The following is a 66,599-nucleotide window of genomic DNA, read 5'->3' on the forward strand; positions in this document are numbered from 1 at the left end:
GATGAGTTCGAGGCCAGCCTGGTGTACAGATTAGTTTCAGGACAGCCAGGGCCACACAGAGGAAACGCTGACTCGAAATCAACAGAAACTGCGGGTGTGGTGGCGCACGTCTTTAAATCTTAGCACCTGATGAGGCAGGTGGATCTGTGAGTTCAAGGCCGGCCTGGTTGCGAGTTCCAAGTCAGTCAGGACTATATCATGAAACCGTCCCCCAAAAAGAGAAACTCAGACTGGAAGGGTCTCTAGAGTGTGAACTACCAACAGCCCTACGGGGCACCCACCACGAGTCAAAAGCCACAACAGTCTCCTATGGCTAACACTGAAACTCCGCCCCCTCCCCGCTGACCCGGAATTAAAAGCGGCCGTCTCTAAGACCCCCCCCCCGCATCACTTCCGGTATCGCAATGGCGGCACAGGGAGCAACAGCTGCAGTTGCTGCAACCACTTCGGGAATTGTGGGGGAGGCCGAGCCCGGGCCCGGGGAAAATGCAGCAGTCGAGGGGCCTGCCCGGTCTCCGGGCCGCGTCTCTCCGCCAACCCCGGCGCGTGGCGAGCCAGAAGTCACCGTGGAAATTGGAGAAACGTACCTGTGCCGGCGCCCCGACAGCACCTGGCGTGAGGGCGGGGTCCAGGGCCTACAGGCGGGGTTTAAGGATGGGGCTGGGCTTACGAATGGGTGCTCCATAGGGCGGAGTTTGGGGGCAGGGAGTCTTGGGCGTGAGGGAAGTGTCCCAGGTGAGGTAAGAATGCAGAAATTTCGGGAGCCGAGAAACCAGCTCTCTAGTGGGAGTCTGTAGTCGGTGATTATGCCTGTTTTCTCTTGTGAAGCCACCAGTAAGGTGATCACATTGTAAGCGTGTGGGCACTCATTCCTGTCCGATTTCAAGCTTTTTCATGCTATGTTCCTTCACTGGTGTTTTTTGGTTTTTTTGTCTTTACATTTATCTTGTCCTCTACATCGCCAGCAAAGAGGACACCCAGTTCATAAAAAACTCGTTCCCCATTTACTTATGTTCCTTTTCCTTCCCTCTTCAAAATAAACCCCACGCTAAGATGGCTCAGCAGATAAAGGTGTTTGTCACCAATCGTGAGGATCTGAGTTCTGTCCTCAGGACCCAATGGTGGAAAGAGAAATGATCTCACTGGTTGTCTTCTGACATCACCTACAACCCCCCCCCAATAAGATAAATAAATGTAATCTGGAAACTAGAATAAATGTCCAGCCTGATATGAACACCTTTAATCCCAGCACTGGGAAGGCATATCAGTAAGTTCGAGACCTGCCTAGCTTGCATAGCAAGTTCCAGGAGAGTCAGGACTACGTAGAAAGACCCTGTCTGAAAAACAAAACTCAAAGCAGCGGTCATGTCTAAGACCTACAGTTTCCAGGTTCTCCTACTAAAGGCCATTGCCCACCAAAGACTGTGCCTTTATGTCACCTGTGCTTCTCAGGATCGGTTAACTCTTGTCATGTTTGCCTAGCTAGCTCTTAACTTTATCTCCCGTGGTGAGCCCATTCTTGACCCTTTCAGGCAAAGTGAAATGCTTGTATGTTCTATAATATTATTTTCATACCTCACCCATAATGTATGTAACATGTTAAAATTATCTGCTCTCTGTTAAATGAGAAACTGTTAGAGTGCAAGATCTCTTCAGATGCATTACTGTATCTGCTTTCTGTGTCCATCAGTAACATAGCAGAAGGCCAGACAAGCATTAGTTTCTAGACAAATTTGCTAGGAATCTGACACTGCTAAAAAAAAATTAAGCCATTCTTTTACCCTTTTTAGGTAGGCACTATTCTTACTTTCCAGATGAAGGAACTAAGGTTCAGAAAGTCAAAATAATGTGGTCAGTTAGTTACATTCATTTAGGAAATGTAAAGGAAGAATTATATAAAGGCTTAAACTGTCTTAATCCCCAGCCAGCTCTCATGTCCCCCAAATAAATGAATGACTAAAATGAGCACTGACTTTAGAGTGAGACTTAAACACAGGTTTTCTCAGTTTTCAAATCTCTGGCTCTCTGTAAGCCTCATCCTCTCCCCTGAAACTAAAGTGCTAACCTAGCTCACCTTACAGGGTAAATAAGTACTATATTGGATGTAGACACATGGATCTGGAAATCATCCCTCAGTGCATCTGACCCCTTTTTTTTCTTTACAGATTCAGCAGAAGTGATCCAGTCTAGAGTGAATGACCAGGAGGGCCGAGAAGAATTCTATGTACACTATGTAGGCTGTGAGTGTTTGGGGCCATTGGGCCTGGGTGGAAGGAGGAGGTAGCAGGTCAGTCCCTCATGGTTCATCTTAACAGTCAACAGGCGACTGGACGAATGGGTGGACAAGAACCGACTAGCACTGACCAAGACAGTGAAGGATGCTGTGCAAAAGAACTCTGAGAAATACCTGAGTGAGCTGGCGGAGCAGCCTGAGCGCAAGATCACTCGAAACCAAAAACGAAAGCATGATGAGATCAACCACGTACAGAAGGTCCTGGCCCCTTCCCTTCTCTAGGGCTCAGGGGGCCCAGCTGCTTCTGCCAAGCCCAGTTGGCCTCTTGGGCCCCAGTAACAAAACCATAGCTCCTGGCATTTGAATTCTTGTTGTGTGCCAGGATTTTCTCTCTCATTTATTCATCATATGTAAAAAACCTCAGCTTATAGAGAGAAGAGACTTGCTGACTCACAACAAGGAAATGGTACAGTTAGGGCTGTAACTCTGGAACTTGAAGTTCAAAAGGAAGGAAAAGAAAACAAAATGACATCAGTTACTTGGTTATCCAGCACCATGCTGAGTGCTGTAAAAATTCATCAAATCTTCTTCAATAGTTCATCACCCTAGGGAAAATGTGTTCTTTTTGTACATGAGGAAGTAGGCTCAGGGAAGTTAGCATGTTAAACAGCTGGTTAAATGGTGGGCATGAGTTATGCCACACATTAATGGTTTGTACGCCTAAGTATTAGTTTAAATATATTTCATTCCCACCTTGCTCTGGTATTGCAGAGTGGCCTTTTGCTGAGCATCGTTCTCAGTTTACAGAGGGAGCACAGGTAGGTTTAGAAATCTTTAGGGGACAGGAGAGGTAGCTCAGCTGTTAAAGAGCACTGGCTGCTCTTCAGAGGATGTGGGTTCAACTCCCAGCACCCAGGGAATCTGGTGTCCTCACACAGACATACATGCAGATAGAACCCCAATACACATAAAAAAAATATTTTTTAAAACGTATGTGTGTATGTATATGTTTCAAAAAATGTATTTATTGTGTGTGTGGGAGGTATGTATGTGTGCCATGGTTCAAGAATGTGGAAGCTAGAGAGCAACTTTGTGAAGTCAGCCCTCTGCTACCGTTAAGTAGGTTCCAGGGTTCAAGCTTAGGTCTCTGGGCTTCCACTGCACATGACAGCACCCACTGAGCATGTCAGTGGCCCTTTCTCTTTGTTAAGACTGTCTCATGTAGCCAGGCTGGCCTCAGACTCCTACATAGTCAAGAATGATCTTGAACTCCTGGTTCTGTGCCTACTTCCCACGTGCTAGGCTTACAAGAGTGAGTCATAGTGCCTGGCTGTCTTGGTATGTTGTACTGTGTAGCCTGGGCTGGCCTAGACTGTTCCTGGGGTTATGTTCCTCCCACTCTGAACCTCCATTTTTTCTCTTTCCCTCCTTTCTTTCTGTTTGGAAGTTTGACAGTTTTATTAGAGTTTAAAAACAAAACAAAACAAAACAAAAAAAAACCAAGGCAGGCAGGGCGTACAGTTTAGGAAAAGAATCATGTCATTTTAAATGGCAGGGAGGTCAGATGTATGGTGGATAGTCAAACACATGGAAGGAATTTAGAGGAGTGGGGAAGGCCGAAATATTGGTGGAAACCAAAGTATTAAAGAAAATATGCTTAGAGAAAAGATAGAAGGAAGGAAGGAAAACCTTACATTTTTCTGTAATTCAGGAAAGGGAGCAGACCTACACTGATTTCCCTCTAAGGCACTTCAGCAGCCATGAGCCTTGGTGTCGTAGTTCTGCCCTTCCAAGCTCTTGGGGAATACACTGCAACCATGTTTTCCCACTGCAGATACAGTGTGGTAACAAACAGGCTGTGAACTGGTGTTTGTGTGTGGTATGTTGTAAAAGCCTTTCGGATTTATGTATGTGAATGTTGTCTGCATGTGTACCACATGTGTGTCTGGTGCCTACAGAGTTCAGAAGAGGGTATTGGATTCCCTGTAATTACAAATGGCTGTGAGCCACCATGTGGGTGCTGGGAACCAAGCCTGGGTCTTCTGCAAGAGCAGCAAATACTCCTAACCTCTAAGCCATTTCTCCATCCCCTTTAAAAGTTTTTAATGGAAGAAAGAAATAGGATAATATAGACAATATGGATGTTTTCCACTTTCTTAGGGGTAAGTACTGTTTTGAGATAGTTTTGTTTGACTAGTAATCTATGCATGTATATATACACAGACATTTCAACTGGGTAGGAAATGTTTTCAATACCCTAGGCTTGAAAGACTCCAGGTCTAGGGTAGCACTGTCTAGTTGAACTGTTGTGTTTTATGGACTAGCAAACACTGTAGCTCCTCTAGTCACCTGTGGCTCTCTCCAGTACTAGTTTGTGTGTGTCCAGTTTGAGTAGAACTTTTTTTTTTGGGGGGGGGAGATGTTTTTTCAGACAGGTTTTTTTCTGTGTAACAACTCTGTAGAATTTTTTTTTGTTTAGTTGTAATGAATTTGAGTTTAAATAGCACTTGTGATTAATGTCTGTTCTGTTGGACAGTACAGGTTTAAAAGGCTGTCCTCTGATTCGAATAGAGTGCCTCTCAGCAGGTAGACAGTGGGTGGGCTGAGTAGTGATGGATGAGTGACAAAACTGTCAGCAAGGTGCTTCAGAATCTACCTAATTATTGGGGATGTTTCCTTGTTGATTGGTTGGGGTTTTTTGAGACATGGCCTTAACCTTGCTATATAATCAAGGATGACCTTGAACTGACTTCCTTGCCTCCACCTCTGAAGTGCTGGGATACAGGTGTGTACCACCATACCCTGTTTAATTAGTGTTTAATTCTAAATAAATCACAACATTAAGAAAAATAGTGGTTCTGTAATTCTTTAATGTATTCGCAGAAAAGAATTGTGCTTTGTGAAAATTGAGAAATGCAGTTAAGAGAAGCGTTCGAAGAGAAAAATCTTTGTTCTTTTTGCTTTTCCTATCTTTGTCAAGTTGGGCAGACCAAAGCTACTCTGCCAAATACCAGTTCTATGACCTTGGGCAAGTGACTTTGATTCTTTGTGCCTTAGTTTCCTCTTTTGTATAGTGGGAATAACAAGCACTCTTGTTTCAAAGACTCATAAAAGCTAAATGAAATATCTGTAGAGTGCTTGGCAGTTGCAGGTACCCACGGGCAAGTGACTTCATCCTGTTGTGTCTGTTTACTACTCTGTACAATTGCAATAAGAATTCTCTGTCAAGGCCCGATATGGTGGTGCACACCTGTATTCACAGCATTGGGGACCTGAGGTAGGAAGGACTGAGGTCAGCTGAGGTAAGAATTTCCTGTAAGCTTGGAGTTCAAGGCCAGTCTAGGATACAAGGCAAATTCCAGACCAGTGTGCTATGCATATTGAGACCCTGTTCAAAAACAACATAATTAACAACAACCAACACAAAGATGTGAATCTATTTAATTTCCTGGAAGATGCTTGGCAAAGATGTTGAGCCTTGAACGACAGGGAAGAGCAAAAATAATTATACATGATAGTTCACAGAGCTGTCATAGACTCACCTGACCTGTGCTCTGTGCCAAGGTGAGATGAGCATATAGAGTATGAAGAGAGGAAGGGCATCCTCAAAGTGGAAGTCAGTACATGTGTGAAAGGGTTTGATACCTATGGATTTGAAGGAGCTGAGATGTAGCAGGGAGCTTAAAGAACCCTGGTCAGTTGTTCAGACCTAAAGCAGCAGTGATTATTTGGAGTGGGTCAGAGAAAAGTTCCACAGGAATGGATTCCAGAGATGCCATGAGATAGGAATTGGCATTGACTCAGTTGACCACTGAGAAGATTTAAGAGCAAGTTGGCCAGTGACAGGCAGTGATGTTTAAGAGTGGGCCCAGGAGGAAGAGGGACCTAGAAGTTCTTTCTGGATACCTGCTGTCTGGCATGAGAAGACAGGGAGAACCTCATGGAACATCCTCATCCCAAGCTAGCAGTGGATCTTATTGTTGGCCTCAAACTCAGAGATCTGCCTGCCTCTGTCTGTCAAGTGCTGGGATTTAAAAATGTGTGCCACCACATTCTGCCTCAGTCTGATTTTTGTTGGGGTTTTTTGTTGTTTGTTTTGACCCAGGGTCCCACAAAGTCTAGGCTGGCTTCATACTTGTTGACCTAGCTCCTCCTGCCTTAGGTTCCCAGGTTCTGGGATTAAAGTCGAGCACCACCACTGCCAAGTTGAAGCTTTTAACCTAACCCTGAACCAGGCCTAACCCCAGGTGCTGCTTATGTAGCTCAAGGTCCAGCCTGAGGCATCTGGATGTGTTGGTAGGTAGGCAGATAGGAGAGGAGCTCAGAAGAGCCAACCTCCCAACCAAGTAAAACAAATGAGCTATGGACATGATTATTGATACTTCGATTATTTAGTATTACTGTAAGGTCTTATTATTGTAGATGACAATAGGTAAACACGGAGACGGGGGTGGGGTGGGGTGGGGGAGTTGGCAATCTAACCATGTCTGTTCATCTCTGTGCACTTCTTGCCCAGACCTATGCAGAGATGGACCCCACCACAGCAGCCTTGGAAAAGGAACATGAGGCGGTAAGTATAAGCAGTGTCTGGGGACCAGCTGGGGTACTCCCTGCCCTCCTCTTCCCTGGTGAGCTGAGCTGTGCCCTGCCCCCTACTCTCCCTGTCTGCAGATCACCAAAGTGAAGTATGTAGACAAGATCCACATTGGGAACTATGAAATTGATGCCTGGTATTTCTCACCTTTCCCAGAAGACTATGGGAAGCAACCTAAGCTTTGGCTCTGCGAGTACTGCCTCAAGTACATGAAGTATGAGAAGAGCTACCGCTTCCACCTGGTGAGGCTGGGCCTGCAGCAGAGGCAGTCACCCATCCAGGAAAGAGTCCAGAGAAGTAGGGGAAGTGCCCAAGGGGCTAGAGCCCTGGATTCCTCTGGTGTGATGATATTTCCTAAATCCCAGTGCCTAGGGATGGGAAGAACAGAAGTTCAGGGTCACCTTCAGCTACATAGTGAGTTCTAGGCTGACTTGGACTACATAAAAGAAAGCAGAACTTTGGAGAGATGGCTTAGGGGTTAAGAACATTGGACTCTCTTGCACAGGACCCAAGTTCAGTTCACAGCACCCATGTCAGATACCTGTAACTCCAGCTCCAGGAGCTCTAAAGTCTTCCTCTTGTCTCTGCTGGAACTTGCACTCAAGTATACATACCCACAAACATACATTACAGGATATATATATATATATATATATATATATATATATATATATACATACATACATACATACACACACACACATACACACACACACACACACACATATATATATGTGTGTGTGTGTGTGTGTGTGTTTGTAGTTGTAGGCTGGCCTTAAACTCACAGAGATCCACCTGCCTCTGCCTCTACCTCTAGAGTGCTGGGACTAAAGGTGTGCACCACCATGCCCAGCTAAAAAATAATTAAAAAAAAAAAAAGTTTAAAGAAAGGAAGGAAAGAAGCAAAAATAGAGATAGGTTTCCCACTGCTGCAGGGTAACTGACCAACTCATTGCCACTTGTCAGACCTCAGTTTCCTCTTCTGCAGAATGGGGACCAACTTATTCAAGTTCCTTGCTCCTTACTAAAGCCCGGTCTTGGGCTCTTCAGGGCAAAAGAGGCAACAAATAGCTCCTAAGCAATGAAGTCAGCTGGTAAGAAATGCTGTACTACAGTTGGCAGGAAGGGGGTGCTGTTCACTAGTACAGCAGGACGTCTCCCAAAGTAGGCCCAGAGGCAAATATATGAGGTTTAGGAAAAGAGGTGTCATGGCCAGTTGATTGTGATGCTTGCAAATTATTTGCCTCTTTGTGTCTTAGTTAAGAAATAGATCCTATTCTGGTGAGGAAACAAAAATTACTGGATATAAAGCATTGAACATAGGGGCCTGCACCATGGCAAAACCGAGAGGCAGAGACTCAGCCACACAGTGCTGAGTGGAAGTCACTTAGCAGAGAATAAAGGTCTGAAGCTGAAGCTTGTTCCCTCACCCGGTTTCCCAGGGCCAGTGTCAGTGGCGGCAACCCCCTGGGAAGGAGATCTATCGCAAGAGCAACATCTCTGTGTATGAAGTGGATGGCAAAGACCATAAGGTGAGCTGGTAGCCCAGGACTTGTGGGAAACTGGCTTTCTCCTGGGCAGTCGTTATCACCTCCACCAGGCAGAGCCTTCAGTGCGTATCTGTATCTACTCTTGGTGTTGCTTGGTGCTTGTCTGTGTTGGTGCATAGTTAACATGGCCATGTGGTATACCACCTCAGGCCAGGTCTCCCCTCTGTTTCTGGGAACTCCTCTTCTGACAGGGTAGTTCTGGTTTGGATCATTCTGGAGCCTCAAGTGAAGACTGTCTGGCCTGAGGCTGCTCTCCGTTTCCTCCTTCTGTGTGATCCAAAGATGTTTGCCTGGAAGGGGAAGCCCTTTTGTAATAGATTTCCTACTCAGCTCTGGACAGCCTGAGTCCCTGCTTCTCAGAGGAAAGGCTCCACTGGGAGCAGGGATCACTTTGCCTCCTTTGCTTCTGCCTGCTGGGTCTGGGAGAGCTTTAGCAAGTGCTCAAGTCTCCCCTGAAGGGCCATGCGGTACAAGATGAAGAGGGTAGGCTTCTTAGATCACCATGTCACTTCCTGGCTGGCATCAGACAAGTTACTTAACTTTGTTTGTTCCTGTTTCCGCATCCATAAGATAAGAGTCATAATTATTTACCTCATCTGTTTGGAGAACAAATGAGACCACAGATGTCAGGTATGTAGCACATGATTGGCATCTAGTAGGCTGTTGGTAAACATGGCCTTTGTTGTTATTAGAGACTTGTTGGGGCTCAGGTGGCCTTGATCTAGGGGAATACTGAGCCTGGCCCCTGCTGGCTACTCTGATTTCCTTCAGCTTGAACTGGTAGAATGACAGAAGGAGCCTCCACTGGAAACAGGGTAGGTAGGGGTGGGGATGGCGTTTGCCAGCTCCACCTTCTGCCAGCTTTGAGGCCTTAAATCAACACCACACTTCTCCACTCAGGCTCCTGAGTCCTGTCAGACTAGCAGTGCTGGGCTCACACAGTATTAGATTGGGTAAGAGAGCAGAAGAGGTTAAAAAAAAAAAAAAAACCCAGACATCCAGTGTGTGGTGACTCACACTACAATCTTAGCACCAGGAGACCGAGGAAGGAGGATTGCCACACATTTGAGACCAACCTGGGCAGTAGGCTGTCTAAACCATGACTCAGAAATAAAAAGGGCCAGGTGGTGGTGGTGGTGCACATCTTTAATGCCAGCACTCAGGAGGCAGAGGCAGGTGGATCTCTGAGTTTGAGACCAGCCTGGTCTACAGAGTGAGTGCCAGGAGAAGCTCCAAAGCTACACAGAGAAACCCTGTCTCAAAAAAACAAAAACAACAAAAGGACTGGATGTGATAGCACACATCTTTAAATCCCAGCACTTGGGAAGGAAAGGTAGGCAGATTCTGAGAGTTCAAGGCCAGTTTGCTCTGAGTAAGTTCTAGGTTATAGTAAGACCCTTTCTCAAAAACAAAAATGAAGTGAAAAAAAGAAAACAAAAATTGGAAACCTTTAAATCTGCATTAAGAAGCCAGCTGTAAGGTGCTGTTGTCTCTCTGTATCCTCATCGGAGGCCTAGGAGCTGCCCCATTGGGCAGACAGCTCAGGTGTCTGGCTACAGACCTCTCAAGTTAGCAGTTACCAACTTCTGCTTAGCAGCTTCGAATTGACTGGTGCGGGCTCACCTGTGAGTGGGACTGAGGCTGGACCCAGCTGAGTTTCTACCCTGGAATTCACCAGCTGTGGAACCTAAGGCCTCAGTTTCCTGTTCTGAAGCACAAGTTAATGTCTGTAAAGATTGAAGCCAATTGTTTGTTTTGTTTTGTTTGAGACAGGGTTTCTCTGTGTCGCTTTGGAGCCTGTCCTGGAACTCAATCTGTAGAACAGGCTGGTCTCGAACTCAGAGATCCACCTGCCTCTGCTTCCCGGGTGCTGAGATAAAAGGTGTGTGCCACCGAAGCCTGGCTTTGAAGCCAATATGTGTGTAAAATCCTACCCTTTATTTAGCCCTCAAAAATGGTCAGATGGCTCAGCAGGTTAAAGTCCTGGCTATGCAAGCCCAACAACCAGACTTTATCCTGGAACCCATAATGGAAAGCAAGAACACAGCTGCAAGTTGCTCTCTGACCTTCATATGTGTGCGATGACGTGTGTACCTCCTCCCCACCAATAAATTTAATATTTTAAAGTGTCAGATAGTTAGGCATGCTGGCATACACCAGTAGTCCCAGAACTCAGGAGGTGAGGCAGAAACAGGCAGATCTCTTTGTGTTTGAGGCCAAGCCAGCCAGGACTACATAATGAGACCCTGTCTCAAAAAAAGAAAAACAAAACAAAACAAATAAAAAAATAAATAATAAAGAAAGCTATCTATGATCAGTCTAGCTCTGCTGTTACTGTTGGTGCAAATAGACTTCACTTTGGGCCTCCTTCCTGTCCACCTCACTGACTGGAAGACTCTTTCTGCTTTGGATTTATTCTGTTCTGGGGAAGCGCTTACTCCTTCTCCTTGACTGCACTTAGAGAGCTTCAGAGTGGCTCCTGGACCCCAGACAGCAGAGGCATTGTATTATTTGCGTAGCATGTTTCTATCTTTTATCCCTAGATATATTGTCAGAACCTGTGCCTGCTGGCTAAGCTTTTCCTGGACCACAAGACCTTGTATTTTGACGTGGAGCCCTTTGTCTTTTACATTTTGACGGAAGTAGACAGGCAAGGGGCCCACATTGTCGGCTACTTTTCTAAGGTACTAGACCGGGGGGGGAGCCTGGGAAGAGGGTGTTATAAACCAGAATGGAGGCTAGGACCCCAAAGGACCTGAATACCCTATACTCCACAGGAGAAGGAATCACCCGATGGAAACAATGTGGCCTGCATCCTGACACTGCCCCCCTACCAGCGGCGTGGCTATGGGAAGTTTCTCATTGCTTTTAGTGAGTAGCTGCTGCCATCTAGGAAGTGGGTGCTGTAGTTGGGGATGGGAGAAGCTGGGTCTTTAAGGTTCTTTCTGTCACTGCCAGGTTATGAGCTCTCCAAGCTGGAGAGTACTGTAGGCTCTCCAGAGAAGCCACTGAGTGACCTGGGCAAACTCAGCTACCGAAGCTACTGGTCATGGGTCTTGCTAGAGATCCTGCGAGACTTCCGGGGCACATTGTCTATCAAAGATCTTAGGTAAGAGCCTTGGTTTCCAGCCAGATCCAGGATATACTGTCCATCAGGACCCTTGTGAGAGATCATCTTAGAATCCTCTAGGAACAGGCTCTCCTAAGGTTTGTCATGGGTCTTGTGTCTTATCCCTTTTGCTGTCTCCATGAACTCTTATGCCTTCTCTACAGCCAAATGACCAGCATCACCCAGAATGACATCATCAGCACCCTGCAGTCCCTCAACATGGTCAAGTACTGGAAAGGCCAGCATGTGATCTGTGTCACACCTAAGCTGGTAGAGGAACACCTCAAAAGTGCCCAGTATAAGAAACCACCTATCACAGGTGTGTTGGGTGCTGCTGTGTGCATGCATGTGCGCAAGTATATTCTGTGTGTGTGTGTGTGTGTGTGTGTGTGTGTGTGTATGTGTGTATGTGTGTGTACATGCGCCCTCTGCGATTACATGTGTTTGGCAAGGTGGGATAAAGAGCCAAGCTCTTCTCCCCCCACCCCCCTTTTTTTTTCCCTGTTACAAGATCCGAAATCAGTTGGACCAGCTTTTAGGACTGCAACCTAGAGCAGGTTACTCATTCCTGGGATTCCCTCCCCCTCTTCAGGACTGAGGTTGCCCTTTTGTTCTCACCCTGAGAAGGTGAAACCTGACCTGGGCGCAGAAAGAGCAGCCAGGTATAAGCAGACTCGACTCACGGGCCTCTCACGCCTCTTTTCTCCCACAGTGGACTCTGTCTGCCTCAAGTGGGCACCCCCCAAGCACAAACAAGTCAAGCTTTCCAAGAAGTGAGTGGCCTCTGCCCTACTTCAGACCAGCGTTTCCCGGCCTCTAACCTGTAAATATGTGTACAGATCTATTTTGTGTCATTTTTTTAATAAAGTAAATTCTGCTGGTGTGCTGGACTTTGGAGGTACAAAGGAGATGCCAAAGGGTGATATTCTTCATTTCATCTCACATACAGCCAGTTGTGTTTAAAACATTTGCTCCTTGCTCCTTTTATCCCTCACCCTGATCCAAGCCCCAGCCAGCTCCGGTGGGGGCTCAGTCCTCCGGAGTCCAGGAGTTGGGCTCAAAGCAGGCTTGGCAGCCAGTGGAGTAAAGCTGAGGTCTTCCCTGTCTGAAAGGGAGACAGGAGGAGGACAAAGTAATGGGCTCATCAGGCGGGGTGGGTGGGGCCTGAAGCCAGCCTCCTGCAGCAGCCAGCTAAGCAGCTGCCCTGTGCACTAGACACAGGTCAAAGTCAGGACTCATTTTCCTAGTTGAGGCTTCTGGGAGCTCCATAGGAGCCTAACAAATAAGCTGCAGATAATAGAGAAAGGTGGCTAAAATTTCTGGCCCATTCCACAGGCTGTATGTAACTTCTTGGCCCTAGATTCTAATCCCAAAGAGCACATGCAGAAGAATGGGCTCAAAGATCAGGTTGGTGCACTGCCCTCCAGAGCAGGCACATGTCCTTGGGTGTGTTCTCGGTCTTGGAAGCAAGGTCAACTTTGAGGGTTAAGTAGCTTAATGTTCAAACCAAAGGCAGAAGAGGCCAAGGGTCAGGCCCAGTGGCAGGAAAGGAATGGGCCTTAACAGTCCCTGGGCTGGAGCTGAGTTGAGGACAGGATGGTGGTTGCAGAGGTGGCCATCTGGCTGGGACTCCTGAGTTTGGGGAACCACACGAGGCTGGAGTTCTGCCACATTGTAGTGGATCCAGGAGGCATAGGCAGAAGTCAGAGTATACACTCCAGGCCTGTTAGGGGCTCCACAGGCATCGCCCCAGCTCACAATGCCTGCCAAATACCAGAGGCCTTCTATGGGACAAGAGAGTGGGCCCCCAGAGTCACCCTAAGGAAAAAAAGAGCTCTGTCAGAAAGACCTCTGGCAAACAGTCATCCATGCAAACTCCACTGAGCCCTCCCAAAGCCTCTCAGGGTATACTTGTTCCTGTTTCCTGGGCCCTTGTGCTTACCTGGCAAGCATCCTTGCCTCCCTTCACATAGCCAGCACACAGCATGTCCTGCTGGATAGTATGGGGTTCCTCAGGCACAGCATTGATGTTGTATAGGCAGCTACAGGTTTCACGGCTGATCAGTGGTACCTCAAGCTGCTGCAGCGGTTTGGGGGTCTGGAGGTTCACTGTGGAAATAAAATGTACTTACTCAGGGTCCCCAACCTCAATCAGCTTCCCTTCCCTGTCTCTTGGCACCCAGTGCTCCACCTCACCTGAGGGGGCCACATGACCCCATCCTGTGACAGTACATTGGAGACCATTGGGAAAGGAGGCATTGGCTGCAGGGAGGCAGATGGGTCTGATGTAGCGGGAGAAGCTGACAGGGCTGCTGAGGCGGACCAGTGCAATGTCACCCTGAGAGCCCTCTTCACGGTAGCTTGAGTGGGAGATGATCTGAGCCACTGCGAGGACCACCGTGTCACTGTTGTAGGAGTCTAGCTGGTGGGCTCCCAGCTTTACCTCATACTGTTCCTTATAGTGTTCTCTGCAGGCAGGGAAGCAAAGGGTAGGACCTGAGAGACCTCTTCTGAACACTGACTTCTGCTGCCTTACGCCGTCCCATGCTATCCTGACTCAGACCCCGTATGACCTAGTTTTACCCACGACCTAACCCCTCACTTTTACCTCTGACTGGTCCCTTTTATTTATATTTATTTATTTGTGAGCTAGGATCTCATTTCTCCCTGGCTGGCCTGTATACTAAGTGGACCTTGAACAGAGATCCACCTGCCTTTGCCTCTTGAGTGCTGGCATTAAAAACATGACCATTATATGTGACCCAAGACTACAGATACTTTTTTTTCTTCAGAGACAGGGTTTCTCCGTAGCTTTGGAGCCTGTCCTGGAACTCTGGAGACCAGGCTGGCCTCTACCTCACAGAGATCTGCCTGTCTCTGCCTCCCGAGTGCTGGAATTAAAGGTGTGTGCCACCACCGCCCAGCTGACGACTGATACTCTTAAACGCATACCAGGAAATAGTCTGGCCTACAATGATCTGGCACGATTGTTTCTCTCCCTGTCTTTTTTCTTTTTTGAAGCAGGGTCTAATGTAAACAGGGTCAAGCTGGCCTTGAATTTACTAGGAAGTAGCTGTGGATGACCTTGAACTTCTGATCCTGCTTCCATCTCCCAAGTACTGGGATTTCAGGCCTGTCACCCAAACTCTGTTTCCAATACACTTTGACCCTCCCTCTGCCCCTCCACCAAGTTGGTACCTGGGGAAGCAGTGAGCAGCTGACACCACCCATTGATCCGACACGAGAGACCCGCCACACACATGGATGCCGTCGTAGGTGATACTGACCTGCCAAGGCCACTGGCCAGGCTTTGCACTGCTACCACCTGTGATGCGTGGCTGGATGACTGCACCACAGGAGGCTGTCCGTGGAAGAAGGGAAGGTGAGGCTGGCCCCCACAGCAGTCCTTAGCCCTGCCACCCTGGAGACTTGGTTCAGAGCCTGGGACGTGCATTCATATTGAGCATATCCCCACTCAGTCGCTATGGAAGTTCACTACCCCTGGTGCTGTCCCATTCCAGCTTCATGGCAACCCCTTCCTTTCAAGCCTTCTTGCTTTGTATCCAATCTACTTATCTGATGTCTTTATAAACCACAAATGTGGCCAAGTCACGGTCTTGCTGAATTCTTCCATGGCCCCAACTGACCTTCAGAAACATGGCAAGGGCTGGAGAGATAGATGGCTCAGCTGTTAAGAGCACTTGTGGCTCTTGCAGAGGCCTGGGTTTGGTTTCCAGCACCCATATGGCAGCTTACAACTCTCCTAAATTCTAGTTCCAGGGGATCTGATACCTTTTGATCTCCAAAGGTACCACTCACATGACACACATACTTTCATACAGGCAAAATACTACATTTTAAAGAATTTTTTAAATAGATGTGTTCCAGATGCACCTGGCACTGTCCTCTGACTATCCAGCCAGACACTTCCTGTCACATACGCTGGGCCACACACTGCTCACCTCTGGGCCTTTGTTAATCCCAGTCACTGTACTCTTATGCCTTTCCCACACTTTCTCTGCCGGGTTAGAGAGCCTTCCTAAGTGTGGCCCCTCCACAGTCTGTTCTGAGTGAGCTGGCAGAGTCACATGAAGCTCTCAGCTTCTAGGGCCCTCTCTTCCCACTGTCCAGGCTGACAATTATTCTCATGCCTATGACTGTCCCGACTGAAACAACCTGTGCATTACCAAGGACACCCTATACCCACACAGAGCACACAGGTACTGATGCATGCGGCTGAACACTGAAACAATTGGCTTCTCTGTGACATGGACCTGCCCCCACTGAGCTAGCAAGAGAGTGGCATTAAAACAGACTTTCACGTCTTCCTCAAGCAGAGAAAACAGCCACCTGAATCTTCCTCCATTCCCTCATAATCATGACAATGGCTACTACTTTGCTTGCTGTGGCAAGTCTAGGCCCAAAGGGGCTTTCACTTCCCAATCTCTGGGAATCCTCACTACAACCCTAGAAAAACAGCTGACAGCTTTTCAAGGCAAAAAAAAATCTGGAGCTTAGAAAGAGGAGACTAGGCCATTAAATAGTTAAGCTGGGACCGAAAACCAGTCTGCCTAGGAGCTGGTCTGTGTAGTTTCCCTCGGAACCACCTCAGGTACCCACACTGAGAGTCAGACTTCGATTTATGCCCTTGGACACCTCCCTGCTTCTCTTCACCTCAGTTTCCTCATAAAACAAGAGCCATGGTTCCATACTCACAGAGCTATTGGGGGCACTTAGTGTGGCTAGGTGAGCAAACTCCGCAGGGTGACAAGAGCTCCTAAAACCCATCAGGGGACTCCAAACTGGTGTGACCCCCCCCCCCCCGCTTGCTTCCCTTCCCCCCCAGTTTCCCAGAAAGTCTCACCTTCAGCCCCGTCAGCTCCTGGAGGGGAAGAAAGAGGGAGGAGTAAGCAGGGAGGCCTCAGTTCCTAGACCTTAATAATAACAAGTTTCCCAGAGAACAACGCCTTGCTTAAGGGGCTGATAAGGAGAAGATGGCTAAATGGTGGGAACGGGGAGATTCATGCTCTACACAGGGCTCGGCCTGCTCTCCGACAGTGCCCTCTCTCTAACCCTCCTTCCCCGCTGATCCACACTTACCCATTCTTGACTGGAGCAATCCCATAAGAAGCAGAATGGCCACAGCTTCTAGCTGCCCAGGTCCCAAGCCCACCCTTAGGGCCATGGCCCAGGACGAGGGCCCCCGGGCGGGCGACTCAAGGTAGGCAACGAAGGAATGGAAGGCCGGCTTTGAGATGTCTGCTTGCTCGGAAGTGAGGAATCCCAGGATCTAGAATGGAGAGGTGAGGCAAGTGTAAACGTGGGGCTTCTTGGCAGGAAATGGCCACAGGGAATGGAAGACACACCTTTAGTCTCTGCAGTGACCAGTGTGGATCAGTTCCGCCTTACAACCTGGCCACTACAGGCACCTGGGCAGAAAGCAGCTACCTGTGGGCTCCTCCCTCAGTCACGCCCTCCTGGCTGAAAGCAGCGGGCTTTTTTTTTTTTTTTTTTTTTTCCTGCTTCTGACCTCTGTAGTCCTTTTAGACTCCTTGGGGAGTGCGGTGGTTTTGGTAGGAGGAAAACAAATCCTGGCCAGTCAGAAAGAAGTCTAAGGCGGGGCTGGAAAGCCTGAGGGCCAGCCAATATCCCAGGTCTTCCTGGCTCTCTGTACTCCCACCCCGCCCCCTCACGCAGCAGCCAGGCCCAGACTATTATTGTGGGGCCACAGGCACTGCCCAATCCTTCCCACCTTCCTCGGGCCAGGTATCTGAGACTAGGACTTGGGGGATGCCCCAGGCCAGGGCCATTCCTGGCAGGCTCCCTCTGTGAAGCTTGCAGCCTTCTTGCAGGTGTTGAGCTGTCTGGCTGTTGACAATCATCCAACAAGTATTTGCTGAGCACCTACTATGGCCCCAGGCACAAGTGGCAAACTGTACCATCCATGACCTCCTTGAGATTATGATGAAGTAGGGATGTCAGACTCGAATCAAAAAAATAAAAAAATCAAATAAAAATAATCATAATAAAAATAAATTATTGAACCGGGAGCTGTGACAGACAAAACGAACAGGGACTCTTCGATTAGGATCTGGAGAGGTCTTGGAGAAGAGTGTTGAGAACCAAATCCTAAGAAGGTATGGAAAGATGCTAACAAAGCTGACAAAGCTGGGCCAGGAGTGATGGCCATGGCTTTAAATCCCAGTTATTTTCGTCCTGTCCCCCACCAAGGGCAGGTGGAGCTCTGTGATCTGTGGCCAACCTTCTACATAGCAAGTTCCAGGACAGTCAGGGCTACATAGAGACCTGCCCCCCCCAAAGAGACAAAACTGTGGTGTGGTAACGCAGGAGAACATCTGTAGTGTAGGGTGTCAGGGTAGACATTCAGGGAAACAGGCTGGGAAGAAGGCTCTGTGGGTAAAGCACTGGCTGTGCAAGCATGAGGACCTGAGTTCAGATCCCCAGCACCTAAGTAAAAGCTGGATAGGCTGTTCGTGTTTGTAAGCCTAGTACAGTACTGGGTGGGAGAGAGTAGAGACAGCAGATCCTGGGGCGTTGCTAACCGGCCAGTCTAGAATTAATAGCAAGCTCTAGGTCCAGTGAAACCCTGTCTCAAAAGCAAGGCGGAGAGCAGTAGGCTCAGAACTTACGTGTGTGTGTGTGTGTGTGTGTGTGTGTGTGTGTGTGTGTGTATACAGACAAGTACTGGCACACCGGAAGAGTTCAGGGAAAGGCAGCCCGTGGGGCTGCTCTCAGTGTGGTACCTGAAATGTGGTTTAGGCTTAAGCTTGGGGAAAAATAGACCCTTTCTTCCTGTACTCTTTTCCCAGAAGCCTGGACTCCAGCCTAGCCCCGTGGCAGAGAATTCCTGGAGGGTGTAAATTGGAGAGGTTGACTGGGGGGGGGGGGGAGGGGCAAGACTTTGGGAGTCAGGGTGTGTTTAGGGAAACAATGGGGCAGGGTCCTTGTGGGGGTAGCGGCTTGGTACTGAGAGCAGGTAGATAAATACACTTCCAGGGAGGGCCTGAAGAACAGTCACTGTGGTATGCAGGAATGAAGGGGAAACCTTTAACAGCCTCTACCCTGTGCCACCTTCAGCTCACTTCAGCCTCCCTTCCTTAGTCTCTGCCTGTGTGAGTGGCTGCGGCCCCACTTCAGGAGTGAGCCCTCTGCTTACCCGTGAGACTCCCTCCCTTTCCTCAGGCCCGCGTGTGCTCAAACCTCATTTCTTCTCTGACCATTTCTTGATCCCTAGTCAAGGAGTGGCCACACGTGTTTCCCACTTGACAGGGGACACCAGTCCAGCATGTGGTGGTGAACTTATTTTCCAGGCTTCAGTTGTCATGCCTTGCCAATGAGCAGGTGGTATGGATTGAATTGGATGCGGAGGTGGGATTTACATGGATGTGGCCCAAATCCTAGGGGCACTGGTTAGGATGGACAAGTGAGAGTTTCTTGAAGGGTGCTGAGGTTCACCTGTGTATGTGTGTGCACACATAGGCTAGAGACTCTAAAACTGTACATTATACACTAGGGTGTATATTTAGACCTCCTAGTCTAGTGGGTACCGAGCCAGGGCTGAGGTATGCTGCATGTGCTGGAGATACTAATTCCAATGGAGAGGTGACACACAACCAGCTGTCTACCTAACCTCCCCCGCCCAGAGGCAGGAATGAGGGAACAGCTGCCACGTTATAGGGGACACATTTCCTGGGATCCCAAGGCCTGACTCACTGAGAGAGAAGAGCCCTATCCTTGGGGCTTTCCCCTTAGCTCTGAGGTGTTTGGCCCCTCAGCAACTTAAGAGATGCCACAAGGCCACGTGTCTGTATTTACATTTTTATTGTCTCTTCCTCCCACACCCCCAAGGAGTCTTAGGTCCAAAGTAGCCAGCACTGTGGTCCAATTATCTGAAAGCTGGTGTAGTATGCGTGGTAGAGGCCCTCTCCAGGCCTGGGAGCTGGCTGGTTGGGCCACATTCCAACCCTGATGGGTGGTGTGAGGAGGAGCCAGACTCAGCCCTGGATCAGTAGAGCCAGTGGGAGCAGAAGCAGAGCAGCTACCTCAGGGGAGCTTGCAGCTCCTGCCAAGTCCTGGGGGCAGAGGTCACTGTCTTCAGGAGGCCAGTAGGGGAAGCCACTAGGAAGAAGGAAATGGGCTTCTCCTACTGTTTGCGATATCCAGGCAGCTTCAGGACCAATGGCTGCAAACAGCTCCTGGCTACCGCGAACAGCCAAGCCCATGAGAACCCAGGGGCCTCCCTCAGTCTGGCACAGGAGGGGAGGTGCTGAGGTCACCTGCAAAGTTGGAGCCAAATGGGTCTGTTGCCCTTCCTCCAGTCCTGACTTCCCTAGGGTGCAGTCACAAAGCACTGCTGGTCTCCACCCTTAGGACCCTGGTTCCTCTCTAAGGTGGAGGCCACAGATACCACTTGTTCCCAGAACCAAGAGATTCCATCTGAATAGGGTCTAGCTGCTCAGAACTACCTTTCCCCTCCCTGGTCCCAGATGCCTAGGCCTCTGTACCTCACATTTATCTTCCTGCCCCTCAGTATAGAGGACACAGAAGGTTCCAGGAGTCAGAATGCCCTGATAGAGGCAGTGGCAGAGTCGTGGTGTCAAGATGGAGACAGCAGTGGCAACAGGAACTAAAGAGGAGAGAGAATTGTACAGGGCTCTGGCTTGAGGTCATCCCGCATTCCCATGACCCAAGGGCTCTCACCTCTGTCCTGGGGGTCCTTCCAGCCCAGCACCCAGCAGCTGGCCCCTGGGGGAACTCCCCCTGGCTGGAGGCAGATGGGCAGAGCTGATGGGGAAGGCTCCACCCGAGAGTTCAGCTCCAGCAGGACCAGAGGGGGTCTAAGTCCTAAGTGCCTGGGCAGGCGGATGCTGATGACAGAGCGTGATACCTGGTGACCCTGTGGGAGGGAGCTGGCCCCTGCCCGGCCCAGATACACTTCAATGTAAGGCACTGTTGTAGAGCCCAGCCTGTGGGAACAGGAAACAGCATCGTCTCCTATGTCTCCCATAACTGGTGAAGTCCTTCCCAGCAGAAGAAAAGGGCAGAACAGATCTCTAGGTCCATCCACCAATTGCTTTGTGATTTCTCCACTGTCTCAAAAGATTTTACTCCCCCCCACCCCACCCCAAAGCCAACCAAACCAAACATCCAGGCAAAGACATCCATCCCACAGCACTTCCCCTATACATACAGACCCCAAAATGACAATGTCCTATTACTGAAAGAGTCCTTGTTTTATCACCCAATTTTTCTCATGCTGCCTGTGGCTAGGAGAGACCCACCTGAGAATACAATGAGTGGCTGCTAGGACCCAGCCTGGGGCAACCAGAATCCCTGTGCAGACTCGATTACCAGTCACATGCACCTCTGTCAGCCAGGGCCACAACACACCAGCTGGAGTGGCCTTTGGCCTTAGGCCACAGGCTAGAGAGAGGAGGTGGCTATCTCAGCGGGAGTCCCAAAGCTGCCCCCTGGAAGCCTTGCCATGATTTAAGTACTCCCAGGAACCCCTAAAGCCTCACAGACCACTGCTCACCACCGTGCTCAGTGTGTGGGGGACAAATCTGTTCCTCAGTCTCCTCCCCCTCAGGGCCCCAGTCCCAGGTTAGCTGATCTTCCAGGTAAGCTCCCTGAGTCACATGACTGATCCATGGACCGTGAGTCTGCAGTGGGGAGAAGGCTCGAGGGCGGAGACAACCATTTGAGAGGGTTCTGTATCCAGCCATGAACCATGTCCCTTCCTCACGACACAGAAGGCTCCAAACGGAATCTTTCTGTAGCAAAACAGTATTACTAGCGTGAGCACAGGCTGCAGGTGCAGAGATCCTCAGCTTTTTCTCGGCTTTCCTGGGATCCTGATTGTTACTGTGGAAGCTTCGCCCCAGTCCCTGGCATCCATATACCCAGAGTCTGGAAGGTTATGGTGGAGGTTCTGCCCAAGCCCCCTTCCCCACCTCCCTCCAAACCCTGCTGCATCCCTGAAAGCCCGCCAAATGATGACCCCTCCCCCAGAGATACTCAAGACCACTCCCACAGGGTGTATAAGCTGACCCTGAGAAAACAGACTCATGACCTCTATCTCCTGGAGTGAAGGGGGCTGGAAGGGCTGTAGCCATTAAACGTGGGTTTTTCTAATTCGGTTTGATTTGGTCTGATCTGGACTGCTGTGTCGGCGGAGAGGCTTATCAGGGTGCAAAAACTTTTCACTGATTCTTCTTTCGTGGACTAACCAAACATCTTTCCAGCCAGGTTCCAACACTTAATTTGCGTAAAAAATCTAGCCCTCACTTGACAAACTCCAATCTTCTCATCCTCCCTCTTTCTCGAGACAAGGGTTTCTTTGTGTAGCCCTGGCTGTCCTGGAACTCAAAGAAAGGCGTGAGCCACCACCGCCCAACTTCTGCCCTCTCTTAAAATTAAAATTGCCAAACGCGGGCTGAGGAGATGGCTCACTCGGGAAAGCACTTGCTTCACGAGGACCCAGGCTTGGATCTCCAACACTCACGCGTTTAAAAAAAGGAATAAGCCGTGCGTGGTGGCACGCCTAGGCAGGTCTCCGACTTCGAGGCCAGCATGATCTACAGATGAGTTACAAGACAGCCAGGGATACATTTAAACACCCTGACTCGAAAAAAAAGAGCAAGAACTAAACAAGTTTGGGCATCACAAACACGAGCCTCCCTAGCTCCTCCCGCCTCCAGCTGAGTCTCGGTCAGGACCGGATTTTTGCAGCAAGTTCCTGCCGCTCACCCAGCACCGGCCCGCCTCTTCCTCCTCCAGGTAAGCCGGGCAAAGCAAGTGCGGCGGTTCTCCTGGCGGCGGCACTGACGCCCCCTGGCGGCCGTACAGGCAGTGACACCACCAGCTGTTCATCAGCTGCGCCTCCAGCTGCGCGCTGGAGCCGGGTGCGGGTTCTGGGGGAGAGAGCGGCGAGCGGGTGCTTCGGCCGTGTGGTCCCCGCCCCGCCCACCCCACCCAGTCCGTGTCCCCGCGGGGCCCCGCGCACCCCCGCGGCCCCAGCGAGCCAGGCGGCAGCGGCTCCCGGGCAGGAAGAAGTGTTCGGGATGGGGCAGGCACACAGCACTCAGGGCGGCGGTCAGATTCACGCGCGTCCTCAGCTGCAGCAGCGCCAGGTCCGAGGCGGAGTCCTTGGAAGCGTTCTCGTGCGGCACGAAGCGTGCCACCCTGTCCTCCGGACGCGAGGGCAGCAGCACCCGCCAGGCCTCAAGGTCTCGGGGTGGGCTGTCAGAGGTGCGGGGCTGCTGGATGGGGTACCGTTCAGCACACGCGCTGCACATCTACCTTCCCAGGCTTAGATTGCTTCTCCGGGTTGGGATGTTTCGCCCAACGCTGGGCCCCCACCCCCTACTCTGTTATTCGGGCTCTCGCGGTTTTGGAAGGAGCCTCCTACCCACCCTCGACAGATTCCCCGGCTTTGTATGGGGTTCTATACTCTCCAGCAGGGGTCCCACTACAGACTGAGGTTACAACTCACAACTCCCACCCCAGGGGAAGGGCTGAGCCAGTCTCTCTGACTAATGTGGGAAAGGGCCAGAGTGCCTGATAAAGTAGATTCTCACTCACTCCACAAAGCAGCTGGCGGGTGCCAAGACCCAGCTGTCCGACACCAGAGCTCCATAGCAGGGTCTGAAGCCTGGTACCATCACCTGGACCTCCCAGGGCCAGAGCCCTGGCCGCGAAGCCTTCCCGCACTCTGAGAGATAAGAGGCCTGGGTCAGGGTGTCTGCAGAAATCCTTACCCTTGAAGCCTCCACCCCAGCTCAGGCATATTCAGTGCATCAGCCAGCCAGCCATTCACCTGGTTGGGCAAAGGTACAGTTCTCTTCTCTGGGCTCCCAGGGTCCTGATTGGGGCTTCTGAATCTGGCTGGGAAAGGCAGGCCCAGGCTCTGACTCCATCACATGTTCCCGTATCCAGGACTCATAGGGAGCCACTGCAGTGAAGACCCCAGGGCGGTTCCTTCGTCCACAGCCAAAGCCAAAACTGGTGATTCCTGCCTGGAACCAGCGGCCGCCATCCTCACAGACCAGCGGTCCACCAGAGTCACCCTAATGATAGATGACTCAAGTCAGACCAGTTCAATCTACACCCGGTTTTCGCCTAACTTATGGCCATCTTCTAGAAACCATCTTTAGCTACCTCACCTCTGTATTATGTACAGTCCTAATCAGAAGAAAGCTGGGCAAAGCAGAACCATTGATTAGCCAACGCCAAGAGCATCCAGACAATGTGTGAACGACTTTTCAAGAGAACCCTGTCGGTGGTCTCGTTCAGAGCTGAATGATTCTTGTAAATAGTTCACCCCAAAGCTGTCTCTGATTTCTAAGGTTTCTAAGCCATAGCCCCTAAAGTTTTCTTTTGTGCTGGCCTTGAACCCCGGGATCACACAAATGCTGAGCTCTACCCCTTAGCCACCTCTTTAAAAAGTAAATAAAGGACTGGGTGGGGGGTTTGCTCAGCTGGGAAAATACTTGCTTTGCAAACTGAATTCCATCTCGGTGTAAGAATGTGGTAACCTGAGCTACTAGGGAGGCAGAGACAGGAACATCCTCCACACTTGCTGGCCAGCCAGTCTAGCTTAATTGGTGAGCTAATGTCCAATAACAGACCCTGTCTTAAAGAAGGTGGACTGTTTTCCTGAAGATGGCGCTCAGGGTTATCCTCTGCCTGCACACCTGCACACATATGTACACCCCTGAACAGTGCTCACACTCTATCACAAAAAGAAAGAAAAATCAAAGCCAAGCTTGGTGGTATATACCTACAGTCCCAACACATGGGAGGTGGAAGGATCAAAATTCAGTCAGTGACATAGCTATTTTTAGGCTAGCCTGAGCTACATGAATGAGACTGTCTTCAAGCAAATAAACACTTGTTGCCAGACCTGATCACCTGAGTTCAATTTCCAGGACTCACATGGTGAAAAGTGAAAACTAATTCCCACAAGCTGTCATTTGATGTCCACACACATGCTTTGACAAATAGAGTGTAAATGTAAAAATAGATACTAGCCAAGGAAGATGCTGCTAGAACAAGGCGACATAAAAGCAACCAGAGCAGGTATGGTGGCGTGTCTGTGGCCCCTGCTATTCCAGAGGCTGCAGTCGGAGGAATTGAAGTCTACCCTGGGCAGCATAGTAAGAGCCTGTCTGTGAATGAGTGAATAAATGAACACATTAATAAATTCATTAAGGGAGGCAGGCGGTGGTGCACTCCTTTAATCCCAGCAGAGACAGGCATATCTCTGAGTCCGAGGCTAGCCTGGTCTACAGAGCAAGTTCCAGGATTCCAGGACAGGCTCCAAAGCTACAGAGCAAAACCCTGTTTCAAACAAACAAACACACACACAAACAAACAAGGCTCAACATTCTGTAGAGTTATGCTACTCAGAATAGTAGCTAACAGCCCAAAGCAACTATATTTCCTAAGATCGGCTTTAGTGTTTTATGTGTATGAGTGTTTTGCCTGAGGAGGTCAGAAGAGGATGTTCATCCCCTGGAACCAGAGTTACAGAGGTTGTAAAAGTACTGGGAATCGAACCCTGACCCTTTGCAAGAGCAACAAGTGCTCTTAACCACAGAGTCAACTTTCCAGCTCTGATTATTTAAATTTAAATTTAAATACAGTTTTGACTTCTCAGCGCTGCCCTCCTATCCCTGAATTTTGTTTTAGTTGAGATAAAGTCTCATGAAGCCCAGGCTGGCCTCAAATTCACTGGACAGTGAGAACACATACTTGCTGAGCCATGCTGCCAAGCTCAATATCCCCACTATAGTATGGGATATTCAAAGAAATTAAACTCAAGAAATTAAACACAAGGAAAGCAAAAATGGGCCATGGAACTGAACAGGGAGTTCTCAAGAGAAGAAATAAAACAAAAAACCAAAAAACAGCTAGACATGCCAGTCATTGGTGGGACACCACTTGAGTCCCAGCACTCAGGAGGCAGAGGCAGGTGGATCTCTGTGAGTTCCAGGCCAGCCTGGTCTAAAGAGCAAGTTCCAGGACAGGCTTCAAAGCAATAAAGAGAACCCCTGTCTAGAAAAAAACAAAACAAAACAGCCCCTGTTAAACATCTTTTAAGTGTTCAACACCATTACCCATCAGGGAAATGCAAGTTAAATGTTTTGTTTTTTCTGAAACAGGGTTTCTCTGTGTAACTTTAGAGTCTGTCCCGGAACTCACTTTGTGGACCAGAGATCCACCTGCCTCTGCCTCCTGAGTGCTGGGGTTAAAGGTGTGTGCCGCCGCCACCTGGCTACTTTGAGTGTTGCAGGAGATGTGTAGAAAGCCGAGCTCTCATTCACTCCCTATGGGAGTCACAAATTGATATATATAGCCATTATGGAAGCCAGCTGGGAGGTTCCTCAAAAAAAAAAAAAAAAAAAAACAAAACAAAAAACAACAACAACAACAAAAAAAAACAACCAAAAACAGAAGTACTGCTGGGGAGTGGTGGCCCTGTCTTTAACCCCAGCAGGGAGGCAGGGGTAGGTGAATCTCTGAGTTTGGGATAGCAGGGCTGTTACACAGAGAAAAACAACAACAACAACAACAACAAAAAACAATAAAAACAAACAAAACTACCATATGGTTAATCTAAGGCAATCTGGGCAAGTACACAGAGAACTCCAAGCCCTACCATAGAGATATTTACCCTGTCATGTTTATTGCTGCTCTAGTCACTGTAGCAAAGCAATGGAACCTATCTAACTGTCCGTCAACAGACAATCAATGAAAATCTGGTGCATAAGTAAAGTGGAATATTCCTCTGCTCTAAACAAAAATGAAATCACAAAATTTGCAGGAAAATGGATGGAGTTGGAATGTATAATATTGACGTAATACATCTCGAAGAGAAAAATGCATAGTTTCACTTATGTGGCTCCTAACCTATACATGCATGTATGTATTATGTGATCGTACATGTGGCTACAATATAACGTGTGGAAAGAACAAGAAGAAGCTAAACATTAGGGCATGAGAAGGACTGAATGCAGGTATAGTACATGAGTTGTAGGTATAAATCTAATGGTTTTTCGTCATGGATTTTTCAGTTTTGTTTTGCTTTGATTTTGATGGAGCAGAGCATAAAAATATAATTGATAGTCAAAGTGTAAAATCTAACGTGAAGCTCTGCAGTTTTGGAATGACTGCTTTAGCTGGATAGAGGCTCACTAGTGTTTAAACTTCGGTCTGAATACTCTCACAGCATGATGGGTTTTTTCCCTTCTAATTCTTTACAATAAAGTTTTAATTAATAAGATTTTTAAAAAAACTCCTTTAGATTCCATCTCACTCCACTTAAAATGGCTATTTTCTTTCTTCATTTTTTTCTTTTTAAAGGGGACTTTAAACGTTTTAAAATTTATTTTTTTTTATGTATTATTTTTAAGGTATGTGTGCTGTGTCTGCATGTATGCCTGCAGGCCAGAAGAGGGCATCAGATCCTATTGTAGATAGTTGTGAGCCGCTGGGTGGCTAGGAATTGAACCCATAACCTCTGGAAGAGCAGCCAGTGCTCTTAACCACTGAGCTATCTCTCTATCCCCAGAAAGGCTGTTTTCAAAAAAAAATTTTAAAATGAAAATAAATGACAACAAATACTAATGAGGGTATTGGGGAAGGGACACCAATCCCTTCTTGCTGGGACTGTAAATTCCAGTATCCATTATAGAAGTCAGTGTGGAGGCTCCTCAGAAAGCTAAAACTAAAAATATCATATAATGCAGCTATCCTGGGCATACGTACAGATTCTTCTGCAGGGAAGCCTGCCCACCCGTGTTCAATGCTGCTCTAGGCACAGAAGCTAGAAAATACAATCAGCCTAAACAGCCCTCAGCTGATTAATGACAAAGGAAAATGTGGCGACTATATACCATAGAATTTTATCCAGTCGCTAAAAAAAAAAAAAAAAAAAAGAAATTTGCAGGGAAGTGGGTGGAGCTGAAAAATGCTATATTAAGTGAGGTGATCCAAGCCCAGAAAAGAGAAATGCCACAGAACATATAGTGGCTGCAGCAGCCAGGAAGCTAGAAAGGGCTCCTGAGAGGGAAAGGGGAGGAGCCTCAATGGGTAGGGGCCTAAGGCCTAATAGATATAAAGGGTTACGGCCTATCAGGATACATGTGATATAAAGAGGGGTGGGTCCTGGGGGATTAAAGGGTTAAGTTAGAATAGGGGTGGGTCAACAGCATAGAGGAGAGCTGGGTAAGTTAAGCAAAACTAAACATTTATGGAAACCCAATATTTTGGGTAAAATATAATTAACAGCTGTTCTACAAAGAGTATTCTAGTCCAGCCAAGAATGTATAGTGAGACCCTGTCAAAAATAAGCATGTATGTTTTAAACACACACATATATACATATATATATATTTTAAGCTCCATATATATATATATATATACATATATATTATAATTTTAAAAGGAGTTTGAACACAAGAACCCTGTATTTGTGCATAGTGCTTCCCCAAGAAGCCATCAGTTATTAAATGAAAATCTCAGTATCTATGGGGTACCTCCCTCTGAGTTATTAGTCAGGGAGACCACAGAGGCTCCCAAAACAACACAGACTATTGTTATTTCTCTTGATTGCCCCCCATAAATGGTAAGATTCTGTTGCAGAAGACGCAGCACACTTCGGTTGCAGTACACAGAGAAATAAACCTGAAACTAACCTGCACACTTCTTCCCTGCTGGCTGGATTTCACAGTGCTGCAAAGTACTACAGATGCTTGTGGGGGAATTCAAGTCATCAATAGTATTGCTCAACAGTGAACCCTGAATGCTACAATACCAGCTTGACAACCAAGATGCATCATGGATGAAACAGTGTTATGAAGGTCACAGAGTTAACCACCTGCTTTCTGACTGGATTGGAGGCCTGCTCTATAAAAAGGATTCTATTCCTGGTACTGTAAACCATGGAGTCGTGGGCCCTAGTAGGGAATCTACTATTACTGTTTTGCTAAATGCACACATTGTCAAACCGCCTTCTAAATACTTATGTTTGTAGCCATACACCAGTGCAGCTCTTCATCTTGATCAGGAAGCTTCCTCTGCAGTGGGCTCAGTTAATGCAGAGACCCATAACTGGTCAGAGTGCTGAGAAGAAGTAACCACTGATTCCTTACAACTAGGTGGAACACCTGTATCAACACCCTGTGACTGTGCCCCAGGGAACCGGGCAGAATGGAGGTGGAAAGATCCTAGAGCTGAAGGATGGGGAGGGATGCTGTGAAACCCTGTCTTCCAGACATGAGATGACCATTTCCCTCCTCAACTCACTGCAGCTTATCAGCCAACATTCCAGCAGGAGGCCCTAACTGGACTCAAGTGAGTTGCAAAATTTAAAAGAGGAGCCATGTGGAGGTGGGGGTGGCAGGAGTTTGGGAGTATCTGATGGGAGGAGGGGGTGGAGTGCAGGGTGGATATGATCAACATACATTGTATACATTTTTTAAATTGTCTAAAAGTAAATAGAAGATGTTCAGGGTGAGGGAAAGCAAGTGATTAGAGCTGGAGAGATGCCTCAGTGGTTATCAGAACATTTGTTACTCTTGCAAAGGACCCAGGCATGGTTTCCAACACTCGCTTGGCTGAAACTCCAGTTCTAGGGGATCTGGTGCCCTCCTCTGGCCTCTGCAGGCACTGCACATGTATACATGTATACATGTAGGCAAGACACTCATACACATAAGTAAAACTAAATAAGACTAAAATAAAAAAAGAAACTGATTACATCTATGGGTCCTGAAACTTCAGACCATCTACCTTGTCTTCACACCACTACCATGAATGCTGGGTTTCATTTCTCAAAAAAGCTATTTCAAATATACTGTTTTGGCCACCAACCAATTATCTGGAAAATTCCCTTCTGTGTAGAATTAGTTCATTTTTCCCAATAACTATTTGATAGATACCTACTAAGCAACAAGTGCTATGCTATAGGCTGGGCTTTGGAAAAGAAAAATACTAGCTAATACTTTTTAGATCTCAGTGAGATCACTAGCCATGGTGATAATACTTTGACCCAGACAACGCTATTATTGCCACCTTTCAGTCGTGAAGTGTGAACATCAGGGCATTGCTGCATAGGTAAGGGCTGGTGGCGCTGGACTCGTGAAGGAAACGGACCTGAGTGTGGGAAGTCTTGAGTGAATGTGGATTGTTGACATGGGCAAAGCCATGTCAAGGACTCCAAGGCCTTGGACCTATGAGATATTGGCAAAGCTGTTTCCTCATATTGGCCATGCTCAAGATGGGTGGTAAAGCTCAACTCTGGAGTCTAAACAATCGGTCTGTGGGTGCCAAGACTAGCAACTGCAGCTTCCCCTGGGAAGCTTACAGCCTGAGACTACCTAAGAGGCCTCCAATGTGCCTAGCTAACCCATGCTAATAAACACCCCAAGGTTCCCAGTTGTGGTGGGAGGCCAATCCCAGCTTTGCTGTCTGTCTGTCCTTTCTTCATTCTCTCACCATCCCTAACCCATGACCCATGGGACAAAGGGGCAGACAGAACCGTAACTAACTCTAGAGTCTGATGTTTTACTGCATTATGCTCCCATGAGTAATAGGTACACGTGTTGAATCCTAGCTTTCATTCTCCTATGATCTTTATGTCTGTCCTACTCATTGATAATCCCTTTGTTTTGTTTTGGGATAGGATCTCATGTAGCCTAGGCTGACCTCTATGTAGCTCAGACAGGCCTTGAGCTGATCCTTTTGGCCTCTACTTCCCAAGTGCTGAGATTACAAGTGTGCCCTACTGTGCCAGGCTGTTTTTGGGTTTTTGTTTTTTTGTCAGAGATGGAGCCCAGAGCCTCCTAGGTCCTAGGCACATACTGTACCCATGAGCCATACTCCCTAGACCAGATTCCATTGAAGATGAGGATCATATATTTGTCTACTCCTTTGTTTCTATGGGTTAGGAGATCTCCTCACCTGGCAAGTATCCCTGCGTCCCTCTGGGTAGCCAGCACACAGCATTCCTGGCAACAGCTGGAAGGTCAGGTTGAAAGGGCCAGGCCGGCTGTAGAGACACTGGCAGGCAGCCTCTCCCAGCAACCTTAGCTCCACTTCCTGTAGCACCCAGGGGAGAGGCAGAGGGTCTGAGGGCAGAACCAGAGAACAGATACTTTCCATCAGGTATGAAACACGCATCTTCCCAGACCTTAGCTTTGTCCCTTTCAGCTGCCTCCTGGATATTCTCATCAATGTGTCCCGCAGGGTCTGGAGAAGTAGCTCAGTTGGTAGACTTCTTGCTGACATATATAAAGGCCTGTGTTCTGTTCCCAGAATGGAATAAGCCAGGTGTGGTGCACAGGCCTGTAATCACAGAACTTGGGAAGTGGAAGCTAAGAGCCAGAAACTCAAGGCCATCCTCTGCTAATTAACAAGGTTGATGCCATCTTGGCCATCTTGGACTATGTGAGACCTTGCCTTGGAAAAAAAAAGATGGCACCTCATCCTACCACTTTTCACCATGTCATCTGTTCTTCTTATCTTCTCTCTAAGTCCCCTTCTTAGTTAGGTTTAGCCCCTGCAAGCAGCCATAGATGATGGTACAGCTTGTATATGATACAAGGTCCCCAGACAATAATGTACATATAGAGGAGCCAAAATCATTAAGCTCTCAATATTGAGGTGGAGTATGCCCCCCCCCCCAAAAAAAAGAGCATCCTTTTCACAAAGATATCATACACCTGGGCCTGAATGAGCAACCCAGCCTCCTGACTGGTTAGCTTCCTAATTCACTCTGTACCTGCTACTTCTGGGAGAAATGTCTCTATAGCTCAGCTCTGGGTTTTTACTGAAACAATAAATGGATGCTCCAGGCTCAACCTGGGGCCTCAGTGCTAACCTTTTGGCATTCCAGGTGTGAATGGCCACTACTGACTGCTTTGTTTGTTTGTTTGTTTTTGAGACTAGGTCTCACCATGTAGCTGTTTTGAAACTCACTATGTAGAGCATTCTGGCCTTTAACTCATGGAGATCCCTCTGCCTCTGCCTCTGGAGTGGTGGGATTAAAGGTGTGGACCATCACACCCAGCCCAGCTGCTACTTTTGATGAAAAGTCTCAGGAGCCAGAGAGGGGTAGGGAAGGTGAAAAAGTCTTCCAGACTCACACAGAATCCCCAGGAGCCAGGCTATGGCTGAACCCGTCCTTGGAGCTCAGCTAGGGAAGTCTAGAGGTGGTCTGAAGACTACTCTGTCCCTCAGCTTCTTAGTCTGACCTTAAGATCTTCAAGCTCCAGCCTCAGCATCCTTGTGAGCTATGCCCTGCCAGCCACTCAGTCTAGCATCCTAGCTTTTGCCTAGGGCCCCCCCAGGATGGCTTCCTTCTAGCACATCCTCTCTCCACACCTCCTCTCCAGAAATCTGCTCTAAAGGCCATGGTCAGGATGCCCTGACTCTTTCCACAAAGACTTCTCAGGTGCTCATGATCACTCTTTCCTGACACCTCCAGACTGATGGTGCCCCTGCAAGCAGCAGCTGTGTCTCTTCTACAAATCACTTGTCAAAGCCCCAGGAGGGCGGACATCTGACCAAAGCAGATGTGGAATACCTAGGGGCGTGTTTGCTAGACACAAAGTAACGCTGAACAATAGAGGAGGTTAAAAATGGAAAAGTAGCCTGCCTCCCGATACCTTCTGACATAGCATGATGCAGTCTCTGAGAAGGCTTGGTTTCTGTGTATTATGTTCACTAGGGTCTCTCTTTTCAGTGCTGGTCTAATACAGTGCCTGGCACATTGAAACAGCTTTGGCAAAAGAGTGAGTGAATGAATGTTCTGAGTAGGGTGAAGAAGAAAAGTGGGGAATAGACTGAGGACGGATGGCAGAACGTCAGTACTTGAACACCTATTACAGAAGGTAACCACAGCCTGTTAAGTACAGCAGTGATAGCCACTGGGCCATAGATAGGCTTCACTTGGGCGTTCCCTCTGAGCCACCCAACACCCTGTCTTCCTCCTTTCGCAGGAGGAAATGTGCGAGGGGAATGCTTTGTCTGAAAGAGCTGGGACGGATCCCGAGTCCGACCTAAATCCAGAAGAGAAAAGAGAGAACAAAACAAAGACTGGGAGAAAAGGCGAGGCCAGAGATGGGGCAACCTCTGGGGCAGAGGAGGCTACATAGAGGGAGGTTAGGAATTTTCCGTGGATCAGAACTAAGTCTCCAAGCTATGCCTGGGGTCCCTCCCTCCCTTTAGGCCCAGCTTCTAAGGGACCACCCACCAGAGGACCCAGCTTTTAGGGCGCTCCAGGACCCACACCTGCTAGCCCCACTCACCAGCCTCCTGGACATCTCCCCAGCCAGTGGCCCAGCAGGCGGTGCCGTGAGCGAAGCGATGCGAGGCGCGAGGCAGGCAGACCGGCCGCACCGAGGGGCTCAGCCTGGCGGGCGAACCCAGGCGAAGCAGAGCCACATCAGCGCCCAGTTCCACTCTGCTGTAGTTGTCCGGCACCAGGATAGCGGCCACTGAGCGCAAGTGAGCGCCGTCCATGGGTCCGTCCTGGGAATGCACGCCCAGCAGGACTGACCATTCTTCTGCTGGCTCCAAGGTCCCGTTCCTGCTCAAGCGCCGGGGAGTTAAGGGGACTAGGTTGGTCCGACGGAGTCAGCAGATCACCTTGGAGCTGAAGACTCAGAGCCGAGGGAGCGGAGGGGGAGATGGGTCAGTAGGAACCCAGGGAGTGAGCAGTCAGATCCAGATTTGGGGCTGAGGCAGTGGGGGTTGAAAGGGTTGAAAGGGTCAAATAGGACTTGGAGATGTCAATGAACGTTGGAAAGAGAATTCCTATTTCAGGGTATTTAGCCTGAACAGAATGGCATTGCCGGGCAGGAAGGGTAAGCAGGGAAGGTTAGCCTTTGAAGGAGAGAGCTGGACAAAGACTACTCACGTCACGAAACAGTGAGCAGCGGAAAGAACCCAGGAAGGAGCGATGAGTGAGCCCCCGCAGATATGGCCCCCACCATGATGCAGGCTCACCTGCCAAGGCCAAGTGCCAGGATGGGCGTCGGAGCCCCCTACGATGCGGGAAGAGGGCTCTGGGCGGCCGCAATCTGGAATGGAGACCCCTGGAAGTTAAGGCCCTTCCCGCTCCGACCTTCGTACAGAGACCCTGGTAACTCGGGAGAAAGTCAACCTCCCATCCATTCCTTCAGTTTGCCCTTTTGAACATTACCAAGGCAAGGCTGAGTTCCTGGGCACCTCCAATTCACTCATGACTTAGCCAGCCTGAAACTTCTTTAAGAATCAAGGCAGCCGGGTGTGATGGCGTGTGCCTTTAGTTCCAGCGCTCAGAAGCAGAGGCAGGCAGATCTCTGAGAGTGTGAAGCTAGCCTGGTCTACAGAGCGAGCTTCAGGACAGCCAGGACTATATAGAGAGACATTGACTCAAAAAACAAAATGAAGCCGGGTGGTGATTTGGTGCACACTTTTAATCCCAGCACTCAGAGGCAGAGGCATGTGGATCTCTGAGTTCGAAGATAGCCTGGACTACATACAGAGTGAGTTCCAGGACAGCCAGGGTTATACAGAGAAAAACCCAGTCTCAAAAACACAAACAAACAAACAAACAAAAAAACCTAACCAAACAAACAAAAAACCTCAAGATCCAAGGCAACTCTGGCCTCCCTCTTACCTACATCTTCAAATTCTCCTTGGGTAGAACTGACAGCTGGAAGACAGAAGGCAGAGAGAGACAGATGCTTATTACTAGAACCCACGTTGCCCAGCCCCCATGTTCCTGCTCTAACCCCACATTTGCCTCCCCAAGTCCCTTTTGTTTTTCAGTCCTTGACCCGCCTGCACCAAGGCCACTTTCCCTGAATCTTGGAAGGTGCCTGGGATGGGGCTGACCACTGGAAAGACAAGAAGGAGGCAGGGAAAAGCTGGGGGATGATGCACTTAGGTGTGGCTCTCACTCCCTCTATCCAGGGTTAGCGTTCTGTCCCCCCCCCCCCCCCCCCCCCCGACACCAGGGCTTCCTTTCTCCTACACAATCCCTCAGGCTCCTAGCCCCTTCCCTCCTTCAGTCACCCTCCCTTTCTTCCTCTTGACACCCCACTTCTCTGCCTCTGCTGACATTTCATAGCCTATAGAGGATACAGGACAGACATCCTGCTTTTCAGTTCTCTAGGTGCTGAAGCCCTGTCCACTGAACTTACCCATCATGACAAGTGGGAGGAACAGGTGTGGGGACATGGTCCACTAGAGTCGGAGGGAGGTGCAGAGACAGGTGAAAGGCTGCTTCCTGCCACCACACTGTCACTGACTATGAGGCTGGGCCCTCCTGATGGTCCCAGGAGTAGCCCCACCCTTCCTGGCTAGAGCTCATTTGTGGGAATCTGAGAGGATCTGGGGCTGAACAGGGAAAGTAGGGAGTTCAAAGGCCCCTCCCAGAACTCGGGTGCATCTCACGTATCTGGAGGCTCAGAATGGAAGCAGCGAAGTGTCCTAGCTCCAGGATAACTGTTGGATGTGGGAGAGATGGGCAGAGACCTCTGTGTGTTGAAACCAAGTAAGATGCCAGTAGTGGGGATGCATGCTGAAGCAGTTGCACCCGGCCCTCGGAAGGGCAGGGCCAAGCTGAGCAGTAGCCCTTGGCATGACTCACCCCACATCTCACCTTTGGTTGGGGTGTGGCTTCCCCAGGGGCTTGGCCTTTTCTTCTCACAAGGCTCTGGTTACTGGAGTTACTGGCCAGGGCTGGGAACTCCGGGGAATTCAATTCTATCCTAACAAAGGGATCACAGATTCGATCCTGTTGAGCAAGGCCTAGGGGTACTGGAGAGCACTGAGCAGCCTGGCAAAGCCGAGACATTCTACTGACCCCTGAGCTAAGGTGGTAGACTCTCAGGACTGTCACTTACTTCTAGATGTAACTTGGGAAAACCACTCAGTCTCTTGGTATACTGTTTACCATTAGGCGCCTGCTTAAGAAATAAATGTAAGGGACGCAAGAGAAGCTGCGCAGGAGACAATGGCAGGCTCAGTGTTGGCGATTCGGGCTCGGCTCGGTGTCTGGGGTGTGAGAGTCCTACAACCCCGAAGCTTCGGCTCGGACTCGTCAGAGAGCATGGACACGGGCGCTGGCTCCATCCGAGAAGCCGGTGGGGCCTTCGGAAAGAGAGAGAAGGCTGAAGAGGATCGGTACTTCCGAGAGAAGACTAGAGAACAACTGGCTGCCCTGAAGAAACACCATGAAGATGAGATCCAGCACCACCATCAGGAGATAGAGCGTCTGCAGAAACAAATTGAACGTCATAAGAAGAAGATTAAAAGCCTGAGAAGTGATCATTAAATGCATTCAGTCACCCACAGAATGGCTGTATCATTCCCCACTTCTATAGAGACATAGTTCTGAGTGATTAATATTTTGATCTGTGTGCTACTGACAGATAATAAATTATCACCAGTAAAAAAAAAAAAAAAAAAAAAAAAGAAATAAATGTAAGGCACTGGGGCCTCCATGTGATCCCAACTGTGAAGGCTGAAGGCATTCCAGTCACTTATCCTAGACTACAGAGTAATACCCTGTCTTAACAAAGGACAGTGAGGTGTGGAGAAGTGACTAATACTTCCAGGAGCTGTGGATGTAGCTCAAAGGAATGCTTGGCTCACATGTGCAATGCCATGGATCTGGTGGGTTTAATCCTCATCACATCCTGTACTGGGGAGATACAGGAAGGAGGATCAGGAGTTTAAAGTTATCCTTGGCTTTGGATAAGGGGTTTTCAACCTGGGAGTCTCGACCCCTCCATAGGGGTTGCCTAAGACACAGACATTTACATTATAATTCATAGCAGTAGCAACATTACAGTTATGAAGTAGCACAAAATTAATTTTATGGTTGGGGGTTACCATAGTATGGAGAACCATATTGAAGGGTCACAGCATTAGGAAGGATGAGAACCATTGTTGTAGAGCAAGTTTGAGGGCTACATGAGACCTTGTCACAAAACACAATGTAGCACAACATGGTCTCATAACAGCTTTATTTACAAGAGCCAGAAGCCAAAAAATAAAAGTCCAATAACAAGGAAAATTGACAAATTGTGGTGTATTAATACAATAGAATACTTTGCAGCAATGAAAACGATGAATTACTCTTGGGAAATGGTGGCATCTACCTGTCATCCTAGCTGCTTTGCAGGCTAAGACAAAAAGATTATTTGAACGCAGAGCTTCAAGGCCAGCCCCGGTAGCTTAGGAAGGACCCATTTCCCAAAATGAATAAGTATGTGTGCAACAATAAGAATGACCTCATAGAAATTATTTTCAATGAATATGTGTCATACTGTATGATTTCAATTATATATAATCTTTTTACTTTCCTTTTCCTGTCTCATCTATTTTTTTTTTTTTTTTTTTGCAACAAGGATTCATATGTTATCCAGGCTGGTCTTGAACTTGTTTCTAATCTTCCTGTCTTCACTTACCAAGTATTTGGATCATAGGAATGGCCCCTCGCTCCTGTTTTTGCCTTTGTTTTGTTTTATTGGTTTTTGAGACATGGTTTCTCTGTGTAGTCTTGGTGTCCTGGAACTGGCTCTGTAAACCAGGCTGACCTCAAACTCACAGAGATTCCCTCTGCTTCTGCCTTCTGAGTGCTGGGATTAAAGGCATGCACCACCACACAGCCCATCATATCTATTTTATCCAGTGCTGGAGATAGAACTCAGGACTTGCCAAGTTTGAGACAACCACTTTGCCAACTCAGCCATTTCCCCAAGCATTTTGTTTTAATTATATATTTATTATTACCATTATTGTTATTATTATTATCAACAGTATTAAGGATGGGTGTTTGTCTTTTGTCTGCATAAATATCTGTGCACAATGTGTGTGCAGTGTTCACAGATACCAGAAGGGGGTATTGGATCACCTTGGAACTGGAGTAAAGGATGGTTGTGAGCTGTCATGTAGGTGTTGGGAAATGAACTGAGTTTTCTGCATAAGCGGCCAGTGCTCTTAACCCCTGAGCCATCTCTCCAGTCCTCTATTTTTTGTTTTTGCTTGTTTTGTTTTTCAAGGTAGGGTTTTTCTGTGTGTATCCCTGGCTGTTCTAGAACTTGCTTTGTAGACCAGGCTGGCCTGGAACTCACAGAGATCCACCTGTCCCTGCCTCCTAAGGGCCGGGATTAAAAGCCTGGGTCGCCACAGCCCAGCTCTATTTTTTTAAAGACACGATCTCGCTATGTAGCTCTGGCTGGCCTCAGCTGGCTGCAGCTCTCTTGCCTCAGCTCCTGAGTGCTGAGGTTGCAGGTATAAGCCATCATATTTGGTTACTCACATACAATTTAGTAATAAGACAAACTGACAGATGGTGCTAGAAGCCAGGAAAGGGAAGTCCTTTCTGATGACAACACTGACTGGAAGGAGCACGGGAAAGTTGGCGTCTTGACCAGGTGATGGTTGTAAAGAAATGGCCATTTACTGGGCTTCCCTCTTAAGGTACACATCTGAACTTTACAATCCGGCTGTCACACCCGAGGAGGAGATGCACTGGAGTTTCTAAATGAATTCAGGGGTCAGTTAAGGAAACACAAGTGAACCAACTCCAAAGTGACTTCCCTGACTGAAAATGTTGGTAAAAGGTGCAATGTTACATCAGATACACCTTGGTATTTGTGCTATGCAGCTTCTCAAAGTGCCCTGAAGATAGAGAGACCTTTCATCATTGGGAAAAACAGGTATTCTGAAGCCAAGCTTTTGATATTATTACGTTTCCTGATAAAAGAGATGTTTTCTCCATCCTGAGTGAGGTAACCCAGTCACAAACATGGTATGTTCTCACTCATATATGGATTTTAGACATAGAGCAAAGGATCACCAGTCTACAATTCACACTGCCAGAGAAGCTAGGATACAAGGAGGACCCTAAGAGAGACAACATGGTCTCCCAGAGAAGGGGCAAGGGACAAGATCTCCTGAGCAAATTGGGAGCTGGGGGGGACAGTGAGTGGAGAGGGAGCTAGGAGAAAGAGAAGGGGAGGAGAGGAGGGGAGAGGAAAACTTGAGGGACCAGGAAGATTGAGTTGGGGGGTGAATAGACAAGAGCAAGAAAAGAGATACCATAATAGAGGGAGCCATTATAGGTTTAAAGAGAAAACTGACTCTAGAGAAATGTCCAGAGACCTACAAGGATAACCCCAACTAACAATCTGAGCAACAGTGGAGAGGCTACCTTAAATGCCCTTCCCTGACAATGAGCTTGATGACTAACTTATCTGCCATCATAGAGTCCTCATCTAGTAGCTGATGGAAACAGAAGCAGACACCCACAGCCAAACACTGAGCTGAACTCCTGGAATCCAGGTGCAGAGAGGAAGGGGTGATGAGCAAAGGGGTCAAGACCAGGCTAGAGAAACCCACAGAGATAGCTGATCTGAACAAGGGGGAGCTCATGGATCCCAGACTGATAGCTGGGAAGCCAGCTTTGGACCGACTCAGACCCCCTGAACATGGGTGTCAGTTAGAAGGCCCCTGGGCAGTCTATGGGACCTCTAACAGTAGAACCAGGATGTATCCCTGGTGCACAAAAGGGCTTTGGGAGCACATTCCCCACACTTAGCCTAGAGACAGTAAGAAGGGCTTAGGCCCTATTCCAAATGACTTGACAGATTTTGATGATCCCTCCTGGAAGGCATCACCCTCCCTGTGGAGCTGGTGGGGAATGGGATAGGGGAGTTGGGAGGGCATGGGAGGATGGGAGGGAGAGAAAAATAATAATTAAAAATAAAATAATAATAAAAAAGAGATGTTTGCTCTTAAGAAAAAGGTTCCAGACCACTTATTTATTTTTCTGAATTGACTTCAGGGAATAACAACAGACAAACAAGAAGGCTGATGATTGTCACTGCCAGGAAAAAAGTACTCCGTAGAAAATCCTGTCTTTGCTCCTTTTCTGGACTAGGAAGCCAGTTCAGTGGTGAAGGGCATGGGCAGCACACAGTGATACAGACTCCAACGAAATGAAATAGAATAGGACGGTCCTGGTGGTGCAGACCTGTAGCTCTGACACGGCGTCCGAGTTCAAGGCTAACTTTGGCTACATGGCTAGTTCAAGGCAATCCTGAACTTCAGGGGGCTCTGTCTCAACCCTCCCCTCCTTCTGCCAACATAAATAAAGTTCATGAATGATAACTGGCTGAGGTGTAACACAGTGATGTAGCAGCACTTGTGTAGTGTAGGAAGGGGAGGAAATGACACAACAAATAAAAAAGTTAAAGACACTTCAGCAGGTAAGCAGAGCTGAACACGTTCAGGGTCAACTGCACCAGGCAGGGCTGAATCTTCTGTCAACAATGTGTTTAGGCAAGTGTTGGTGGCGTTTGCATTTGCATTGATTAAATAATGCAATTGATTAATGCATTGATTAAATAAAATTAACCTTGGGTCAGGTGGTTGAGTTAGCTGGAAGTAATCACAGTGTGGTGATGTCTTGGTTGTACTCTAACAAACAGAGCTTGCATGAAGATCAGAGGGCAGAGCTAGCCACTAGTTAACCGTATACGTCTGGAGGTCTGTACAGACAGACAGGAAGTGATAGGACTGTGCAGAGAGAGGAATATAAGGTGGGAAGAGACAGGGCTCTCTCTTTTCTGCTGAGAAGTTGGGGAGGTAAGATGTCACTGTAGCTTGCTCCCTTGTCTAACCTTTCAGCATTTACCTCTATATCTAATTCCCAGTTTTTACTATTAAAAGCAATTAGAATTTGTGCTACAATAGAGCATCAGAGGGCATCAGGGAGAGACAGAGAGACACAGGAAGTAGTAGGGAGGGATTTGGAATGGTGTGGCCCTTTTTGTTTGGGCAGAGCTGAAGGACACTCCCCCCCCCCCCACACACACACACACACCAGCAAGGAAAAGTTAGCTGGTTACTACTCAGCTTCTCTAAGCTAGAAGGTTTTCACCCTAGCCTTTGAATCTCTCATCTTATTTATAGATAGAATGATAAGAGATTTAGTTAAAGCTCCATTTAGTGGCAGCAACAAGGCTAGTACCTGTGGGAACAGAATCCCCACCAGACTGCAGCCTGAGCAGCTGGGCCACTGCCAGAGACGTAGGCTGGTAACTTCAGAGTTGCAATTGCTGGTTGAAATAGCCACTGTGCTGAAGTTAAAGGCACAGGCAAGCATAACAACTCATACCAGCAATCTTAGCTCTCAGGAAGCTGAGGCATCCACATACAAGATTGAGGCCAGCATGGGCTATATAAGACCTTTTCTTAAAAACTATGTTCAGGATCTTCAAGTCACCCCACTTCCAGTAGGGTTAATCTGTTGAAAACCATTCAGGAAGTGCCATGTCCTCAGAATAGAACATGTGTGTCTATGTACCATCACTTTAAAAGGCAGTCCAAAAATCCAGAAATCGGCTCATCTTGGGCTATAGGACGATTTCTGGTAGTTAGATACAAGTCAGTATTCCTCGGGAACTTGTGAAATGGATTCTCATCTACCCAAAAGAGGCGTCATATGTCCGTCTACCTAGGGTGCCTATTAGTACATCAAAGCACATGCTGGCCCCCAGGCTCCCTCAGTGTTACAAGTACCTGTGACACATTTCAGAGTCCACGCCAGTGTCCCAGCCCTTCTCAGTCCCTCCCCTCCCCTAAACTCTGTCTAGCTTCCCTCTGCCTAGCGGTGTTCTCCTTATAACCCTGCTGTTCCTGCTCTGTCTGTCTGTCTGTCCCTGCTTCTGTCACTGTTTTCTCTATTCTCTACCCCCTGCTGTGTTCCTCTCTCTTGCAGATAGCGCTGGCCATGTTTAGTCTACTGCTTTCTCTCTCTGCTCTGGACTCTTCCAGATGCCTCTGGCTGTCCTCTCTCCCATATCTACAATAAAATCTTGTCCTTGTCAGGGTGGTGTGACACAGGCCTTTAATTCCAGCACTTGGGAGGCTGAGGCAGGTGGGTCTCTTTGAGTTTGAGGTCAGCCTGGTCTACAAAGTGAGTTCCAGGACAGCCAGGGCTGTTACACAGAGAAACTCAGTCTTGAATTTAAAGGAAAGAAAGGAAGGAAAGAAGAAAGAAAGGAAGGAAGGAAGAAAGAAAGAAAGGAAGAAGAAAGAACCGTATCCATTTCTTTTAGATTTTCCAGTTTGGTAGAGTGTAGATTTTTTTTTTTTGTTGGTTTTTGTTATCATCTTCAAGGAATAATTTCTCTGTATAGCCAGGACCTCTCTCTGTAGACCAGGCTGGCCTGGAACTCAGAGATTTGCCTGCCTTGGCCACTGAGTACTGGGATTAAAGGTGTGCACCACCACGGCCCGGCCCGGCGAGGTGTTATTTCTTATCGCCATGAATTTCCCTGCTAGAGCCACCTTTTGTCCCATAGATTTTCGTAGTGTTTTCATTTTCATTCATTTCTTAAAAGTTTTCCATTTTCTTCTTCATTTCTGTCTTGATCCGTTCTTCACTCAGTAGAGTTGCTCAGTTTCCACGGTGCAGGACCAGAAGGAAAGTGAGGATCCCATTCCCAAGCTCGAGCCCAGTGTGGCCACCTGGAGGTCGCTGGTAGAAAGTGCTTCTGAGTATCACTTCTCCCATTCCAGACCCCAGAAAGCCCGCTCTCCCAGAGCTGTTCTAGACCTGTGTAGCCCTGTGTAGCCCTGGCTGCCCTGGGACCCACTCTGTAGCCCAGGCTGCAGACCTGCACATCCTCCTGCCTCTGCCTCCCAAATGCTGGGGTTACAGGCCTGTGCCACCAGCTCTGACATCATTCTTAAGTGGCATTCATTCCTCCTGAGGCAAGAAGAATGACTGGACCAGAAATGCTCGTCTCCTATCTAGTCACCGGCTGGCACCAGGTCACCAGCTCCACCTTTCATCTTTTACCCTGCCATCCTGTGCACACCTGTTCTCCTGCAGGTTGTTTGTGTGAATCCCAGTTATTGGGCTCCAAGGTGAGACCGTGGCTCAAATATAAAAGCAATAATAAAACTAGCCACCATAGGAGTCAAGTTAAAAAATGTTTACCTCTGGAAGCTGGAAAGATGGCTCCGCAGTTATGACTCTTGCTGCTCTTCCAGAAGCCAGGTTTGGTTCTGGGCGCCCACAGTTACCTGTAATTCCAGTTCCAGGGGATCAGATCCGATCACCCCACCCCACCCCCACCTCACCCCCTACCCCCGCCGCCACATACACACACCAAACGCCTTTGGCTTCCACAGCATTGCATGCAAGCAGTGCACTTGCATACATGCAGGCAGAACACTCACATACAAAAAATTAAAATTAAAAATATATAGAACATGGCTGAAGAAAGTAGCTCAGTGGTGGAGTGCTCACCTGGGATACCTGGGCTCAGTCCTTAGCACTGTGGGCAACATATGCATGTGCAAAGAGAGAAAAGGGAGAGGTTCTTTGGTAACATCACCTTGTTCTAATTGTAAAAACAATCATGTAATTAATATAAGCACAGAAATTCGTATGCATTCATGTTTCTGCTTAGTAACCCTGAAGAGCTTTTCCAGTTTCACGAGCGGGGTTGGGCAGGTTTGAACTTTTCGCCCCCTTGTGGTTGCAGACAGGTATTAATTTGTACATCGAGCCTTATATGAATTGGAATGTTTTTTCCTACAATATTTGTTTTATAACAGGTTTTTTTTTGGGGGGGTGACAGAGTTTCTGTTTAACAACCGTGGCAGTCCTGGAACTTATTCTGTAGACCAGGCTGGTCTCAAATTCAGAGATTTGCCTCCTAAGTGCTGGGATTAAAGGCCTGTGCCACTACACTCGGCATAACAAATACTATATAAAAGTTTATGTGTAATCTGGCAGTAGTGGCTCATGTACATAATTTTAACACTGAAGAGTCAGAGGCAGGGTGACTATCTTAAGGACTAGGCCAGACTAAGCAACATAGGAAGACCTTGTCATAAAAACAAAAGTATCTTCAGGTTGTGGTGGTGCCCACCTTTAATCCCAGCACTTGGAATACAGAGGCAGGGGGATCTGCGTGAGTTTAAAGCCAGACAGATCTACAAAACAAGTTCCAGGACAGCCAGGGGTATGCAAAGAAACCCTGTTGTGAAACTAACAAACAAACAAACGGCTGGATTGCTGGATTCTCAGTACCTGAGAACCAGAGGCAGGAGGATATCTAAGTTTGAGCCCAGTCTGGTCTACATAATAAGCTGCAGGCCACCCAGAGTTAAATGGTCAGATCCTGTCTCAAAATCAGGAGAGAGGTAGAGAGAGCTGAGACTTGCTCAGCTGCTAGACTACTTACCTAGCCTGTGGGGACCCCTGGATTCCAGCCTCACACCCCTTACAACTGGGGAGGCTGTTTCTTTGTTTGTTTATTTATTTTTGTCAACTTGAGATAAGTCAAATGCATCTGGGAATACAGAACCTCAACTGAGAAGATGCCCCCAATGAAATCAGCTTGTAGAACATTTTCTTAGTGATTCATGTGGGTCTGCAGTTTTATATGAAATCAGGCTGAATGAGCCATGGAGGGTAAGTCAGTAAGCAGCATTCCTCCATGGCCTCCATTTCAGTTTCGGCTTCCATGTCCCTGTCTTGAGTCCTGTTCCCCACCCAACTTCTGTTGGTAATGAATGAACTGTGGCATGGAAGTGTAAGCCAAATGAACTTTTCCCTTCCCAAGTTGCCTTTGGTCATGATGTTGAATTACAGCAATAGGAAGCAAACTAAACCTTAGGCAAAGCAGTTTTTTTTTTTTTTTTTTTTTTTTTTTTAGACAGGGTTTCTCTATGGAACTAGCTCTGTAGATCAGGCTGACCTCGAATTCCACCTGCTTCTGCCCCGAGAATGCTGGGATTAAAGGTGTGTGCCACCAATGCCTGGTGTGGTAAAGCAGGTTTTACACATCTTCTTGCTTTTGAAAATACTTAGCTAGCTTAGAACAAAGCCATAGTAAATTTCTCTAGCTCTCAAAGCTTTCCAATATATTTTAATTATTATGTGGGCTTTTTTTTTTTTTTTTTTTTGTATGTGTGTGGTTAAGGGTTCAGTGTGTTCCTTCAATAGTACTTCTGAAAAGTACCACAAAAATGACTTTACTACTACACAGATGGGCTGGCAAGATGGCTCACTGAGTAAAGGTACTTGCAGCCAAGGCCGATGACCTAAGTTATAGTTCTGGGATCCACATGGTAGAAAAGAGAACTGATTGATGCAAGCTGACTTCTGACTAAGTACACACATGTACACACACACACACACACACACACACACACACACACACACACACTGTGGTTTAATAAGAAGAAAAAGATAGGCCGAATAGATGTTTATTCAGGGAGAAATAACTTACAACATAGACAGATAAACACCAGTAGGTTCCTGGTTCCAAGGATGCCTCCAGATGTTTTCTTGTCCCTGTGCTGCAAGCAAGAGAGCTCCCCCAGGGGAGGGGGGGCTTCCACAGACCTAGTTCCCCCAGGTAACATCCGCCCCTGTCCCCACCCCCAATGGGTGTGGTCAGCGTCACAGGTGCGGTCAAAGTGAATCTCACTACACACACACCACACCATACACCACCCACAACACGTATAAACACGTATACCATACATACACCACATACCATATAGGTCATAGACACCACATACACACACACACACACACACACACACACCACACTGCACGCTCACACAATGTTTCCCCCACACTAAATGAACAAATGTAAAATAACAAAAGTTATATGGATGTGCAAAAGGCTACATAGAGAAGGTCTGGAAGTTCCTCAGCTATGAGGCCTGTCTGAAATCCACACTCAGCACTGAGAAACCTCTCAGCCAGAGAGTGGACTTGGAATGGTTTTGTTCTGTTGTTTTGAGATAGGGTCTTGTTATGTAGCACTGGCTGGCCTGGAACTTGCTGTGATCCTCCTGCCTCTGCCTCTCAAATATTGGGCTAATGGGCATGCAGTACTATCTCTGACTTAAAATTATTTCAACTATTTCAATGTTGATATGACTTCTGAAATTCAGAATTTTTGGCACACTATAGCTCCCCAGTCTCTCCACAGTTAGATGTGACTATCAGAGTATTTCCACACTATTTGGGGATGGTCCTACAGAGTTTAGTCTACTGTTAACCACATAACAATTGATAATTTTGTTGTGCAAAAAAGTTTCATTACTTACCCCTGTGGCCTGAAATAAGCCATGCCCACACTCTGATTTTATGGCTAGGCTTTCTTCTTTTCTTCCTTTCTCCCCGCTCTGCCCCCCCCCCCACTTCTGAGACAGAATCTTCCATGTGGCCTGGCTGTTCTACTCACAGAGATTGTCCTGCCTCTATCACCAGAATGCTGACTTTAAAGGCATACACCATAACTCACAGCCCCCAAACTGGCTAAGGTTTTGTTGTTTTCTGGAGAAAGGGTTTCTCTGTGTAACAGCTTTGGCTGGCTTAGAACTTGCTTTGTAGACCAGGCTGGTCTTGAACTCAGAGAGGCACTGCTTCTGCCTCTAGAGTGCTGGGATTAGAGGTGTGTGACACCACAGCCTGTGGCTGAGGTTTCAAAGTGACATGATGACACATTTCTCTTAGCACAGGGTAGGGACATCTTCATCTAAAAGTAAGTAAAGCCAACATTACCAATAAAAATATTTTCCTGAGCCGGGCAGTGGTGGCACATGCCTTAACTCCCAGCACACAGGAGGCAGAGGCAGGAGGATCTCTGTGAGTTCAAGGCCAGTGTGGTCTACAGAGCGAGTTCACATTCAGAGCTGTTACACAGAGAAACCCTGTCTTGAAAAACAAAACAAACAAACAAAAAAAATACTGTCTCAATAAGTATGCAATAAAGTCCCTGAACTGAGGGGCAGGGTCCCCTGTTTTCTTATGGAATTTTCACAATTCTTTCTTTTCTTTCCTTCCCCTTCCCTTCTATTTTCTTCCTTCTTTCCTTGCCCCCGATCCTCATTGACACTGAACCTAATGTAGGCCCAGCCTGTGTGTCTCACCAGGCCTAGCTTGCCTATCTCTCCTGGCCTCCAGGATCTATGAATCCCTGGCTGTCCTGGAACTATGTTATGTAGATCGGGCTGGCCTTGAACTCACCATATGCCTGCCTTCCTCTCCCAAGTGCTGGGATTAAAGCATGCACCACACCACCACCCACAGTGGCTTTCCTTCTCTTAGTTTCTTGTTCTTCTATGTAGTTCAGGCTAGCTTTGAACTCTTTTTTTTCTTTAAAAAAACTTTACTATTTATTTATTCTTATTTTATGTGAATTGGTGTTTTGCCTGCATGTCTGAGGATATGTTTTGTCTGTGTGAGGGTGTCAGATCTCCTGGAACAGGAGTTACAGACAGTTGTGAGTTGCCTTGTGGGTTTTAGGAATTGGACCCAGGTCTTCCAGAGCAGCCAGTTCTCTTAACCACTAAAACATGTCTCCAGTCCAGCTTTTGTTTTTTGTCTTTTGAGACAGGGTTTCTCTGTATTATTTTGGAGCCTGTCCTGGAACTAGCTCTGTAGACCAGGCTGGCCTTGAACACAGAGATCCACCTGTCTCTGCTTCCAGAATGCTGGGACTAAAGCCTGGCCCAGCTTCTTTTTTATAAGTTTTAAAATTACATTTATTTATTTATTTATTTATTTATTTATTTATTTATTATGTGTGTGTGTTGGAGTTAGTATCTGAGTACTGTGGTCTGAGTGTGGAAGTCAGAGGGAAACTACTGGAGTCGGTTCTCTCCCTTCACAATGTGGGTCCAGGCATGGAACTCAGGTCCACAGGCTTGGAGACTGTTGTGGGGTAATCACCAGAGAAGACTTCTCTGTAGAAGGAGATTTTCTCTGTCTATCTCTGTCCCACTGGTCTGGTTTTCTCTCCACCCACAGGTCATGCAGCTGCATAATGAAATAACCACTCTGAGACTTAGTATCAGTTACAATTGTTTGTCCAATGGCTTGGGCTTCTTACTGGCTAACTCTCTCTTAATTATTAACCCTTTTCTATTAATCTGTGTATCTTCACATGGCCTTCACTTACTGGTGATGCTTGGGTCTCCTTGACTCCCCGGCTGCTACATGTCTTTCTTTCCCTGCCTCTTTGGAATTCCTGCCTAGATAAATTATGCCTGTCCCTGGGCTAAAACAGCTTTATTCATCAACCAATAAGAGAAACATTTATTCACAGCATGTAGAAGGCATCCCTCATTCCTTCTCAGACATGGATTTAGGCCAATAGAAAGTCTTTATTAACTAGCCAACAACTATGTTGTATGTTCAGGATCCCAGTGTCATGCCCCTGAAGTCTTTCTCAGGGTGAGCTTTTAAGCACACACACACACACACACACACACACACACACACACACACACAATGTTCTGGGTTGACATACTTCAGTTAACAAGAACAGTTAGCCAGAAGCAGAACTACAAATACAAAGCCAAACAGCAAGGTTAGTGCCTTTAAGACTTTCCCAGAACTGTGGACTTTTTTGGCAGGTGGTGCTGTCTAGTGATGAGTTTTACAGCATGAGTGGTACTTTCTTCAGTTGTGGTGAGGTCTGGGGGCCGTTACAAAGGCAGGCATCTTTACCTGCCCCATGAGCCACCTGATGGCCTGCTTTTTTGTTTTTTGTTTTCTTTTTCTTTTGGTGTTTTGAGACAGGGTTTCTGTGTGTAACAGTTCTGGTTGTCTTAGAACTTACTCTGTAGACCAGGCTGGTCTCGAACTCACAGAGATCTGCCTGCTTCTGCCTTCCAAGTGCTGGGATTAAAGGTATGGGCCACCACAACATGGCTTCATTATTACTTTAAAAAATACATTATTGTTGTTATTATTATTATTTAATGTATGTGGGTGTTTTGCTTGCATCTATTTGTGTGTGTGTGTGTGTGTGTGTGTGTGTGTGTGGTGCCTGTGGAGGTCAGAAGAGAGTATCAGATCCCCTGGAACTGGAGTTAAAGATGTTTGTTATCGTCCATGTGGGTATTAGGATTCATACCTAGGTTCTCTTGCAAGAGCAGCCAGTGGTTGTCATTGCTGAACCATCTTGCCAGCCCACAAGTTACTGTTATTACTACTACTATTAAATAGCTAATGAAGTCAATTTATTGAAATAGTTGACTTAGGCAAATACAGTAGTGATTTAAACCCCCACTCCTAGATCAATTCTGATGGCATGATCTGCCTCATAGTCTCAGGGCTGTGTCAGGCAGTGACCTCTTCACAGGTCCTCATCTGGGGCAATCTCAATCCAGGAACCTTCACCATGCTGTGTTTCTCTTGTGAGCCTCATGTCTTGGCAGGCCTGTGAACTGGTCCTTTCACTTATACTATAATCTCCTTAATTATGATAAAAAGGTAAATTAGATGTAAAACTTCAGAGTTACAAAGATAAAATAGATAATATAGTCTCTAATTTTGCCAAATACAAATGGACTAGATATTGTAACTATACTTCTTATTTGATTACTGTTTTTATTGTGTATAATCTTACTATGTTAAAGTTAAAACTTTTTCTTATTTAGACAAAAGGGTGGAAATGCTGTGAAATATTCCTTTTTACTGTGAATATATGTCACTATGATTGATTTAATAAACAAGCTCACAGGCCAATAGCTGAACAGGATAGTTAGGTGAGAAAGACAAACAGAATCATGGGATGAGGAAGGGCAGAGTCAGAGAGTAGTCAGCAGCTGAAGAGGGAGCAGGACATGAACCCACCATGTGAAAAAACGTACTGCCATGTGGCAAAGTGTAAATAAGGGATACGGGTTAAACTCAAATTGTAAGAGCTAGTTAGTAATAATCCTGAGCTATTGGTTGAACATTTACAATTAATATAAGCCTTTGAGTGATTATTTGAAAACAGCTGACAGGATGGGGAAACTTCCCACTACTGCTGAGACTATACAGAGAAATCTTGTCTTGAAAAACCAGAATCAAAACCAACCAAAGTAACAATCCTCAGACAACAACAAAAAATGATTTTAAAGCTGGGTGGTGGTGGTGCTAAATGACAAAGCCAACCAAACAAAAATGCAGTGTGGCTCCTAGAATGCCTACAATTACATAAGTGGATGGCTCTTCTAGGTCTGCTGTGGCTCCTGCCTTTAGTCCTAGCACATCAAGGCAGGAGGGTTTCTGCGATTTCTCGGTCAGTCAGAGCCCTGTAGTTGTTTTGTTTTTTGTTTTTTTTTTTTTTCTCTTGGCTCTTTGCTTTCTGGGGGGACCTGCCACCCAGCTTCCAAATAAATCCATTGGGAGACTTATTATTATTAAAAAATACCTGGTCATAGCTTGGCTTGTTTCTAGCTAGGTTTTCTTAACTTAAATTATCCCCTCAACCTTTTGCCATTGTGCTTTTACCTTTCTTTGTTTCTGTATATCTTACTTCATGGCTGGCTATGTAGCTGGGTTGCTGGCCCCTTGAGGAGTCCTCCACTCTCCTCTTCTCTCTCTCTCTCTCTCTCTCTCTCTCTCTCTCTCTCTCTCTCTCCCTCCCTCCCTCCCTCCCTCCCTATCTATCTATCTATCTATCTATCTATCTATATATATATATATATATATAATGTTTGTACTCAAGAGTGTCTAGCACACTTATAGAGGTCCAGTGACAGTTGTCAGGCTTGTGCTGCAAGTATTTTTACTTGCCTAACCAGCTTTGTTTTGTTTTTTGAGACAGGATTTCCCTGTGTAACAGCCCTGGCTGTCCTGAAACTCTCTGTAGATCAGGCTGACCTTCAACTCACAGAGCTCTGCCTGCCTCTGCCTCCCGACTGCTGGGATTAAAGGTGTGTGCCACCACCTGGCTTTACATAGTCATCTTGCCAATCCATGGCACAGTTTCACTTAGCACAAGCTATCCTCAAACTTGTCATGAAGCCAAGGCTATTGTCCAACTCCTTGGTCATTGTGCCTCACCAACCAACCTACTAAAAACATTTGTAAAAGTCCATTTGCAGGAGCTGGAGAGATGGCTCAGCAGTTAAGAGCACTGACTGCTCTTCCAAAAGGACCTGGGTTCAAGTCCCTGCACCCACATGGTGGCTTACAACTGTCTGTAACTTTAGTTCTAGGGAGCCCAACATCCTCACACAGATATTCCTGCAGTCAAAACACCAATCTCATAGAATAAAATACATTACTTTAAAAAGTCAATTTGGTTTTTGGATCAGGCAATCTATGCACAATGTAATGCTAATTTATGCAGGCCAGGTGTGGTGGCACACTTGCGATCCCAGCACTCTGGAATACTTCCAGGTAGAGGCTTGCCTGGCTACTGAGTGAGCTGCTATCTCTAACAAACAACCCATAGCCCTTCCCCAGATGTGGTAGAGTGTAGTGGCTCAAGACTACAACTCCAGTTACCCAGGAAGTTGAAGCAGAACCATTGGGTTTAGCAGTTGATCCAGCTTGGGCAATATAGCAAGACTGTATATAAAAAAAATCTCACAAGGAAACCAATGAGACTTTAAAAAACAGGGCCTCATTCTGTAGCCTAGCCTGATTTTGAACTGAAGGAAATCCTCCCACCTCAGCTTCCCGAGTGCTGGAATTATAGTTGTAAGCTACATGTCTATATCTTGGTGTTGTGTGACAGACTTTTCCTGGGGAGATGAAACACACACATATACTCACCCCAGATAGGGAGCCCACAACAGATCAAAGTATGGATACCACAAAAGTTCAACTTGGTAAACTAACAAGTTTTATTGGGGTTAACTACAGGAACGTGTGAGTGAGGGTTATTTAGAGGAGCAGAAATGATTCAAGGGCAGCTGTACTATGAAAGCTGTATTACCCATCACCAAAGCTGAAACCCCACAGATGGCACAGATGGTTGGAGAGTGTCCCTTCTCCCCAGCTCAGCTGGCCTCTGCTTCTTCACACTCTATTTGATTAAACTCTGCTTCTTCCTTGCCTCAAGGCTTGTCTGGGAGTGACTCTTAGTCTTTATTGTTTATTCTTGGGAGGGAGGGGCCTGGTGAATCTGGTCAGTTTTAGGGACTTCTGAAACTATTTTGAGTTGTTTCTTTTCTATCTTAAGGAGCTTCCCTGCGTGGTAGAGTATTTCAATCTAGCAAAAAACAGTTACACAGTACTCTGTCTCTCTCATAAGTTATTTATTTTTTCCGTTGGTTTTTGGTATATGGTTTTGTTATGTACTTCTGGATAGCCTAGAATTTGAAGCAATCGTTTGGTTTCAGCATCTCCTGTTCTGGGATGCTAGGTATGCATTGTTGTGTCTATTTTATTTATTTATTGATAGGGTTTCATGTATTTCTGGCTCACCTGAATTCCTATGCAACTAAAGATAACTTTGAATTTCTGATTCTCCTGACTCTAGGGTTATAGGCAAAGGCCACCATGCACAGTTTTATGGGGGCTGGAGCTCCAACTGAGGGCTTTGTGTAGTCTAGGCACTCTACTTACCGAGGATCATCTCCAGTACCCCACCTTTCCCCTTGTCTTAGGTACTTTTCTATTGCTGTGAAGGGATATAATTAAGGCAAATTAGAAAAGGAAACATTTGCTAGGCAGTGGTGGCACACACCTTTAATCCAAGTACTTGGGAGGCAGAGGCAGTGGATCTCTGTGAATTTGAGGCCAGCATGGTCTACAGAGCTACTTCCAGGACAGGCTCCAAAGCAATACAGAGAAACCCTGTCTAGAAAAACCAAAAACCAACCCCCCCCAAAAAAAAAGAAAAAAAGAAAAAGAAATTTGGGGGGGTCACAGATTCAGAGGGTTAATTAATCACCATTAATGTGGGGAGCATAGCAGCATGCAGGCAGGCCTGACATTGTAATAGTAGCTAAGAACTTACATCTGATTCACAAGTGAGAGGCAGCAAAGGAGAGGGAGGGGAAGGGGGATCACAGAGACTGGGAATGGCATGGGCTTTAGAAAGCCAGCCCAATGACACATTTCCTCCAACAAGGCCACACCTCCTAATCCTCCCAAACAGTTCTGCTAAATCCTCACCAAGTATTCAAATATAGGAGGCTATGGGGCCATTCTCAGTCTAACTACCACACCCCACATTTTTTTTTTTTTGTTTTTTAAAGATAGGGTCTCACTATTGTAACCTAACTGTCCTTGAACTCAGTATGTAGACCAGCCTGGCCTTGAACTTGTAGAAGCACACTTGTCTCTGCTGAGATAAAAGACATGACAGTAAGTCCAGCTCAAGTCCAGCTCCTACCTCTTCTCTGATCCTCCTGATTTACCTTAGCTCTACAGTGCTTGGATTGCAAGTGTGTGTTGCTTGCTTTTTTTTTTTTTAAAGACAGGGTCCGTCCCACCCCCCCCACCCCCCCCCCCACCCCCACCCCCCCCCCCCGTCTCTCTCACTAGTTAACACGAGTTATTGTCCAGTTTACTGGTTTTTCTGTCTTGGACTTTTTTTTTTTTTGAGACAGGATTTCTCTATATTTCTTTGGAGCCTGTCCTAGAACTAGCTCTGTAGACAAGGCTGGCCTGGAACTCACAGAGATCTGCCTGCCTCTACCTCCCGAGTGCAAGGATTAAGCTCATGCACCATCAACACCCAGCCTGTCTTAGACTCTTGAGTGGCTGGGATTTCCACATCTTCTTCTTTTTTTTTGAAACAGCATTTCTCTGTGTAGGCCTGGTTTTCCTGGAGCTTGCTTTGTAGACCAGGCTGGCCTTGAATTCATAGAGGTCTGTCTGCTCCTGCTGGGATCAAAGATGTGTGCCACCATGCCTGGCTGGTTTCCAGAGCTTTTAACAAACATTTAAAGTTCTTTCTAAACTTTTGAAATTTTAGAGTCACACGCCTTTAATGCCAGCACTTTGGAGGCAGGGGCTGGGGGAATCTTTGTAAGTTCAAGGCCGGCCTGGTACACATGTTGAGTTCCAGTATAGCCAGGGCTACAAAATGAGATTCTTGCTCAAAACAAAATACAATTTTGATATATAAATGATGGTATTGTGATAGCAGTATTATATTTAAACAGTATTTTATGTGTGTGGATATTTTGCCTGCATTGGTGTCTATGCACCACATGTGTCCCCAGTGACCTTGAAGTCCAGATGAGATCATCAGATTCCCTGGAATGGGAGTTATAGTTGGATGTGAGCCACCATGTGGATACTAGAACTGAACCTGAGTCCTCTGTAGAGCAGCCATTTCCCCAGCTGCCTGGATTTCATTAAAAATATTTTATGTGTATGACTGTTTTATCTGCATGTGTGTCTGCACCATGTGCATATTTGGTGCCCATGGAAGCCAGAGAAGAGGGCATCAAGGCATCTGACTCTCTGGCGCTGGAGTTAACAGATGGCTGTTAGCTGCCATATGGGTGCTGGGAACTGAACTTGGGTCCTCTGGAAGAGCAGCCAATGCTCTTAATCTGAGACATTTCTCCAACCCCCTTGAATTTCATATTTGTCCTTGCCCTTACAAAAAAGTACACAAGTAACCAAGAAGCATTTTGTAGTTTCATAGATTTAGATTTTAAATATCATAAGGTCTGATCCTGAACTGCCTTACACTCATGGAATGTTCTTAGTCTAGGGACTCATGGCTCTCAAAAAGACCCAACCCCGGGGAGGAAGAGGGAAAACTGGGATCGATATATAAAATAAGAAAAATTGTACATATATGTATGTAAGTATGTATGTTAGGCAGTCCCCTCTGCCTTGATGGGGACTGGAGATTTACTCTGGGTCACACACAGGCTAAACAATCACTCTATCATTAAGCTACATCCTCAGACTTCATTTGTAGTAGGCAAATACATATATTTTCTTTACAAGATGATGATGGGGAAAATCCAGGTCGACTGTTAATCCTAGAAGGCCTTGGTCTAAGGCAAATAGGATCATGAATTCGAGGTCAGCTGGACTGCTCTGAGAGGAAAAAAAAAAGGTGGGAAATTGTGGTTTTCGAAACCTTAAACTGTAGACATGTTAGTGTTGAACCAGACTAGGCTATGGGATCCAAGCTAAAGCCCATCTCCTTTCAGGCCAAACGTCACAATCTACAAACCTTGGCAAGGTCTAAGAACAGCAAGCCGAGGCACTGCTAAGTGAAAACAGTAAGGGACGGAGACTGGTCACGCTTTCAGAAGAGAATGTGGAGGGCCAGGGCGACACCGCGTCTGGCTTAGCAGACCGGCCAGGGCAGGCGGAAGCACACTCTAGCCAGTGAAAGTGGGGGCCAGCCCGGGGCCCATCAGAGGGATTTCGGTTCCTACACCCGGGGACTCCAGGCCTCGACTACAGTTCTGCTCTCAAGCTCCGGGCCCTGGCACCGCCCATAGCGGGAGGCTGGGTCGTACCATTATGCCTTTAGAGGGGTAGGAGCGTGTCGAAGACGGGCTCCGGGGGGAGAATGGGAGCTAATTATCCCCAAGATGACGGTGCATACGAGGATGTGGGTTTCAGGTGAGCCCGTTTTTCTCTTGTCTTCCTGGGTTCTCTACATCCCCGGGAAGGGGTAGGAGCCTGGCCGTGCTCCCCCCTTGCGCTGTCCCACTTGGTGCGTCCGCAGGGCGCGTAGGCGGGAGGCGTACTTAAAGTCGACGCGGGAGGCGGGGCCGCTCAGTCCTCGCGGCGTCCCTTCGCAGTCGCCTCGAACCCTGTTGCTTGGCGGCCTGTGCGCGCGTGCGCGGACATGGCTTCAAACGGTATGTGAGGGCGCGAGGCGGCGATGGCGCGACCCGGGGAGGCTTCGTTCACTCCCAGCCAGACTTGTGGGGCTTCGGTGGGCCTGTGGTGGCGGGCGAGTGTGCGCTCCCGCGCCTCGGTGGCGGGAAGCAGCGGGAGGAGGGAAGGGGAGGGCGGTGTCGCCATTTTGTTTGGCGCCCCTGGCGCCTTTGGCGCGGAGTCTGAGGGTTTCCTCTCTCGGCCCATTCTCTCGGGGAGGGTGTTGAGAGGGACGCTGCCGGGCGACGTGCAGAGTAGGGTGTCGGAGCGCCCGGTCTCTTCAGCGCTGCCCCACCCCCTCCCTGCCTCCCTGCCTGCCGGGCCTCGCTTTGTCGCAGTGCTGCATCCGGGCACTTGGTGCGCGCACGCGCTCCTCTGGCCCCTCCCCCTTTCTCGGCGCGTTTTTTCCCCCTCGCCCGCCTCGAGTTGGTTTGGGTTTTTTTTTTTTTTGTCGCGAGACCCTCGGCGGAAGACTGCTGGTCCGGTGCTGGCCTCGCCCTGCGCCCCGGGTCCCTTGGGAGGGGGCGGGGCCGCCCTCTTCCCGCCTCGGGGGCCAGGCCGGAGAGGAGACGCTCCTAACTGGCCCGCGTGTCCGTGAGCTTGGGGAAAGTGACCAACGGACGCAGGGATCCGGCCTGAGGGTTTTCGCATTTCTGAATTTACTTCTCCTGAGGCAGGAAGGAAACCAGTGCAGTCGTCTTCCAAGGCCACACCCTCTTGGCTGTCATTTTTTTTTTCCCTCGTGCGGGGGCAGTCCCTGGGTTTCCTGCGCGAAGCTGAGCTACTGCTTACCTTGTTTAAAGTGCTCTCTGCTTCTCGTGCGCACGATAGGCAAGAGCACGATCTGGGAGCCACAGGTCTTGGAGCCTTGAGGCTACTTAGGGCCAACGAGCTTTGCTGCTTGATTATTTGGCTTTGTACTAAAACTCCATTTTGCCTTAAGGTCTCCAAGGTTGGTCACAAAGTGGTGGATGTTATTTAAAGGCATTTATTTGTTTGACGTTGGTGGGTCTTTTTTTGTTTGCTTGTTTTTTATTTTTTATTATTTTGTTTTTTCGAGATAAGTTTCTCTGTATTGCTTTGGAGCCTGTCCTGGACCTCTGTAGACAGGCTGGCCTTGAACTCAGAGATCCTCCTGTCTCTGTCCCCCGAGTGCTGGGACTAAAGGCGTGCACCACCAACGCCCTGCGGGGTGCGGAGGTCACATTCTTAATACTGCCAGAACTAGAACTGTGTAATAGCGCTGTGATAGTACAAGTTAATCTCGACTCCTGGTGGTACCACTTTTCCTGAAGGGCCGCTGTGAAGATGGACTCGATGTGGTGTGTTGCAGGCCTTGAAAAGGCTGAGACATTTTAAAGTTAAGGGATAGTCTGTGTTGTATTTTGAGACTTTTTAGCCATGTGGTGGTGGCACATGCCTTTGACTCAGGGATAGGGAAGCAGAGGCAGGGGTATTTCTTGAGTCTACACGGTGAGATCTATTTAGCTCAGTCCATTGTCTCAAAAAAAAAAATTCCCAAAACGAGAAAAATTTTGACTTTAAATACAGAAGTAGTCCCTTGGCAATGTTTTTAGATAATAGTTATCCACAGAAATCTTTGTATGGTGCCTTGGGCTGTTGTTACAGCTCAGTGGTAGCTAGCTTTGCTTGGCCCAGGCCCTGGCTTCTACCCAGAAAAAACCAAAAACCTAAGATTTATTGGTGTCTAGGAATTTGTGTCTTTGCTTATTGTATTAAAACTTGTCTATTTCCAGCTGGCTTTACTCACAATTGGTGTTTCATGAGGGACTTAAGGCCTGCATGTTTTTGCAGTGGCATTTTATAGACTTAATGTATCTGGAGTGCCTTGTACCTTTGTTATTTTAAGACAGGGTTGTCCTGGAACTAGCTCTACTGTAGATCAGGCTGGCCTCAAACTCAGAAATCCACCTACCTGTGCCTCCTGAGTGCTGGGACTTAAGTTGAATTTAATTCTATTCTAGTCTTAACTAAAATTAACATGACTTTTCCCTTCTCACCTTTTACAGACTATACCCAACAAGCAACTCAAAGGTGAGTTGTTTCTGGGTTGAATTTGTAGGTGGTAAGGGTGGTTAATGTAACTAAGTTGTTTTTGTGTGCTCTTTTTTTCTTTCAGTTGAAGATAACTTTACTGATCCTTTTTTTCCCCCCCCCCTTCTAGCTATGGGGCCTACCCTACCCAGCCTGGGCAGGGCTACTCCCAACAGAGTAATCAACCCTATGGCCAGCAGAGTTACAGTGGTTATGGCCAGTCAGCTGACACTTCAGGGTATGGCCAGAGCAGCTATGGTTCTTCTTATGGACAGACCCAAAACAGTGAGTCTCTTAGTGGAACACATCTTCTCTCATTTTTTTCTGAATGCTAATACTTCTTAAACCTGAACAGTGCTGAAAAATCACATTTTCCCTTGTCAGTGTGTAATTGTTAATTTTGTGGTGTTTTTTTTTTAAACAAAATGATTTGTAATTCTTTGTTAGACGATTTTCTCCATATATTAATTTTGTGAAAAAGCAAGTTTCCGAAGAAAACAGTTTGCTTGAACATTTTTGAAGTTGGGCTGGAACATGTGATTCACAATGAGGTGGGATTTGCCCTTAGGCTCACAAGGGCAAAAATACTGTATATCAGCACATTAAAATTCAGCTAGTAGCAACCTCTTGTCATGATTAGTGGCACAGGGAACCTTGATTTGGGATAGCTAGAATAGTGTAACATGTCAGGCAGTGGTAACACACACCTTTAATCTCAGCACTCCCAAGGCAGGGGCAGGTGAATCTAAGTTTGAGGCCAACCTGGTCTACAGAGTGAGTTCCAGGGTAGCCAGGGCTACACAGAGAAACCTTATCTCGAAAGCCAAATTAAAAGGAGGGAGGGGGAAGGGGTTGCCTGGGTGGGTGGAAAGATGGCCTAGTATCAGTTAAGAACACTGGTTCTACTTCAGAGGATCTTAGTTCATTTTCCAGCACCTACATGGCTCATAACTGTAATTCCACATCAAGGAGTCTGATGCCCTCATCAGGACTCTGAGGGCACCAGGCAGGCAAAACACACCAGCATTTGGGAAGCAGAAACAGGCTAATCTGAGATGGAGGCCAGCCTGAGCTATATAGACCTCCTTTAAAAAGGAAAAACAAAAACCAGTAACATAAAGGTAGTTAAGATTAAAGCATCAATGGTGCTTTAAGAATAATAAAAATGTTTGTTTTGAGACAAAGTCTCATGTTGGCCAGGCTGGCCAGATAGATACTTGTTGGGTATTTGAGAATGGTCTTGAACTGTTGGGATTGAAGGTGTATAGTTGGTTTATATGGTGCTGAAGATCAAACCCAGAGCTTGTGCATACTAAGCAAGCACTCTGTCAAAGCTGAGTTACATCCCCAGCTCACTACTCCTTTGCTTGAGACAGTTCTAGATTATAGGCATGAAACACTGGGCTTGGTGTGTTTCAAGATTTACAGCCCCCCACCCTAATGACAGGGTTTCTCTGTGTAGTATTGACTGCCCTAGAACTCTGTATATCTGCCTGCCTCTGCATCCTGAGTTCTGGAAGTAAAGGTGAGTGCCACTACTGCCTGGCTCTACAGTTTTTTTTTTTTTTTTTTAAACTAGGCAGGTATGGTTTCTGTATCTTTATTTTGTGTGAGTTGCAGGCATGCTTGTTTACATGTTGGGTATATATAGATCAGAGAACAACTTTTTGGGTGAGGATTCTGGTGATTGAATCCAGGTTGATAAGACTTTCACAGCAAGTCTAATTTAATTTTCCTTAAAAAAATAATTTGAAATAGTTTTACTATGGTGAGATTGGCTGGGTGGTGGTGGCTCATGCCTTTAGTCTCAGTACTTGGGAGGCAGAGGCAGGCAGATCTCTTGAGTTTGAGGTCAGCCTAGTCTACAGAGCCAGGATAGGTGGTTCCAAAGCTACACAGAGAAACCTTGTTTCAAAACAAAAAAGATGCCTAGATTGGCCATAAACTAACCTTCCTGCCCCAGTCTCCTGGTAGCTGGCCTTTGCCAGTAAATCTCTTATTAGCAGCATCTAAGATGACCTACTTTTCAAGTACTGGGTGAGTGCAAGGAGGTTTATATTTTCTTCAAGTTATTCCTTGTCCCATTCCTCCTTTTTTTCCTGGATCTGATCTTATTATGTATCCTTTGTTGACCTGGAACTGGATATGTAGACCAGTTTGGCTTCAGCCAGTGGAGATATCTGCCTCTGCCTCCCAAATGGCTGGGATTAAGGAGCACAATTATACCTGCACCCCCCACTATCCCCCAGCATTTGTAACTCTGTGTCTTTGTAGCAGGCTATGGCACTCAGTCAGCTCCCCAGGGATATGGCTCCACTGGAGGCTATGGCAGCAGCCAAAGTTCCCAATCTTCTTATGGGCAACAGTCCTCTTACCCTGGCTACGGCCAACAGCCAGCTCCTAGCAGCACCTCGGGAAGGTAAGGTAGTATGGGTGGGCGGTAATGTCAGAAAATGCTGAATTGTTGGCTCTCTGAGGAGTAAAGAAAGGGAATAAACTAGAAGTGAAGCAAGTATTTGGCCATTTTGCAGCATAAATCTGTTTTCTTTGTTTTCCACTTACTTAGTTATGGTGGCAGTTCTCAGAGCAGCAGCTATGGGCAGCCCCAGAGTGGAGGCTATGGCCAACAGTCTGGCTATGGTGGACAGCAGCAAAGCTACGGACAACAACAAAGCTCCTATAACCCACCTCAGGGTTATGGACAACAGAACCAGTACAACAGCAGCAGTGGAGGTGGTGGCGGGGGTGGTGGAGGTGAGAAACTGTCTTCAGTTTTGTCTCCTTATTCTCTATGAATTTGCCCCTTTTCTTGTTTACCAAGTTTCTAATTCTTACTGTCCTTTATAGTGGTACCATTGACCATTGACTTCATTCTTCATGTCCTTTCACCTTTGTTGCTGACAATTGAAACAGAAGTTTGTATATGCTCGGTATTGCTAAGCACCTCCTCCCTGTTTTTTAAAAAAGTATTACTATTAACTTTTTTTCTTTTTTAAATAGGAAACTATGGCCAAGATCAGTCCTCCATGAGTGGTGGCGGCGGTGGTGGCTATGGCAATCAGGACCAGAGTGGTGGCGGCGGTGGTGGCTACGGGGGAGGCCAGCAGGACCGTGGGGGCCGTGGCAGGGGCGGTGGAGGTGGTTACAACCGAAGCAGTGGTGGCTATGAACCCAGAGGCCGTGGAGGTGGCAGAGGAGGCAGAGGCGGCATGGGGTAGGTGTTTCGTGAGTCAGGGAGTACCTTCTGTGGGGGAGTGATGCATGGATCTCCTTTGAACCCAGTCCCTAGTGCATGGTTAGTATTGTTCTTTGGGGATGTGTAAGGGCTTCAATTTGTGGGCAGTAGTGTTTCTTTGTATATTCATTCCTATTCTGTTTTTGTGAGAATTTGGGAGCCAAAATCCCATTTACAGCTCTTGAGTAGAGATTTGAGTATTGGTTCATTTATTTCCAAAGAAAAAGAATATACATAGATACATGTGGATTGTCATTGTTATCTCAGGCAAAAAACTTGGGAGTAAGACTTCTCTGCAAGGGAAACCTAATCCCATTCCTGGGAAATATTAGGGAAAACTTACTTGTTCTGTGTATTCCCATGTGTCCTCCAGGGGAGTTGGTAATAATGGTAAACTAGGCCTCAGCTTTTAGGAATTGGCTATTTACTCATCCATATTCTGTAGTTACTTGAATCGTGAGCCTGATTTGCACTAATTTGACTATGATTTTGTGTGTGACTTGGTTCATTTATGGGGTCTTCTGACTGAAGTGTGCAAACTTTTGGGGCAAAATAGACTTGACAGTGGTATTCTGCTTTCTTATTCCACTGTCCCATCTTTTCTCCCGGTCAGTTAAAATGAGTTTGTCCAACTGGATCTCTCCTTGTTAAAAAGTAATACCTTAGATTTGATGTTAAAACAGTTTGTCAAATCTCTTGGTGACTTTGAAGGACCCTGTTACCTCCCTTGAAAAGGGAAAAAGTGTTAGTCTTGTTCTATTTTTGAAAATAGTAGGATTTTTTGAGTTTGTATGTGGTAAGTATTCAGAGGTGGGTGGGGGAAGTCTCAAGAAACATGGAAAAATATGGAAAACTCTAGTTGTGTGTGTGTTTAATGCAAAACTTTAAAAAGAAAAGCAACTGTTATGTGACTGTTAACTTGCTCTGCATTTTATGTGCCACAGGTATGAAAGGTGACATTGCAAAATACTCCGCTCTTCTCACAGTGTAGAAGGGGTGACCCCGGGGGTGAAGGGTGATCAAAAACAGCTCAGTAGTTAGGGTTTAGCTGAGTTTGTCTTGCTCTAAGGGGAAAATGCCTTTGGTTATGACTTTTTATGGAATGGGGTTGGGTCTGCTTGCTGCTTTCAAAGCAAAAACCACACACAAAATAAAACGTGTTCAGGGCTATCCCAGGGGCCTGGTGTGAAATGTCTTCTGGGTAATTTGGGGTAGATCTTTTAAACCAACTGCTGGGTTGTCCACCACTTGCAACAAGAGGAAAAAAAAATCTACGTCAGAAGAACAACCAAGGAAAAAATGAGCTTTTTTTTTTTTTTTCCAGGGGACATAGATACAACTTTTTAAAGCAAAATCCTTTAACTGTGTCTGAGAAATTGCACACATGTGTGTGATAAGCTCAAAGGTCAGACAAGGGTGGTCAGGAAGGGGTATATTTTAGTAGCCACTTGAATCTTTCCCAAAACACCTACCCATGTTTGGGAATGTTAAAACAAAACAAAACAAACAAACAAACAAAAAAAAAACAAAAGCAAAACAAAACCCTTTTGTAGCTGTTGGAAGCTTCATGTCCTTTCTTCTAACTTGTCTTCTCCAGCGGAAGTGACCGTGGTGGCTTCAATAAATTTGGTGGTAAGTGAACAGAGTTTCCAAAATTCCCAACTCCCAGCAATGCTTTGTCTGATTGTTCATTTGCAGATGTTTTAGCTTGTGAAAGTGTCAAAGGTTTCTAAAGTGTTTGTAGCCACCTCCAGAAAGGGGGTGGGGTAGAATGCCTCCTGCTGCCAGGTGTGTGCTGACCTGGAGGCAGGCTTGCTACTGAATTGGTTTACGCAAGTTCATAGCATTTTCAGTAGGCCTCTTGATGGGTGTTGCCATGTCTACTAGCACTTAGTGACCACACCATCATGAGCAACTGGCGAGTGTTCTGGAACATGTGGTGCCAACTTGGCTTTAGGATCCTTTTGATCAGTGTGCCCAAGGAGAGTGAGTGAGTGTGTGTGTGTGTGTATGTATGTATGTGTATGTGTATACAACCTCCCAAATACTTTACTCAGGGAGAGGGACATGAACTATTGCCCTGCCCTGAGGATGGTAAAGTTGGTATATATGTTTATATTAAATACTAAGTGATGTCAATGCAATTCTACATATGTACTCATAAAGCACATAGAAACTAGATCTGGGAAGGAAGGTGTGGACTGCTTCAAGAAAGATCTTGAGAGCATGTATTGCTCATGGGAAATAACCAGGTTTAAAACAGCACAAACTTGAATTCATGGAAAAATGGCAAATTTGAGAAGTCTCCCAGTAAGCTGGAACTTTTCTGGTTGTTAAACAAAATGGTTTTTCTTTGATTTGTCTAAACACTTAAAGCCAAAGGCTTGGGTTCATGACTCAGGTGTTACTGTGTACAGGTACAATATTTATATATGATGAATTTAGATAAACATTGGTCAAAGATGGTGTCTGGGAAAAAATAGAAGCTGTATTATGAAAATAAGATTTCTGGTCTATTCCCTAGGACATGCTTTTAAACTACAATATTAGCTACTATGTATGTTATCATGTTGCTTTGGGGAAACAACATGGTTAAGAATGGTTTTCAAGATGAAATTAAAGATTGTTCTACAAGGGTTGTCTTTGGTGGTAAAAGTTTGGAGAAACTGGATGGATACACATCACATTGCTGGTGTTGAGCTTATGTCTCTCTGGTGAGAGAACAGGGCCAAGTTATGTATGAGTTGGTTGGTTAATTTAAATGAGCTACTGAGTTTGTACTGCCCCTACCCCATCTGTGCTGAGGACATTTCCCAGCCCTAGCTGGGGGAGAGAGCATTTGAAGTGTGGCATTATCCCTGTGGGAACTCAAAGTAACAAATTTTAAGAAAGGGGCCTGTGTTGTGTCTCCCTTAGACCTGCCTAGAGTTTTCTCCACTGGGCAAGCCCCAGGGTAGGGTTTGGAGAGAGGCTGGAAGCAGTTACCTGATACAGTGCAAGAATTTGGATTAGATGTTAATTGTTGCCTTATCTGTCCTTTTCTGTTAGCTAATGACTCCCTTTCCTTGTTTTTGTTTTCTTTTTTTTCATGTAACTAAGGCCCTCGGGATCAAGGATCACGTCATGATTCTGGTGAGTTCATGGTTTTCATGCAGTGTTCGCTTGGATATTCTTTGAAACAACTGAAAAACTGGAGAGAAGGGAAGGGGATTTGATTTAGCTGTACCTGGTTAGCAGTGGTTTGTGTGAATACCAGAAATACTGCATCCAGAGGTCTAGGATGAGTGGTAATTCTCATTTCTAGTAAGTCCCAGATGATGCTTTGGCTGCTAATATAGGCCTTGAGTAAAAGGTGTTCATTTAAGGTTAGTAGTGGTGTTTTGTTTTGTTTTTTTTTTTGAGAAAGGGTTTCTCTTTACAACCCTTACTGTCCTGGAACTCATTCTGTAGACCAGGCTGGCCTCGAACTCAGATCTGCCTGTCTAAGTCTCCCGAGTGCTGGGATTAAAGGTGTTCACCACCACACCTGGCTAGTGGTGATTTTAAGTGCGCACATAACTAATCCAGTTGTGATGATGATGCACACCTTTATTAGCAGTCTGATCTCTGAGTTCAGATCTAGGCTTGCCTGATTTTATAGAGCTAGTTCCAGGAAAGCCAGGGTTATACAGGGGAACTGTCTTAAACCCAAACAAAAATACCCATATCTAAACTGTTGAACAAACATTTAGTGAATAACAAAGACCAGTATTTCTTGTGATAGTATTCCTAATTTGTATAATAGATTTGAATGTGAAATGGGCTTTTAAAAAAAAATTATTTTGAAGCAGGCTATATATCCTTGGCTGTCCTGGAACTCACTATGTAGACCAGACAGTCCTGGACTTGGAATTCAAAGAATCTTCCTGCCTCTGCCTTCCAAGTGCTGTGATTAGGGGCTTGTTCACAGTGCCCCCCCCCCCCCAGTGTGAAATGGTTTTTTTTTTTTTCTCCTTTAAAACTAAGTCTTGAAGTGAAAGTTGGGAAACTGATTTCTGTATTAGGTGTCAGTGTTTCAAGGTTAGTTAAGAGATTAAATATGACTTAAGGAGGTACATGAATATTTGAATATTAGAATAAGGGTGGATTGTTTTGGATTGGATTGTCTGCATCAGTGGTTCTCAACTTTCTTAATACTGTGATCCTTTAATATACTTCCCCAATCATCTACTTCTTTGCAAATGCTATGAATCATAAATAACTTCCTGTGGTCTTAGGTGACCCCTGTGAAAGGGTTGCTCAATCCCCAAACAGGTTGTGAGAACTATTGGTTCACATGGTTAGTTGCATAGCTGGTCAGAATTCTGAGCGTTTTCCTTGAAATCTTTAATAGCAAATACTTAAAGTCTTGTTGATATTCCTAATACTAACCTTTGTTTTTTCTGTGTGCTCCAATTTTCCTTTGATCCTGTGTTGAACAAGCAGAACAGGATAATTCAGACAACAACACCATCTTTGTGCAAGGCCTGGGAGAGAATGTTACAATTGAATCTGTGGCTGATTACTTCAAGCAGATTGGAATTATTAAGGTACTTATGAAACAGTAGGTGCTTCCTCTTTACCTATATTATAGGCTTTCAAAGTTTCACTTGTTACTAAAAACAGTCTTGGTTCGTGGTGGCGGCATACGCCTTTAATCCCAGCACAATGGAGGCAGAGATGGGTGGATCTCTTCAAGTTCAAAGGCCAGCCTAATGTACAAATCAAGCTTGCAGGCCAGCCAAGGCTATACAGAGAGATGAAGTGGGGAGAAAAATAAAGGTCTTGTTGATTGTTAGTGATAAAAGCAATCTTGACTTTTTTTTTTTTTTGAGATTAGGATGTTCACTATGTAGTCCAAGTAGGCTTAAACTCAAAATCATGGTTGATTTATTTTTTTTGGGGGGGGGGCAGGGAATATGCTTAAACTGTTAAATTTCAGTAGAACCTGTGTTGAACACAACTATTCCCAGCAGAAACAGGTGATCTCTGAGTTCAAGGTCATCTGCTCTACATAATGAGTTAACTGGACAGCCAGGATTTTGTAAAAGACTGCCATAAAATAAAAATTCAGTGGGCGGTGGTGGTACACACCTTTAATCCAGCACTTAGTGGGCAGAGGAGGCAGATCTCTGTAAGTTCCAAGGCTAGCCTGGTCACAGAGTGAGTTTGTCCAGGACAGGCTCCAAAACTATACAGAGAAACCTTGTCTTAAATCCCCCCCCCCAAAAAAAAATTTTTCAGTGGGATGCTGGAATTGTAAGTGTGTACCTCTTATATCCGGCAAAGCCAAAGTCTAAATGGTTGTTACCACCTTAATTTATTGAGCAAAATAGCGTTTTGTTGGTACTTACCTAAGGGAAACCAGGAAAGGATAGATAGGCCTGATAAGGAGGGTGGGTACTTAAGGACACAGTGTAAGCCAGGTTTTAAACTTCAGTTATATGGGAGGTAGGGAGAGTATCTTGGAAGAGGGAAGCCAAAGTTTGAAAGTAAGTCTTGGGAGAAGATGGAGTTTCTGTTTTATAGGTTCTACATTGGCAAATTGAAACAACTTCATATTAATTTTGAACTTGCACAGACTAAAATAGTACATTGTAACTATAGAACCGTAGTTTAAAACAGTACCACATAACTATAGCATGCTACTATTTAGGTATTGAAAGTAATGGGAAGTTTTGCTGCCATGCTGGAGATTGGGCCTGTGCCATTGTGGTTGCTAAGAAAGTGCTGTAACCACTGAGTGCATCAGCCTGTAGGGATGCTTTCAAGAGAACAGTGAGCTGTGTGTAGGTTATATATGAATACTAGGCCAGAACCTGCCTGTACCTTGTAAAAAATTATTTCTTTTGTTTTGTTTAGACAAATAAAAAAACTGGACAGCCTATGATTAACTTGTATACAGACAGAGAAACTGGCAAGCTGAAGGGTGAGGCAACAGTCTCATTTGATGACCCACCTTCTGCTAAAGCAGCTATTGACTGGTTTGATGGTATGTATAAGATGATGGAGGTGGATGGTGGGGCTATTGAGACAGGGTCTGTTTGAGTAGTTTGTATCTTAGGCACCTAATCTTTATTGTATATGGAGGGACCTGTGGCATTCAGAGAGCAATTTGGAGTGATCTGTTTGTGTCATAAGG

At 46.7% G+C, this 66,599-nt stretch overlaps 4 protein-coding genes across 5 annotated transcripts in view; 3 read left to right on the forward strand and 1 right to left on the reverse strand.

Moving 5' to 3' along the window:
* The first annotated feature begins 390 nt into the window (after positions 1-390).
* Positions 391-12,376, forward strand: Kat8 (lysine acetyltransferase 8). Its single transcript, XM_051193104.1, has 11 exons — positions 391-615; positions 2,166-2,240; positions 2,316-2,491; positions 6,750-6,803; positions 6,905-7,069; positions 8,270-8,359; positions 10,921-11,061; positions 11,155-11,248; positions 11,336-11,486; positions 11,651-11,805; positions 12,199-12,376. The coding sequence occupies exons 1-11, from the start codon at positions 405-407 to the stop codon at positions 12,261-12,263; spliced, it is 1,377 nt and encodes a 458-aa protein (XP_051049061.1). The 5' UTR covers positions 391-404; the 3' UTR covers positions 12,264-12,376.
* A 20-nt stretch (positions 12,377-12,396) lies between these two features.
* On the reverse strand, positions 12,397-34,739 carry Prss36 (serine protease 36). The gene is given in 22 exon segments (XM_051192121.1): positions 12,397-13,304; positions 13,429-13,595; positions 13,683-13,954; positions 14,685-14,847; positions 16,351-16,368; positions 16,587-16,776; positions 16,896-16,915; positions 19,507-19,783; positions 20,012-20,133; positions 20,208-20,473; positions 20,789-20,930; positions 21,043-21,280; positions 22,257-22,420; positions 22,513-22,765; positions 23,087-23,220; positions 23,326-23,575; positions 30,474-30,640; positions 32,822-33,102; positions 33,433-33,595; positions 34,177-34,212; positions 34,337-34,396; positions 34,703-34,739. Coding segments are annotated over 22 exon segments (3,744 nt in total). The 3' UTR covers positions 12,397-12,980.
* Positions 34,740-35,496: 757 nt separating this feature from the next.
* Positions 35,497-35,852, forward strand: LOC127227702 (ATPase inhibitor, mitochondrial). The gene has a single exon (XM_051192052.1). The coding sequence runs from the start codon at positions 35,518-35,520 to the stop codon at positions 35,836-35,838; it is 321 nt and encodes a 106-aa protein (XP_051048009.1). The 5' UTR covers positions 35,497-35,517; the 3' UTR covers positions 35,839-35,852.
* Positions 35,853-54,993: 19,141 nt separating this feature from the next.
* The window catches only part of Fus (FUS RNA binding protein), a 14,730-nt gene continuing 3,124 nt past the window's right edge, over positions 54,994-66,599 (forward strand). The window contains exons 1-10 of one of the 2 annotated variants that reach the window (XM_051193105.1): positions 54,994-55,130; positions 57,180-57,204; positions 57,335-57,489; positions 59,479-59,623; positions 59,771-59,958; positions 60,205-60,418; positions 62,037-62,071; positions 63,539-63,571; positions 64,904-65,007; positions 66,320-66,449. In XM_051193105.1, coding sequence (XP_051049062.1) covers positions 55,118-55,130; positions 57,180-57,204; positions 57,335-57,489; positions 59,479-59,623; positions 59,771-59,958; positions 60,205-60,418; positions 62,037-62,071; positions 63,539-63,571; positions 64,904-65,007; positions 66,320-66,449 — 1,042 coding nt within the window. In that variant the 5' untranslated portion in view covers positions 54,994-55,117. The remainder of the gene's footprint in view (positions 55,131-57,179; positions 57,205-57,334; positions 57,490-59,478; positions 59,624-59,770; positions 59,959-60,204; positions 60,419-62,036; positions 62,072-63,538; positions 63,572-64,903; positions 65,008-66,319; positions 66,450-66,599) is intronic. The other variant, XM_051193106.1, reaches the window with a different exon arrangement.

Source organism: Phodopus roborovskii, unplaced genomic scaffold (genome assembly GCF_943737965.1).
Source record: "Phodopus roborovskii unplaced genomic scaffold, PHOROB, whole genome shotgun sequence".
NCBI lineage: Eukaryota > Metazoa > Chordata > Mammalia > Rodentia > Cricetidae > Phodopus > Phodopus roborovskii.

What these genes read in the sequence shown, in the direction of transcription:
- Kat8 (XM_051193104.1), top strand. Translation starts at nt 405, where the DNA reads ATGGCGGCACAGGGAGCAACAGCTGCAGTTGCTGCAACCACTTCGGGA. An exon ending in AGATCAACCACGTACAGAAG is followed by an intron (nt 2,492 to 6,749) that starts GTCCTGGCCCCT and finishes CTTCTTGCCCAG; the next exon opens with ACCTATGCAGAGATGGACCC. An exon ending in GAAGTTTCTCATTGCTTTTA is followed by an intron (nt 11,249 to 11,335) that starts GTGAGTAGCTGC and finishes TGTCACTGCCAG; the next exon opens with GTTATGAGCTCTCCAAGCTG.
- LOC127227702 (XM_051192052.1), top strand. Translation starts at nt 35,518, where the DNA reads ATGGCAGGCTCAGTGTTGGCGATTCGGGCTCGGCTCGGTGTCTGGGGT.